The sequence below is a fragment of the Cyprinus carpio genome, chromosome B12 (assembly GCF_018340385.1).
Source record: "Cyprinus carpio isolate SPL01 chromosome B12, ASM1834038v1, whole genome shotgun sequence".
NCBI classification, from domain to species: domain Eukaryota; kingdom Metazoa; phylum Chordata; class Actinopteri; order Cypriniformes; family Cyprinidae; genus Cyprinus; species Cyprinus carpio.
The window spans coordinates 10,477,038-10,548,602 of NC_056608.1; the positions used below are offsets into that span (position 1 = coordinate 10,477,038).

The 71,565-nt window shown below is 38.2% G+C and overlaps 6 protein-coding genes and 1 pseudogene across 8 annotated transcripts in view; 3 read left to right on the forward strand and 4 right to left on the reverse strand.

The window, feature by feature from the left end:
- LOC109101443 (phosphatidylinositol 3,4,5-trisphosphate 3-phosphatase and dual-specificity protein phosphatase PTEN) overlaps nt 1–3,126 on the reverse strand; it is a 20,334-nt gene extending 17,208 nt beyond the window's left edge. For both annotated transcript variants that reach the window (XM_042735279.1, XM_042735278.1), the window contains exon 1: nt 2,421–3,126. In XM_042735279.1, coding sequence (XP_042591213.1) covers nt 2,421–2,499 — 79 coding nt within the window. In that variant the 5' untranslated portion in view covers nt 2,500–3,126. The remainder of the gene's footprint in view (nt 1–2,420) is intronic.
- Nucleotides 3,127–17,321: 14,195 nt separating this feature from the next.
- On the forward strand, nt 17,322–18,617 carry LOC122139086 (outer mitochondrial transmembrane helix translocase-like). Its single transcript, XM_042734842.1, has 5 exons — nt 17,322–17,542; nt 17,631–17,751; nt 17,842–18,042; nt 18,248–18,348; nt 18,447–18,617. The coding sequence occupies exons 1-5, from the start codon at nt 17,456–17,458 to the stop codon at nt 18,501–18,503; spliced, it is 567 nt and encodes a 188-aa protein (XP_042590776.1). The 5' UTR covers nt 17,322–17,455; the 3' UTR covers nt 18,504–18,617.
- Nucleotides 18,618–29,499: 10,882 nt separating this feature from the next.
- atad1b (ATPase family AAA domain containing 1b) lies at nt 29,500–33,498 on the forward strand. The gene is made up of 10 exons (XM_042735280.1): nt 29,500–29,668; nt 30,280–30,467; nt 30,758–30,856; nt 30,976–31,096; nt 31,186–31,386; nt 32,172–32,278; nt 32,404–32,493; nt 32,615–32,665; nt 32,741–32,865; nt 33,050–33,498. The coding sequence occupies exons 2-10, from the start codon at nt 30,294–30,296 to the stop codon at nt 33,168–33,170; spliced, it is 1,089 nt and encodes a 362-aa protein (XP_042591214.1). The 5' UTR covers nt 29,500–29,668; nt 30,280–30,293; the 3' UTR covers nt 33,171–33,498.
- A 657-nt stretch (nt 33,499–34,155) lies between these two features.
- On the reverse strand, nt 34,156–45,101 carry LOC109055578 (annotated as a pseudogene).
- A 1,060-nt stretch (nt 45,102–46,161) lies between these two features.
- minpp1b (multiple inositol-polyphosphate phosphatase 1b) lies at nt 46,162–49,527 on the reverse strand. 2 transcript variants are annotated; one of them, XM_042735281.1, is made up of 6 exons: nt 49,189–49,330; nt 48,743–49,111; nt 47,858–48,052; nt 47,644–47,741; nt 47,220–47,350; nt 46,162–47,088 (listed from the first exon to the last, which is right to left on the reverse strand). In XM_042735281.1, the coding sequence occupies exons 2-6, from the start codon at nt 49,092–49,094 to the stop codon at nt 46,710–46,712; spliced, it is 1,155 nt and encodes a 384-aa protein (XP_042591215.1). In that variant the 5' UTR covers nt 49,095–49,111; nt 49,189–49,330; the 3' UTR covers nt 46,162–46,709. The 2 variants fall into 2 exon arrangements, with proteins under 2 accessions (XP_042591215.1, XP_018928304.2); XM_019072759.2 differs by having other exon boundaries at nt 48,743–49,527.
- A 6,623-nt stretch (nt 49,528–56,150) lies between these two features.
- On the reverse strand, nt 56,151–59,055 carry LOC122139087 (dual specificity phosphatase 29-like). Its single transcript, XM_042734843.1, has 3 exons — nt 58,517–59,055; nt 58,154–58,368; nt 56,151–57,984 (listed from the first exon to the last, which is right to left on the reverse strand). The coding sequence occupies exons 1-3, from the start codon at nt 58,855–58,857 to the stop codon at nt 57,905–57,907; spliced, it is 636 nt and encodes a 211-aa protein (XP_042590777.1). The 5' UTR covers nt 58,858–59,055; the 3' UTR covers nt 56,151–57,904.
- A 5,358-nt stretch (nt 59,056–64,413) lies between these two features.
- The window catches only part of cyth3a (cytohesin 3a), a 16,556-nt gene continuing 9,404 nt past the window's right edge, over nt 64,414–71,565 (forward strand). Inside the window, 1 exon segment of the mRNA XM_042735282.1 lies at nt 64,414–64,701. Within this exon segment, the coding sequence (XP_042591216.1) occupies nt 64,677–64,701 (25 nt within the window). The 5' untranslated portion in view covers nt 64,414–64,676.

The following is a 71,565-nucleotide window of genomic DNA, read 5'->3' on the forward strand; positions in this document are numbered from 1 at the left end:
GCATGTGGTTCTCACTCCTGAATTAGCAAACTTGACACTTCAGTAAAGAAGAAAAAAAAAAAAAACATTTTTGACAGCTGTATGGATATGAGCTCAGAGATTAATAAAGGTTTACCATCTGAACCAGCCAGGAAATTAGACTTTCACTGTTTTCACATGACAATCATAATGAGTTTAAATTATTTTTAAATGATGTCTAAAAAGAAGGTCATGAAACAGTAAAAAGTTAAGGAAGCTAAGAGATGACAAATTCACTCGCATTTAGTAAACACAGATCATAGTGATCTGGTCAAATTCAAGGTGGATATTTAATCAATAACAAATTAATTGCTCTCTATTAAAAAGCTCCCTATATTAATTTCCAAGAACAAAATATGTAGAAAAATGCATGCCACACATCTAGCTTTCTAAGATATGCGCACAATATTATCTAATTTAAATCACCATGACCTCTTTGGTCACTTGTCCAATCAGGTGAGTGGTGCACTGACATTACCTTGCACATTGGGGTTTGTTTAGGTTTTTTTTTTGTCTTGCAGACATAAAATGATTAACAAACCTTTTAATAAAAACTGCAAATGTACTGGAAATAAATGGATCAAATAAAATCTAAATCCTAAAAAAAATATATATATATACTCATTTGTTGAGCACTGTACATCAAGAGCAACAGCTGTGCACATACAGTAAGGCCAGTTCCTCCACCCAGAAATGCTTTAGACGAATTTGAGTCTAATCTTGGCTAATTTCACAGAAGCTGAAGAAAAAAAATGAAATCTTAAATCTAGTAAACATATTTCATGATGAATGATCATATAGGATGTATTTCACAAAGGAAGCGTTTGTATTCTCACCAATCATTGCCATAGACGGTGTTGCCTCATCAGTAACATAAAAAGGGACTGAGAGAATGAAATCATTCTCCATATTTATCCTTTCAAAACTTCTATAAGAACAGGGAGTTCTACACTCCACTTTAACACACTGTGTGTTGTAAATACAGTGAATACATATGATGCAGTGCAATATAGTGAACCCAACCCACACACCATCCAAGCAGGCAGGGGCAAATCAACATCCATGCAATAAATTCATTCACAGGCTACTCATGTAAAACACTAGATGTAAAGCAAAACAGCATTATTGTTTAGTATAAATACACTTAACATTTCAAAATTCTCGACAAAACATGCACTAAGGCCTACTAGATTCCTATTGCCATTGTTATAGCGCTATACAGAGAAATAATTGCACCTCTTCAATGATTGGATCCTGACCTCTAACTGTCCTTCCAGTCCTGTTTCTTAGTGTTCGGTACGCCTGCCTTTTTGTATATTACAGGGCAACGAATGGGACAGTGAGGTTAATAGGACCACAGCTAAATGTCAGGTTTGGTGTTAATGTTCAATATCACGGATTCCTGCTGAAATAAAACGAGCAATCAAACAACTTATGTTTTGCACTTCATCTGCAAGGATGTAATGCGCCTGATCAAAGCCATCACAAAAACAACAATGTACATTCAAACAATACCTGTGCTTGAAAAACGCGAATGACATTGACATATGGCACATAACAGTGAGCAGGCATCAGTGACGTTTCTAAAATGCAGCTCAACAGAGTGAGTCCTCTTTAACAGGACTGCACGGATCTCTTCCTGCGATTACGAAAATACTTCACATACTAAAGCATTTATTTCTGTACGCAAGCGTGTGAACTGACTCCTTTTTGTTCAATCAAAACTACACCAAATTAAACGCGAGATCGATTTTCTGCGAGCAGCTGATTGCAATGGCTCTTTGTGTGACACTGCTTGAGCATTTCATCTAATCCATCGCATTATATAAGCCAGCGAGTCCTTTACGCGACGCATCTTTTGTTTTAAACCCACAAACTGCAGATATCGTGCGATAAGCCTTGAGTTGAAATGAATGCGTTTTGTGTGCTGGATTACAGATTAGCAACCAATCGACTGATCAGATCACATAAAAATGGAAAATTGCATTTTACAACCTAACTGGCGTTGCTTATTGTAAGTTTGCACATGCAACTAGACCAGAAACACTGTACGGATGAAATAAGTGCGCGTGCAGTCTGTTGATTTTCTATCTGCTCGTTAATTTGGTTAAATTGAGAACTGAAATGAATCTAAACGGCGCTGGCTTCGACTTGATCCAGAAACTAATAACGTTAGATCTAGATCATGTCAAGCTCCAGTCGCCGACTAGGTGACAGTGCCAATAGTTTGTGAAAAAAAAAAAAAAAATCCTTTAAATTACACACTGATTTCGTATGTATCCTCCGATCAAACGTTAGAGATTTCTCAATTTAGAACAAGATGCAAGCCATTACCTTCACAGCAGACACTGGCTTCTACACAACAGACAGAACAGGGACATTTGATTGATCAAAGAGGATACAGGTCAAGTCCAAGTCGAATCCATCTTCCTGGTATCTATATTTGTTTCGACTGACAATTTCCTTTATGATCGCAGCCATGGCTGTGACAGGAGTCTTTAAGGTTTTTAGTGTGAGAGAGAGTATTGTTGCTTTCGGATGATCGATCAACTTAATGCTTTGCTCGTTTCGCAGTCCCCCGCTAGCTAGAAAGGAGTCTGCTGTGGATCTCTCATCAAGGGCCTCGCTCCAAACCACCACAGGCCCGGCTTCCAAAATGCCCTCCTCAGCTCAGATGAGCCCCGGGTGAAAAGATAAGCGACGTCCCACGTCTCAAACTGCAGAATTTCTAGTGCACGACAAGTCTCTGTTCGCACCGTAGCCGCCGTGATTGAACGGAAAGGCGGAGAGAGTGTCCTCTCCGTGAGCTTCCACTTCAAGAACGGTTGTCAAAGCCCCGCTCGCACTCAGCTCGCGCTCCGTCTAGCCGCTAGCTTCAACGGCTAGCGCGCTAGCTCGTCTACCCATCCTTAAAAAAAAATAAAAGCCATCGAACATTGCAACATTCCGCGATGCCCAGGTTCCAACACATGAAATGAAAGGTGACAGCCTCCACCAAGAAATTAAAAACTTGATATTTAAATGTCGCGTAGGAGCGGTCTTAAGTCAGGTCCTTTTCCTTCTCTTCTCTGTTAAACTCTCAAGCTTCCATCATGGCTTCCCATTGAAAAAAGGTAACGTTCGGCCAACATATTCATACGCCGTGCCAAATAGTTCCATGAAAGCAATATTGTATGTAACGTTATATACCGATGATATTTCTGTGTTTCAGTATGCAGATACACACATTATTAGGTACAAATATTTAACGGTTATGACATGAAATAAAAAAAAAATACATTAAAAATTTTATTTTTTTAAGTACAGCAAGCGGAAGAATACAACACAAACGAACTACTTTTTGTTCCAGGGTCACGTGTGTACAGAAATGAGGGAAGTTTCCAATATTTTATATCAGATTTCAAGTCAGTATGTAGGTAATACTCACCAGCATTCTCGTTTCCTTATTTATTTATTTATTTATTTATTTTGAAATAATTATTTATTGGTTTGACACATGATGACTGAAAAGAACAACATGGAGTGTATATTTTTGAAAAACTACAGTATGGGGGAGAAATACCCCCCCCCCCCCCCCCCCCCCCCCCCCCCCCCCCCCCCACCCCCCCCCCCCCCCCCCCCCCCCCCCCCCCCCCCCCCCCAAAAAAAATGCCTCTACTACCCTGCTGCAATAGAAGGCAGGAAATTGCTGAAATGCTTACGCAAGCAGAAAAGTAAGTTACTGCATAAAGGCACAAGCACACCATTAGGTAATTATAAAATAATGATAGAAAATTAATTGCGCCAGCGATTATGCAAATGTCCTTCTCCATGTATTAATGTTATAGGCGTGTTCTGTACCATTTGCTTAAATGTGCATTTTAGCCCCCAAGAACGGCACGGAGGTGGAAGGTTCTAACTGCGTTTCATCTGGCAAATCTTTATTGTACAGCGCCATCTGTCAGAATAATCTAGTAAGAAAGTTCATGGATATTACAATGACAACGTTCTCCATTCTCCCGTTTTTCGAGTACAACCCCTTTCTAATTGTTTTTGATAAGATCCTTCCTTTTTAAACCTGTTTGAAGGAAATGTTTAGTAGCAACAGTGTATAGATAAAAGCATGTTTTCCCATATTTTATTCTATGAGAATCATAGGACCATATACAAATCAATAAACTGAATGAAATGAAATAAAAATATACATTTTAAGAGTTTTATTATTAAGTAATTATTTTGCTTTTATCCATGGATGTAATACATCTCATAATATATGTAAAGATCAAACCTATTTTTTCTTATTTTCGAACACTTTAAAAAAGAAATGCTGGGTTGTTTCAACATTGATTTTGGTAAATGTTTGATTAGCATAGATTTTGGGTTTAATTTTTAAATTTAAATTTTGGGTTTTTTGTTGGGTTAATCCATCTTTGAACCAAGTTGGGTTAAAACAACCCCCTTTTTTTTTTAGAGTGAAGAGATGTTGCAGTTTTGTCCTTGTCTTATAGCAATATCAACAGCCAACAACAATGCTACCAAATTTATTCTCTGATTTTGGTGTATTTGATATGTTTGGTCCTTTTTATATGACCCAATTTTTTTGCCTAATTGATAATGATTTATTATTATGTTAGATGTCTTCATTTTATATATGGGATTAAGCCATTCCACCTTTATGGTCTGCTATTTTTGTTATGCTTATTCCATTTGCGGTTGAATAATATGTATCCTTGTTACACAATGACAGCTCTTCTTAGCCAGAAGATGGTGCGCAGTGTTAGATAGAACTGTCACGCCTAAAGATGATCTGGTTCCAAATTAATCTCCAGACAGTGTGTGTGAAGAGTAGGTATTGATATACTATTTCATAAAATTGCATCTTGAAACAACGGAGCCCTTTTATTATATTTTCAGTTTATTTTATTTTCCGTTTAGTTGTTTTATTGTTATGTTATTGTGGAGAATGTGTTGAATTGTATTCTCAGTCTACGTTTTGTAAATATTTTAGATGGTCTTTCTGTTGCAATAAACAGACAAACAAATAAACCACTGAGACCTTTTTCGCACAGGTAGGCCTATGTGCATCTTGACACCATAAACCAACATTTGCCTATCAATCATCTTAATCATCAGAGTGAACATCCTAATATAGCCTACAATCTGCATTCAATGTAGGTTAATAGGCTACTTGACAATTCTTCCTAGAAAAAAAGTAGTGCATCCAACTTGTCCTGTGTCTTTCATGCAGAGAGCTCTGCATGCATAATGTATAATAATGCAAATAATGCCAAATGTTTTGCTACTGTGCTGTTGGTACTGCATCTTTATAAAAGTTCACAGTTAATGTGGTTTTGGTAATGAATATTTATGTAAGTTCAGAATGTTGTTTTTGATGGTGTTATCTAATATAATTTTAACCTAACTGATGAACTCAATGCAAGGGTTAATTAAGTGACTGATGGTTGTTCATGTCTATGTAATTTCACGTATTGCTGTAAACTTGGGATTTCACATTTTCATTCTCTTAAACTCATTCTTCCCTAACTGTCTATCTTCCTGCAACTTGTGTGAATGTGTGAGTGCGTGTGCTTATGTGTTAGATTAGTTTATATGTCTTAGATTTATCTAATAAAGCCTTATTCATATTGAAAAGAGAAGTATCTTGTGTTTTGTGCTTACAAGTTAATGTCTTAAACTGCCGATCTTGTTACTGTGCTAATTAATAGTGTTTTCACTATACATTGGATATTAATATCCAGCGCAGATTTGATGTTAAACGGCTTGTTCAGTGAATCGCTGGCCGTTTCAGTGATCAGCCGTGAAACAGTGATTCTGTTCAAATTCCCTTTAAAATCTTAAATGATTCCCTTTGAGCTAAATTGACCTGTTTCCCTTACAACAGACAGGTTGACCTGTGACCAGGCTCAGACCCACCTATATCAGTCAGGATTGACCCCTGCCAAAGTCATTCGTGCTTTCTTTCCATGGGAGACTGCAGCAATCTCTCTCAGCACATCCTGACTTCGCTGATTTCGCTAAACTGTTCAACAGAAGGGCTGTCATTGGACTCCCTCACCGAACTTGAGGTTAGTTGGACGGGATTGTGTTGAGTGATATCCTAATAATTAGAATAGTGGCCGCATCAAGGTGAGCTATTCTAATCGGCGTACTGCATATTAAATTACTGCAGTAGGTGACGTTAAGTCAACTAGAGGTTTAACGCATCAAGGCGAGCCTTCAGAAGGTTTAATTACCTTAGACGTGTAACGTGTTGTGATGAGTCTACAGAGTTGCAATACTTCTCAGCCATTATGTCCTGTGGCTCAGCGGTTGAGCATTGGTGCAAAAGGTTGTGGGTTAAATTCCCAGGGAACACATGTTAGGTAAAAAAAAAATGTTAGCCTGAATGCACTGTAAGTCGCTTTGGATAAAAGTGTCTGCTAAATGCATAAATGTAAATGTAAATGCGACGGCCATTACCCCTGCCAAAGGGAATGAAGATCACGGAGGTTGCCTTCCACCCATGTCCATCCTCATGTGGAGCTTGGATCTAGAGTATGGAGCATGGACCCTTGCCATTTGTGCTGACAAAGTGAGTGGGGGTTATGGTGTTGCTGGGGGATCCACAAACATGCACTCACTGTGCGTCATTGACAGTGAAAATCTTAGAAAGGAGGCTGGGAATGGCTAACAAGCAGGACCCTTGTCTGTCTGGAGCGGCCACACAGTCTGCAGTGACTGACCATCTGAAGTGAGCCATCATGAGCTGGGCGGAGATGATGGAAGCCGAATCCCCAGATATGACTCTGCTGTTTGAGGGTGGAGCGGCCACACAGTCTGCAGTGACTGACCATCTGAAGGTAGAGGGCGATGCTAACTCTGATCTCCTCAATTCGGACATGGATGACGATTGCCTCCTGCTCAACCTACAGCAAGAAGGGTTGTTTCTTTTTTGTGTTTTTGCGTGATGGGGGTGCTTGGTTTTGGTGTGTGTTCCTTTTTGGGGATTCAAGGGATGTATCACCTCTACCTGAATCAGCGCTCTATTTCTGCTTCTTCACAGATTTCTCTGCCGAGTAAAATGGAGAAGATGACTACTTCCACCCATGTCCATCCTCATGTGGAGCTACCATCTCGAGCAGGGACCCTCACCCCATGAGTTTTACTGTCAGTGTATCAAGGAGAGATATGGAGGAGATGGTAGGCAGCTGGACACAGGGGCACCGAATCCGGCACTCTGGGATGAAATTTGTGTGATGAATGATCTGTTTCTGCGCTTTTCCCGTGGCCCAGTTCAAGGCTGTGGCTACATGATGGGCTTGGCTGTGTCAGGTGAGAGAGCATTAGGGCTAAACTTGTCAGGCTTGGGCGACATGCAGAAGTCGTAGGTAATGGATGCTGCATACGATCCTACTAAGGGGCTGTTTGGCCCAGACCTTGAAAAAATGAGGGAAACCAGCACCCTCAGGAAACAGGAGGATGAAGTTAATGGAGGGTACGTACCATCCTAGTGGGTGTTTGTTTGGCCCAGACCTAGGACAGGTCTTTGCAGCAGCCACAGCAGCGAGACCGGTAGGCGCTAGGGCTCAAAGACCTGCTCACAGTGAGCAGCAAGCTGGCCAGCGCTCATGACTGGATGCCTTTGGGAGTTGTGTTAAGTGTTCTTTTGTGTCCATGTCATTTGGGGCTTTGTGTTTGTGCTTTTTTGTTATTATTAAGTGGCATGTAATTTGAATCTGAGTTATTCCCCGACCCTTCTCTCTCCGCCCGAAAAGAGGAGAAGGTGGTAATACAGCCCTCTTGTTCTGAGTTCAGTAAGCTCTCCTCAAAGTCAGAGACGAGGGAGCACAGAGTCATGTTAAACAGTGTCACCAAGCACTCACACAGTGTTTTCAAACAGTTGAAATTGAAAATAAAGAATGCATCGTCGCATCCAGGCCACGGGCTGAGGGCGATATGCTCCCCGAGTTCAGAAAACACATTAATAAATGTTGCACAATCGCAGCCAAGCAAACAGCTGAGGGTGATATGTTCAAGAAACACAAAATTCAAAGATATGAGAAATGCTCCCCTAGTCTCACCGCTGAAGGGAGTGCTCTATCCTTCAGTGGGAGCCAGCGTGGCGGCCGTGATGTTGTCATCACTGTGTGACGTCAGTCAGGCAGAAGTGTACGGAAGACTTCTCTCGGCCTGAATAGCCATTTGGCATGCATGCGGCAGTTCACCTGTGGGTTATGTCAAGAATTTCACGGGGGTACAGACTTTAGTTTGCCATGAAACCACCTCGATTCAATGGGATGATTATGTCAGTGGCCAAGGAAGAATTGGCTCGTGTCCTGACAGCTGAAATAGAAACTCTTTTAAACAAACGGGTGATCAGAGTGGTGACCAGGGAGGAGAGCCGTCAGGGCTTTTATTCCCGTTATTTTGTAATTCCAAATAAAGGGGGCACAGCCCTTCATCCAGTTCTGGACCTTCATGTGTTAAACAAACACCTACAAATGTATTCATTCAGAACGTTAAACAAAGCGATTTGTCGATCGATTCATCTGAATGATTGGTTTGTGATAATCGATCTGCTTATTTTCACATAGACATTTATCCCTCTCACAGGAAATTCCTCATTTTTGCATACCGAGGCACAGCTTACGAGTTTCAAACTATTCCGTTCGGGCTATCTTTAGCTCCAAGGGTTTTTTCCAAATGTGTGGACGTGGCCCTGTTCCCGTTAAGGAACAAGGGAATAAGAATATAGTCGTACATAGATGATTATCTGATACGCTTATCGTCGAGAGAGCAAGCAGTGAAAGACGCAGCGATGGTGTTAAATCATCTTAGCAGCTTGGTGTTCAGGATCAACATGAAAATGGATCCCTTTCAACAAACAGAATATCTGGGGCTCAGCATAGACTCCCTCTCTTATCAAGTCACACTGAGAGAGGGGAGGATTGTGTCTTTCACACAATGTATCGCCCGCTTTCAGTTGGGGAAATCGGTGCTACATTTGGGGATGCTCAAAATGAGGGATTTTCAGCGCTGGATCATGCAGTTACATCTGTGCTCTCGGTGGCATCTCAGGCGGCCGGTAAGAATTACTCATGCATGCTCCACAGCGTTCAGGAATTGGAAAAATCCAGCGATTCTCAGAACAGGGATTCCCTTGGGAGGCGGTGTCATCGAGAGTCACTATGATGACGGATGTGTCCTTAAAGGGCTGGGGAGCGACTCTAATGGGCAGAGCTGTGAACAGTGTGTGGCCTCCGCAGCTGACTCACAAACATACAGGTGCATCTCAATAAATTAGAATGTTGTGGAAAAGTTCATTTATTTCAGTAATTAAACTTAAATTGTGTAACTCGTGTATTAAATAAAATCAATGCAGACAGACTGAAGTAGTTTAAGTCTTTGGTTCTTTTAATTGTGATGATTTTGGCTCACATTTAACAAAAACCCACCAATTCACTATCTCGCCAAATTAGAATATGGTGACATGCCAATCAGCTAATCAACTCAAAACACCTGCAATGGTTTCCTGAGCCTTCAAAATGGTCTCTCAGTTTGGTTCACTAGGCTATACAATCAAACTGATTTGGTTTCTTGAGACTTTTGTATGGTATATAATTTTTGATACCCTTCACAAGGAGGGTAAGCCACAAACATTCATTGCTACTATACAATCCTGTTCACAGAATGCTGTATCCAAGCATGTTAACAGAAAGTTGAGTGGAAAGAAAGTGTGGAAGAAAAAGATGCACAACCAACCGAGAGAACCGCAGCCTTATGAGGATTGTCAAGCAAAACCGATTCAAGAATTTGAGTGAACTTCACAAGGAATGGACTGAGGCTGGGGTCAAGGCATCAAGAGCCACCACACACAGATGTGTCAATGAATTTGGCTACAGATGTCGTATTCCTCTTGTTAAGCCACTCCTGAACCACAGACAATGTCTTACCTGGGCTAAGGAGAAGAAGAACTGGACTGTTGCCCAGTGGTCCAAAGTCCTCTTTTCAGATGAGAGCAAGTTTTGTGTTTCATTTGGGATCCAAGGTCCTAGAGTCTGGAGGAACGGTGGAGAAGCTCATAGCCCAAGTTGCTTGAAGTCCAGTGTTAAGTTTCCACAGTCTGTGATGATTTGGGGTGCAATGTCATCTGCTGGTGTTGGTCCATTGTGTTTTTTGAAAACCAAAGTCACTGCACCCGTTTACCAAGAAATTTTGGAGCACTTCATGCTTCCTTCTTCTGACAAGTTTTTTGAAGATGCTGATTTCATTTTCCAGCAGCAATTGGCACCTGCCCACACTGCCAAAAGCACCAAAAGTTGGTTAAATGACCATGGTGTTGGTGCGCTTGACTGGCCAGCAAACTCACCAGACCTGAACCCCATAGAGAATCTATTGGGTATTGTCAAGAGGAAAATGAGAAACAAGAGACAAAAAATGCAGATGAGCTGAAGGCCACTGTCAAAGAAACCTGGGCTTCCATACCACCTCAGCAGTGCCATAAACTGATCACCTCCATGCCTTGCAGGAATTAAAGCAAAAGGAGCCCATACCAAGTATTGAGTACATGTAAAGTAAATTAACATACTTTCCAGAAGGCCAACAATTCACTAAAAATGTTTTTTTTTTTTAATTGGTCTTATGAAGTATTCTAATTTGTTCAGATTTGGTGGGTTTTTGTTAAATGTGAGCCAAAATCATCACAATTAAAAGAACCAAGGACTTAAACTACTTCAGTCTGTGTGCACTGAATTTATTTAATACACGAGTTTCACAATTTGAGCTGAATTACTGAAATAAATGAACTTTTCCACGACATTCTAATTTAATGAGATGCACCTGTACAAATTATTTAGAGTTGCTAGCAGTGTGGTTAATGCTGAAACATTTTCTGAGATTCATCAAAGGGCAGCATGTGTTAGTGAAAACAGACAATTCCACAGTGGTTGCTTACATTAATCGACAGGGGGGCACATGCTCCCTTCAACTGCATCAGTTGACAAAGAGGCTGATCATGTGGAGCTTGAACACAAGGCTTTTATCCCTCAGGGCAACTCATGTTTCAGGTGATGAACCAGATATGATAGAGGAATTTTCAGTCGGCTGTAGATCTCTTGGCCTTGCAAGAAAACGCTCAATGTCCTCTGTATTTCTCTCTAGCGGACGAAAATGCACCACTTGGTGTGGATGCTCTAGCCTACCCATGGCCAGACGTCCTTCTTTATGCATTCCCTCCTCTGAGCTTAATTTCCCCAATCAAGCCAGAGTGTGGGAACAGGGTCTGTCATTAATACTGATAGCTCCATGATGGCCATAGCTGCAGCCATAGCTCTAGCCGTGGCCCCTCCCTCCATGGAGGGATCTCCTTTCTCAGGCTGGAGGGGGGGTGTCGCTTTAGGACTCATGACCAGCTGTTTGTGTTGTGGGCTACTCCTCACAAAGGGAAGCCGTTGTTTCATCATCAGCTGTCTTATTGGATCATAGATGTTATATTTTTAGCTTATATCTGCAAGGGTATTCAACAGCCTAAGGGCTTGAGAGCCCACTCCATTCGGGGGATGGATACACCATAGGCCTTACTCAGTGGAGTTTCTGTTCAAGATATTTTTTCAGCAGCAAGTTGGGCTATGCCACATACTTTTGTGTGGTTTTATAGACTGGACATGTCTGAGCCATCCTTAGCACACGCAGTGCTGGAAGCTGACAGGTCGGTGCCCATTTAATTGTTTTGTTGGATAGCAGTGATATGGGTGCAATCCAGGAGTAGTCTATATCTCCCATAGTAAAACACCGAGCAAAGTTAGAAAAAGAATGATGGGTTACTTAATGTCAGCCTGGGTTCTTTTTATAACAGAGTGAGGTGTTTCACCAGCACTTCCCTCCTTGCACGGGTATGGGAAGAAATCTCTCTATAATGACTTTGGCAGTGGTCGACTGATTCCCATAGTGAAACATATCTCTCTGTTATCAAAAAACCTGGGTTTAAGTAAAGTAACCCATCATTTTTTCTATAAATACAGATAGATATTGTAACGGCCAGCAAGTCACATAAAGAGCTTCACACATACAAACAAATTGTTTGACTTGCAAGATTATTTATTCAATATAAAATAACCTGTTTTAGAAATATAGCACAATGTCTAGGGATTTAAATAAACAAAAGAAAATAACAATCCAACGGGCAAGAAACGTTGATAAATAATAACCAACAAGTGGGAGCAAATGACTCCTCGGAAGAACTGGGTTCTCCCAGAGGATGTACTGTTGGGCAGTTCAGCCAAACATTTATACTCTCCACCCATGAGTTATCCAATTAACATTTACGTCACTTGACGATGATGATGGTGGTTATCCTGCCACCATCAGGTAAATAAGGGAAAGAAAGGGTCATAACAATATTGAAAGGAAAATCCCTGTTTTCAGAGATCAATGTCACATTGGAATGATATTACACCACCTCAATCAGAGTGTCAATCACAATGTGTCAGTATTTTCTGATGCTGAATTCCAAAAAAAAAAAGCTCTCCAACAATGTATATATATATATGTATATATATATATATATATATATATAACCCGTCTTCAGCCTAAGTTCTGATAAATATAACATGACCTTCAGAACCTTGACCCTTGAAAGAATCACTTACTCACTTTAAGACCAATCAGCAAATGTCATTGTAAATGTGTTCAGCATTTTTCTCTACTGTTGTTTAGCGTAATTGAGAAAATGACTGTATTGACAGTTACAAAAGTGAAGGGGTGTGGCTTAGTCAAAGCATAGCCAGCCCCTGGGTGTGATATACTCATTAATGTCAATTCCTCCTGCATCACGGAACATTTCCCGGTTTGTATATTCAAAGTAGGAGTCTGGAAATGGCATCCTTGTTTATTTTGTGGACTGGTTTAACAACCAGTTTTTCCTGTGTGTGTGTGTGTTTGTGTGTGTGTGTGTGTGTGTGTGTGTGTTTGTGTGTGTGTGTGTGTGTGTGTGTGTGTGTGTGTGTGTGTGTGTGTGTGTGTGTTTAACTGTCCTTCATTGGTAAACAGCACTGCTAAACCAATCTGTGTGAAAACCAAGCCAGTGCGAAAGTTTTTAGTGAATTATTCATTCCAGAGCGTATAAATAAATAAATACATAAATTACCCATTTAGACATTTAGAATTACCAATTAGACACTTCTTCTGCACTCAGAAATTTACTGATTAGCTTAGTTGCATAGTTGCCTATTTGCGCAGCTGCTGTTTATATTCACTAAGCTCTCAAAAAGCTCTCTTATCATAATTAAATGAAGAACCAGCACAGTTGGCTTTCATTTTCACTGGAGAGTTGATATTAGTGAACTGAGATGTGCTTATTAATGTTAATCCTGAGGGCTGTGAACTTCCTCCATTAAATTTCAAGTGAAATCAGCAGACAATAAATAAATTGCCTCTTGTTAATTAAAAAATGTATAAATGGACTAATTTTGTCAGTGATTAGGATAACAGAACATGAAAAGATAAAAGTAATGAGATATATCTTATTTATATGTGCTCAGTGCTGACAAATTCACGCTCCTTCTTTTCCTGGGATCAAAAGTAGAATATAAGGTATACAGCTCACATTGTAATGATGGTGTGGTCTTTCTTACTGTCCTATGAAAATTCATCTTACATTTAATTTGAGATGGCTACTACTGGGGGTGGCTACTAAAATGCTGACTGATTGCCTCTATGTTTGTGTTGGCTTTCATTTGACATGTTATTTGAGATGGTTACTTTTGGGTTATGAGAGTGGTGTAGATTTGTATATTGACCTCAAAATGGGAATCGAACTCGGGACAATTCCAAAGTGTATTTATCTTTTTAAAAAATGACCTTTCTCATATTATTTCATATTATTATTCCTCCAAACAAACAGTGTATGTGTGCTAACAATGTATTTTTGTACCTTTCAAATGCTATTTACTTTACATTTGTGTTTTGCCATTTAGTGTTTCTGAACAGAACGACATTGTTTCTACGCAGTCAAGTCATGCAGTGGTCTTCTGCCATCTCCATGTAGACTACTTTTAAACCAGAATTGGGACATCCAAAGGCCAACAGACTTGGGACCACCAGACTTGGGAGCTCTGGCATTGGAGAAGACTCAGGAATGAGCTCTGGGCTGGATATAGGTGCTATCAAAATCCTCCTCCTCCTATCCCATAGTGAGGAGAGATCCCATAAACTGCAGCATTAGATCCAGGAATTGCCAGAGCGTCCCTTGAGGACCAGTCTTGGGCAGCACTGATTTAATAGGTTTGTTTAATCCCACTTGAAAGTGATTATATAAGGACATCTCTGAGTTAACAAGATGTAAAAATCTAATGATATGGTCCTCAAGGGAACGATGCTCGGGGGAAGAAGAAGATTACTAACGATTATAACTTCTGGATAGAAATAGTGCACACTGGACAAGGATGAAGGTTTTAGTGCATGTGTATTGAGTGCTTGTGTTGCTGTGAAATGTAGTAAACTTTGAAAGGCTGTGCACATGCACAAAGCATTGTTGTCAAAACTGAAGTATACTTTGGGCTAAACTCTGTAGGAAGGCTGCCATCCACGAGCAGGATTAGATACCCCTGCTATAAATGTACTATGTACACACTGAGGCTGCATTTATTTTTCATGGGTATTTTAATGACCAACCACAAGATAAGTTGCTCTTAAATAATATAAGCATGTTCATTTCCCACATTTATTTATTTATTTATTTATTTTTATTTTGCACATGACTATGAGAAGATGGAACTGAAAAAGATTCCTGCTGACAATATTATTCGACCATTAAACCGCAATGATGTCATAAGTTTGATCATACACCTTACAGCATTTGGTGCATTTGGTACAGTCACCTATTTTACAATAAAGTGGATGGTTGATGCTATTGATCCACCAAGAAAACAGAAAGCTAAGGCACAAAAACAGGTATGCAGTTTAATTTTAGCAGTTTTGCAAATTAGAGGGTTCAGAAATGGAAAATGTCAAAACTGAATTATCACTGAATTTGTGTGATTCATCAGGCCTGAAAAATGTATATATATATAAAAAAAAGAATAGTTCTGGAATGGATATATGATAGAATTAGGTCAACAAAAAGGCAGTTCAGAATCATGTTTAGAATGAGTTTTTTTGCATGGTATTTTAATATTTAAGGTGTTTTTGTTTTAGTTATAGAATTTAAGAAGTGTTATTGTCATAATAGGAATTTGTTAAAAAAACACATAATAAAGAATAAAAAATACAAAAAATACAAATAAGTAGGTAAGGAATTACAATATACAAATTGACAATTGTATGGCAGGTATATTACAATGAGCAGTTGTGTATGTACAGGTATATTATGTGCAAAAGAATTAAGGTACACTAAGTGTGTGTGTTAGATAAATAAGTGTATGTGTATGTAAATATAAATAATGTAGTGTATTATTATCAAGTGTTCATTAAATGGATTGCCTGAGGGAAGAAACTGTTCCTGTGTCTGGCCGTTCTGGTGCTCAGTGCTCTGTAGCGTCGACCAGATGGCAACAGTTCAAAGAGGAAGTGTGCTGGATGTGAGGGGTCTAGAGTGATTTTGCCAGCCTTTTTGCTCACTCTGAATAAGTACAGTTCTTGAATAGAAGGGAGGTTTGTACCGATGATTCGCTCAGCAGTCCGGACTACCCTCTGTAATCTTCTGAGGTCAGATTTAGAAGCTGAGCTGAACCAGACAGTTACTGAAGAGGATGGATTCAATGATGGCGGAGTAGAACTGTTTCAGCAGCTCTTGTGGTAGGTTGAACTTCCTCAGCTGTCGAAGGAAGTACAACCTCTGCTGGGCCTTTTTCACAATGGAGTCAATGTGAATGTCCCACTTCAGGTCCTGAGAGATGGTGGTTCCCAGGAACCTGAATGACTCCACTGCAGTCACAGTGCTGTTCATGATGGTGAGTGGGGGGAGTGCAGGGGGGTTTCTCCTGAAGTCCACGATCATCTCCACTGTTTTGAGCGTGTTAAGCTCCAGGTTGTTGAGAGTGCACCAGACAGCCAGCTCTTTAACCTCCTGTCTGTAGGCAGACTCATTACCGTCCTGAATGAGGCCGATGAGTGTGGTGTCGTCTGCAAACTTCAGGAGCTTGACAGAGGGGTCCTTAGACGTGCAATCGTTAGTGTACAGGGAGAAGAGAAGTGGGGAGAGAACGCAGCCCTGGGGAGCTCCGGTGCTGATTGTATGGGTGCTGGATGTGTATTTTCCCAGCCTCACTAGCTGCTGCCTGTCTGTCAGGAAGCTGTTGATCCACTGACAGACGGAGGTGGGAACGGAGAGCTGAGTTAGTTTGGGAGGAGGAGGTTGGGGATGATCGTGTTAAAGGCCGAGCTGAAGTCCACAAACAGGATCCTTACATAAGTCCCCGGTCTGTCTAGGTGTTGCAGAACATAATGCAGTCCAATGTTTACTGCATCGTCCACAGACCTGTTTGCTCTGTAGGCAAACTGAAGAGGATCCAGTAAGGGTCCAGTGATGTCCTTCAGATGGGCCAGCACCAGTTTTTTCAAATGACTTCATGACCACAGACGTTAGAGCCACAGGCCTGTAGTCACAGTTTCCAGTAATTTTGGATTTCTTTGGGATAGGGATGATGGTGGAGCGTTTGAGCATTAAGGGACTTCGCACAGCTCCAGTGATCTGTTGAAGATCTGTGTGAAGATGGGGGCCAGCTGGTCAGCACAGGATTTCAGACAAGCTGGTGTAACACAATCTGGGCCTGGTGCTTTTTTCCTTTTCTGCTTCTGGAAGACCTGGCGCACCGCATCCTCGCTTATCTGTATTGCAGGTGTGGGGGAGAGGGGGTTGCAGGAGGTGTGAATGGTGTGAGCGGTTGTTTTGAGAGGTGTTCAGGGCGGGTTGCAGGAGTGGATGGTGTGAACGGTTGTTTGGAGAGGTGTTCAGGGCGGGTTGCAGGAGTGGATGGTGTGAACGGTTGTTTGGAGAGGTGTTCAGGGCGGGTTGCAGGAGTGGATGGTGTGAACGGTTGTTTGGAGAGGCGTTCAGGGTGGGTGATGGGTGTTCTTCTTTCAAACCTGCAGTAAAACTCGTTCAGATCGTCTGTCAGTTACACATTGAGATGTAGTTGTTTTAGGTAAGAATGAGATAAAGATGGAAGAATACATTCATAATGGTTCAGAATTAAGAGATAGATAAAACAGTGTTGGTGGGTTTGGTGAGAGTTCCATAAAATATTTAGCTATAGTACAATATTTCTTATTATGCTTAGCTTTAAGATTCTAATAGCAGGAAAATGTTCTTCACGATTATAGTCCCTTTTCATGTAAATTGTAAAATTACATTTTAATGAAATGTTTTGAAATCCCTGAAATGTTTTAATGTCATATTATGGGTATTTTATATTTTAAGTAACAGCAACATGTTATTGTCCCTTCACAGGCAGAAAAACTAATGCAGCAGATTGGAGTGCTGAAACTAAAGCTTTCTGAATACGAGATGAACATTGCAGCTTATCTTGTGGATCCATTGACTATGCAGGTAGAGAATGAAGTCACCATCTGACTTTATCTACCAGTAATTAGTTGTCTCTGTCAAGGCAAGTTACACAAATCATGTGTGTCAACAGATTACGTGGCATGATATTGCAGGTCTGGATGAAGTCATTACTGAACTGAGAGACACCGTTATATTTCCAATTCAGAACAGAGATCTGTTTAAAGAATCCAGGCTTCTTCAGCCACCCAAAGGTAGGCAATAGGATGGCAATATTCCCATACAGAGTTTCCTAACTCAACTCCACACTTTATTCTGAGGTGGTTTGTATGTCGTCATCTCAGGTGTGTTGTTGCATGGGCCTCCAGGCTGTGGGAAAACTCTTATAGCCAAAGCTACCGCCAATGAGGCTGGATTCCACTTCATTAATCTGCAGTCTTCCTCTCTCACTGACAAATGGTATGGAGAATCCCAGAAACTAGCTGCAGCCGTGTTTTCACTGGCCATCAAGTTACAACCTTCTGTTATCTTCATTGATGAGATTGGTAAATGTGTATTTATTTTTATGCTTTGCATTTCTCTCATACACCTCTAATTTTCAGGTGTATACAGTATATGGATCACTGTAAAATCTACTTCTGAACCTAACTTGGTTCATTTTGCTCTTTTAATTCATATAATATGCTATTAAGTGGAAGACTCTGTATTTTGGGCAGTTTTAAATAACTTGTGTTTATTTTTATGTCTTAGATTCCTTTTTGAGGAGTCGCTCAAGTTCCGATCATGAGGCCACCGCCATGATGCAGTTCATGAGTTTATGGGATGGATTGGATACTGACTACAACAGCCAGGTACAATTCAGCCTGCAGTTACTGGGTTGATTAATGATCCAAAATGAAAGTCAGATTCCTTTTTTAACTGATGTGTAGTGATTGTTTTCTGCACAAAGGTCATAATAATGGGAGCCACCAATAGGCCACAAGATCTTGCTTCTGCTATACTCTGAAGGATATCAACAAAATTCCACATCTTTCAGCCTGCAAGTCCCCTGAAATAAGCTCAAAATATCTTTGATGGTTTAAATTAAAGTTTCAGTTTTACTATTAAATCATTTTACTATTAATGATCAATTTTCTGTTTTCTTAAGGTGGAGTGTGCTGTGGACTTGGCAGAACTGAATTTGGTATATTTTTATATTTTGATCTGAAGTTTTAGGCTCCATTTATTCTTTACATACTATCTAGTGTATTTTTTTTTAGCAGTATAAAACTGACATTTTAAACTGCTCACTTATTAATCTCCCTTCATCTGATGACAGTCCAAATGAAGATATCATCCGTCCCATCAGACAGGAAGACTTAAACCTGTGTTATACTTTCCACGTCCGCAAGTCTGCTATGGTGCGCGTGAGGTAAAAATCGTCATCGGAGAGTGTGCGTGGAGGCTCTGGGCAGACGACTGCATGCCTCCCATCTTTTGCGACCACGCGGACATGTATACACGGTCAGTAGGCTTCAAAAGCACCAATTGCACATGTGCGGGCTGTGTGAAGAAGCCCGTTGCTACTCGAACCTGACAGCCAGATGTGCAATAATTCTCGGCAATTGTTTTGTTCACATGTTTGTTGCAGAGCGGACCATCAGCATATGCTTTCGGTAGTATAAATGCAAGTAATCCACATCCGCACTGTCCATATACGCGTCTGGATTGCTCATGTGGAAAGTATAACACAGGCTTTACAGAGGGCATTGGAAAAGATGAAAAAGTCCAAATCTGCTGGACTGCAGAGTATATGCAGAGTTGTATGTTAAACATGAGGCTGAACACCTGTTCACCAGTTATTTTCCTGTATTGTGTCGATCCAGTTTAAGTATTTGAGTGTTTCTCTGCAGTGTTTAGGGTGCAGATCTAAAAATACATGCTTCATACACTGTAATGACCAAACCAAAATATCCAAAATTATTGTACATGACTTCAGTCAAGTCATCTTCAAGTTATGACTAAAATTGCATTACAGGTATTCAATTTCAAGTATGCCTATAGCCATAATCGCATAACTGGAATTGGGCTTTAGACTACAACTACTGTATAGTACTGTATAGTGAAGCTTGTGGCACTACATGAAGTTTAGAGCATTTTCTCCAGTCAAATTGATCCCTGCAGTTCTTTGCAGAGTGAGGGAATGTGGGATCAGGCCATCCCAGATGTGGTTCCCAGAGTTGACTTGCCTGGTGGAGCAAAACCTGTGGGAGATTCCCATCAAGAAGGACCTACTGTCTCAACTCCATGGAAGGATTTGTCACTCTTGTCCCGAAATTTGATCAGTGGCACCCAGTAATAGCTTCTGATCATCCTGCTTATGTTCAGGAGACCATTGATAATGTTCGGGCTCCTTCCACTAGGAGGCCTTTGTTCACCCCCCGGAGCCGTGTGAGACACTTTTTTTTATGGAAGGACACTTTTTATTTCACGTCTTTTGGACTGAAAGATCAAAGACCATTTTTAATATAACCCCGACTGGATTCATCTGAAAGAAGAAAGTCATATACACCTAGGATGCCTCGGGGGTGAGTAAAATGCAGACTAATTTTCATTTTTGGGTGAACTAACCCTTTAACACTTTTTTCACACTCTCACACCACACGTCCATTTTCTCACTTAGTGAAAAGCACCTTCAGTTAAAACTGTAATAATAGGATATGGGCAAAAAAGATTCAGTGAACACTCCAGTGCGCATTTGTGTTTGCACTCTGGAAAGTGTCAAAAGAAGTGTTTTCATAGCGCTGAGTAATGTAGCCAACCACAGACATTCACTTAGGTATATGTCCTCCTGTCTTTATTAAAAGAACATTTTCTCTTTTTTGTTGCCATTATGACATCTTGTAAAATAGCTTTCACTTTACTGAATTATCCGGAATACAGGAAAGTTTGTTTTCTGACAGGGAACACAGGGAAGTCTTGAGTGTTGTTTTTTGTTGCACACATGACTTGGCATTGTGTTTTTTGGCCATTTGCTTGTTTATTGTTATGTTTGGTGTGGGCACATGGCTTCTGTCATGTTTTTGTTTATCACACTTATTTTACTGATGAAAAGTTGTTAAATACCCTAGTTCCCATTGTGATAATCTTGTTATTGTGACTGACTATGTCCCAAGAGTGATTCTTCTTTATGTCTCCTAGTTCTCTACGGAAAATGAGTGATGTGAGAGTTTTCTTCCAACACAATGCTCTGTGTTGTTGTATTAAGTTTAACACCATCACATACAAGAAGTAGATTTTAATTGGTCAGGCTTTGCTTTGGTCTCTGCCCCTGCCACAGTTTGATGAATTGATCTTCACTGTGTCATCGCAGTTCATCAGCTCACTCTCTAGGCAGCAAGTGGTCCATTAAGGGAATGTGCTTATGTTTTTGACCACTCTTTGTCTGTATCACTGAACAGAGAGGGGGCAACGCTGCATGGTGCCGTGTGCTAATATGGTCGTTTGAAGGTTGAGGGATAAATTTGGTGGCCGCTGGCTCATTTCAATCTAGTCTGACCTAATTTTATTTAATTTAAATGATATAAAAGTCAGTGTGCATTTTCTTGCTGGGGATTTCAGCCAAAGATCATCAATCATTTCAAGCAACATTGGGTATTAGGACTGCGATCTTCGCCCGCAAGATAGGAGCATCGGCCTCCTTCACTGTTGTGAAGTGGATGCCGCTGAACTTGGGGGGACGCAGGGCGAACTGAATCGCATAGGCCCCATGCTCAACCTTCAGCCTAGAAGACAAGGTGTTATCTTTAGTCTGGCCCTTAGCCTGAGACCAATCCGGCATGGTTGAACCTGCAAGGGACCTGAGTCCCCCCCAGTGTAAGTCCCAGATACACTAGAATATGCAATCCCCTCTTGCCAATGGCAGTCGAGTATCAGTTGCACAGGAAGCAGAACTCAGACATCTTTAGGTTTAGCACCATAGAGAAACATTGGAGGATCCGAAGCTCGAATTGGTTTTATGGTGTTTACGCTGCAAAAATGGAAAAACGATGTGCCTGGGGTACCACTGATTCCAGGTATCCTGAGAGGATAGGCAATATAATTAATTTTAATTACATTTCCTAAACCCAGACAAAACAGAGCAAAATGTCCCTAAGCATTCAACCCCAGTCCCAATGAAGACAAAAACAATAATTTTCTTGTTTTCATTGATTCTCCTTTATGTTCCGTCTTTCTGAAAATATACCTCTGTAAATAAATACAATTTATATTCACGTCTCGCACACTTCAATGCACTTTGAAAGCAACATATACGTTCGATTCGAACTGGAATCATGGCGGAATATCCTGTTATGTCCACTTCGCAGGGCACTTACGTTCGAATAGAACAAATGTCTGAAGCGATAAAAAAACATACAAAATGTGCAGAGCAGGGGGGCACGAGGACTGGAATTGAGAACCGCTACACTACACTGCTCAAAACTCGCGTTTGAATCATCAGTGGCAAATCCTTTACATATGTAAATGTACTTACAGACTGTGTGTCAGAACAGCCGGCATTGTAGTCTTCTGCCCCAGGATCAGGAAACAGTCCTCCATAAAATGTGTTGCACACTAAATATTTGGGTTGAACCATTCTGGAACAGTGTTGTAAATACAACTTAACCACTGATTTCTAGTTGTGTCCTCTTTTGGAAGGCCAAACAAAGTATTTTCGCTTTCACAATGAAACAGCGTCTCCACAACATGGTGTCGGCTGCAACAGCAATAATCAAAGTTAAGCCTTCTTTCTTTGCGTGAACATTTGGGTGGTGTTATGCAAATCTTCCTACACTGTGACGTAGACATGTGGGGGCGTGTTAGAATGAGATGTTTAAGTGGACTGTTCTCACATCATGTACAGTGTAGGTCGAAAACATATAAACGAAGGTCTACATTTCAGTGCCTCTCCATGAAAATGTAGTGTTTTTAATTATTTTTTTTGTTGTCTGCGATACATGAACAGTGTTGATCCTGCATGTTGTCATCCACGATTGTGACAATTGTAACATGAGGCTTCTCCCACTTGCATTGTGATCTTGAACCCTCGCTTCGAGTTACGCCCACCATATTTATTTTAAAATCTTTTATATATACCTCCATGGAATATTTAATTCCCACTTGAATGGTGGCCCTTCTGTGTCCAAAATTGTTCAAAAACATTGTGGGACAAGGTTTTCACACTAACATCTGTCATTGTAAGAGATTGAGCAGCTCTGTTTGTTTGTCTGAGGGAGCGACAGTAACTAAGGGGGCGGAGCTTACTGATAGGTCAATTGGATACAGTCTATATGTCCAATGTGACAGTAATTTCTTAATACACCCCAAATTTGCCAGTGTATACAGAAGTATACTGATCTGAATACAACTATTTTAATGCAGTGCTTGTTGCCATCCAATAGATACAAAATTCAAAACTTTCTGTGTATACTTGGTAACTATACCATTACGAGAACATTCTCCAAAAGAATGTATAAAATTTATTTAAAGGGGTCATATGATGCAATTAAAATTTTTCCTTTCTCTTTGGCGTGTTACACGCTCTTTGTCAAGTCAAGTCATCTTTATTTATATAGAGCTTTAAACAAAAAAAGATTGCGTCAAAGCAACTGAACAACATAAATTAGGAAAACAGTGTGTCAATAATACAAAATGACAGTTAAAGGCAGTTCATCATTGAATTCAGTGATGTCATCATGCAGCTCAGTTCAGTTTAAATGGTATCTGTGCAATGATTTGCAATTAAGTCAACGATATCGCTGTAAATGAAGTGTCCCCAACTAAGCAAGCCAGAGGCGACAGCGGCAAGGAACCAAAACTCCATCAGTGAGTGAATGGAGAAAAAAACCTTGGGAGAAACCAGGCTCAGTTGGGGGGCCAGTTCTCCTCTGACCAGACGAAACCAGCAGTTCAATTCCAGGCTGCAGCAAAGTCAGATTGTGCAGAAGAATCATCTGTTTCATCTGAGACAAGGTCTTTACAGGGGATCTGTCTCTGGGGCTCTAGTCCTGGTCTCCGCTGTCTTTCAGGGCTGTAGAGGTCCTTTCTAGGTGCTAATCCACCATCTGGGCTGGATACGTACTGGATCCGGGTGACTGCAGTGACCCTCTGACTTGGATACAGGCTGGATCTGGTGGCTACGGTGACCTCGGAGTAAGAGAGAAACAGACTAATATGAGCGTAGATGCCATTCTTTCTAACGATGTAGCAAGTACATAGGGTGTTATGGGAAGTGTTCCCGGTTCCGGTTTACCTAATTAATGCAGCCTAAAAATCCTTTAACGGATTTGGATATTAGAAGTGTATTAGTATGTTATGTGTAAGCCAGGTTAAAGAGATGGGTCTTTAATCTAGATTTAAACTGCAAGAGTGTGTCTGCCTCCCGAACAATGTTAGGTAGGTTATTTCAGAGTTTGGGCGCTAAATAGGAGAAGGATCTGCCGCCCGCAGTTGACTTTGATATTCTAGGTATTATCAAATTGCCAGAGTTTTGAGAACGGAGCGGACGTGAAGGACTATAATGTAACAAGAGCTCGTTCAAATACTGAGGTGCTAAACCATTCAGGGCTTTATAAGTAATAAGCAAGATTTTAAAATCTTTACAATGTTTTATAGGCAGCCAGAGCAGTGTTGACAGGACCGGGCTAATATGATCATACTTCCTGGTTCTAGTAAGAATTCTAGCTGCTGCATTTTGGACTAACTGGAGTTTGTTTACTAAGCGTGCAGAACAACCACCCAATAGAGCATTACAATAGTCTAACCTTGAGGTCATAAAATGCATGGATTAACATTTCTGCATTTGACTTTGAGAGCATAGGCCGTAATTTAGATATATTTTTGAGATGAAAAAATGCAGTTTTACAAATGCTAGAAACGTGGCTTTCTAAGGAAAGGTTGCTATCAAATAGCACACCTAGGTTCCTAACTGATGACGAAGAATTGACAGAGCAGCCATCAAGGCTTAGACAGCGTTCTAGGTCCTTACATGCAGAGCTTTTAGGCCCTATAATTAACACCTCTGTTTTTTTCAGAATTTAGCAGTAAGAAATTACTCGTCATCCAGTTTTTTATATCGACTATGCATTCCGTTAGTTTTTTCAAATTGGTATGTTTCGCCAGGCCGCGATGAAATATAGAGCTGAGTATCATCAGCATAACAGTGAAAGCTAACACCGTGTTTCCTGATGATATCTCCCAAGGGTAACATGTAAAGCGTGAAGAGTAACGGCCCTAGTACTGAGCCTTGCGGTACTCCATACTGCACTTGTGAACGATATGATACCTCTTCATTCACTGCTACGAATTGATGGCGGTCATATAAGTACGATTTAAACCATGCTAATGCACTTCCATTAATGCCAACAAAGTGTTCTAGTCTATGCAAAAGAATAGTGTGGTCAATAGTGTCGAACGCAGCACTAAGATCCAAAAGCACTAATAGAGAGATACTACCACGATCAGATGATAAGAGCAGGTCATTTGTAACTCTAAGGAGAGCGGTCTCAGTACTATGATACGGTCTAAATCCTTACTGGAAATCCTCACAGATGCCATTTTTTTTCTCTAAGAAGGAATATAATTGTGAGGATACTACCTTTTCTAGTATCTTTGAAAGAAAAGGGAGATTCGAGATCGGTCTATAATTAACTAGTTTCTTTGGGGTCAAGTTGTGGTTTTTTGATGAGAGGCTTAATACCAGCCAGTTTGAAGGATTTTGGGACATACCCTAATAACAATGAGGAATTAATAATAGTCAGAAGAGGATCTATGACTTCTGGAAGCACCTCTTTTAGGAGCTTAGATGGAATAGGGTCTAACATACATGTTGTTGGTTTAGATGATTTATCAAGTTTTTACAATTCTTCCTCTCCTATAGTAGAGAATGAGTGGAACTGTTCCTCAGGGGATCTATAGTGCACTGTCTGATGTGATACTGTAGCTGATGGCTGCATGGTTACAATTTTATCTCTAATAGTATCGACTTTAGAAGTAAAGTAGTTCATAAAGTCATTACTGCTGTGATGTTGAGAAATGTCAACACTTGTTGATGCTTTATTTTTCGTTAATTTAGCCACTGTATTGAATAAATACCTGGGGTTATGTTTGTTTTCTTCTAAAAGAGATGAAAAGTAATCAGATTTAGCAGTTTTTAATACTTTTGTGTAAGATAGGTTACTTTCCCTCCAAGCAATACGAAATACTTCTAGTTTTGTTTTCCTCCAGCTGCGCTCGATTTTCCGGGCTGCTCTCTTTAGGGTGCGAGTGTGCTCATTACACCATGGTGTCAGACTGTTTTCCTTAACCTTCCTTAAGCGTAAAAGAGGAACTGTATTTAAAATGCTAGAAAAGAGAGAGTCCATAGTTTCTGTTACATCATCAAGTTGTTCTGAGGTTTTGGATATGCTAAGGAAATCAAGTTGTTCTGAGGTGATTACTTACAAAGCAGTCTTTTGTGGTAGAAGTTATGGTTCTACCATACTTGTAACAAGAAGTGGAATTTACAGTTTTAGCTATATGAAGTTTGCACAAAACTAAATAATGATCTGAGATATCATCGCTTGGCTGCATAATTTCAACACCATCAACATCAATTCCATGTGACAGTATTAAATCTAGAGTATGATTTCGACAATGGGTAGGTCCTGAGACGTGTTGTCTAACCCCAATAGAGTTCAGAATGTCTATAAATGCTGATCCCAATGCATCTTTTTCATTATCAACATGGATATTAAAATCACCAACAATTAAAACTTTATCTGCAGCCAGCACTAACTCAGATGTAAAATCAGCAAACTCTTTAATAAAGTCTGTATGGTGCCCTGGTGGCCTGTATACAGTAGCCAGTACAAACATCACAGGGGATTTATCATTTATAACATTTGTTTCTCTGGATAATGTTATATTAAGCACCAATACTTCAAACGAGTTATACTTGAAGCCTGTCCTCTGAGAAATCCTGAAAACATTGTTATAAATTGAAGCAACACCTCCCCCTTTACCTTTTGGACGTGGCTCATGTTTATAACAGTAATCTTGGGGTGTAGACTCATTTAAAATAATGTAATCATCAGGTTTTAGCCAGGTTTCAAAAAAGAAGATATAAAAGAAGATCTATGTGCATAAAGAAGATCTATAAAGTTGCAAAGACTAAAAGACTTTGCAAAGACTAAAGTCTCAAATCCAAAGAGATATTCTTTATAAAAGTTGTATTAACAATACTTTTCCGGAAGAGTTCAACCCAAATATTCAGATGTGTGCAGTGCATTTTATGGAGGACGAGGACAGTTTCCTGAGAGATAATTCTACAATGCTGGTGTCTGTTTCTATAAAGTGGGGCAATAATACCTTTGCAAGGACAGTCTGGTGCTTCTGACTCACAGTCTGTAAGTACATTTACATATTTAAAGAATTTGCCATTGATGATTCAAATGCGAGTTTTGAGCAGTGTAGAGTAGCGCTTGTTGTTTGTTGTTTCTCCGATCACAAATGCAGGCATGATTTTATGTTTACGCAGTGTGATACGCAACACAATGCTTAAAAAGACAGTATAAGTCATAATAATCAGTAATTATGTCCCCACTGCATGCAGAAAATGCCTCATTTATAATGGGCTTTATTGGTTTTGACTTGTCCCGCGGGGGGACAAGGCATCACAGTATGGTAAGGGGTGTAACATTTCTGTCACATGCTTGAGGTATTCGTCCAATCACAATGCACTGGATAGCTGGCCAATCAGAGCACACCTCGGTTTTCAGAACGCTGAGCTTTGTAAAAATCAACGTGTTTCAGAAAGGCGGGGCATAGAGGAGTAAAAATAATGTACAGTTTGTGTAAAATATGTGTTTTTTTAACCTTAAACCGCATAAACACATTGCATTACACCAAATACACAAAATAATGATCTTTTTAGTAACATCATATGACCCCTTTAAGTTATGGACTTTCTGCTATCAGTAGTTTGGTAGATTATCTACATTATCATCTCAGGAACTGCACTCCAGTGGTTTGAGTTTTACCCCTCAGATAGGTCCTTCAAGGTATCTTGGAGAGGTGATGTGTCCAGGTCGCAACATCTTACTACTGGGGTGCATCAGGGCTCAGTTCTTGGACCACTTGTCTTCTCTATCTAAATGGCATCACTAAGTTCTGTCATTAAGAAACATGGCTTTTCATATCACTGCGATGTTGATGACTCTCAGTTCTACCTCTCATTCTATCCTGATGATCCAACAATAATTGCTTGTCTAACTGACATTTCTTGCTTCTTCCTTCAAATGAACCTTCCCTAGTACAGTTATCTTGGGGGCAGTCATGGCCTAATGGATAGAGAGTCGGATTGTAACCCAAAGGTTGTGGGTTCAAGTCTCCAGTCCGGCAGGGATTGTAGGTGGGGGGAGTAAATGTCCAGCGCTCTCTCCACCTTCAATACTACGAGTGAGGTGAAACCTTGAGCAAGGCACCAAACCCCCAACTGCTCCCCTGCACTGGCTGCCCACTGCTCTGGGTGTGTGTTCATGGTGTGCATGTTTGTTCACTACTCACTGCTGTCCCATACTTGGAATGCTGCTGTTGATGCGTTAAATGCAGAGCACAAATTCCAAGTATGGGACGCCACACGTCATGTCCTTTCCTTTCCTTCCAAGACTAAACTGTTTGTAGTTCCAGCCAAGCCATCCAATTAGGCACATCAACCATAACTCCTTCAAAAACAGCAAGAAAGTTATGATTGATGATCAGCTGACTTGCCCGGTTCTGCAGATTTGCTTTATTCAACATCAAGAAGATCAGGCCCTTTCTTTCAGAACATGCTTCACAACTCCTTGTTCAAGCTCTTGTTCTGTCCAGGCTGGACTATTGCAATGCTCTCTTGGCAGGTCTTCCAGCCAGTTCTATCAAACCTTTACAATTAATCCCACACACTTCTGTTTAACAATTTGCACTGGCTACCTATAGCTGTTCGCAAAAAATTCAAGGCAAAATTTGTTTACAAAACCTCCACTGGCTCTGCACCCCTTTACATAAATTCATTACTTCAGACTTGTGTGCCTTCTAGCCCTGCAAGTGAACATCGCTTTATTGTGCCATCCCAAAGAGGCACAAAATACCTTTCCCTGACTTGTAAATTAAATGTTCCCTCCTCGTAGAATGGCCTGACCTTAATCTGAGTCCTTAGCCATCTTCAAGAATCAGCTAAAAAAACGCATTTCTTTATTTCTTTCTCTAACTCTAGCATGCTCTATCCTGATTGTATTCTTTTATATATATTTCTTTATTTCTTTCTCTAACTCTAGCAATATATATATATATATATATATATATATATATATATATATATATATATAGCATTTCTTTATTTCTTTCTCTAACTCTAGCATGCTCTATCCTGATTGTATTCATTAAAAAATAATAATGCTTATCATTGCTCTTTTGCATTTGCATATCATTGCTCTTTTGTTGACTTTGATTGCTTCCATTGTTCTCATTTGTAAATCGCTTTGCATAAAAGCGTCTGCTAAATGACTAAATCCAGTTGAAGGCGGCAATGCACCTAAGGTGATTTTCCAACCGCTAATAAACCATAGAAGAAGAAGAAAACGAAGTAGTCTCTAAAAACACTTTTAGGTTATGGGGTAATGCAGTCAAGAATATATGGAGAATTGTTTAAGTATCTAAAAAAGACAAGATTAATGGAAAGAGTTTGAAGCTTTGAATTTTGTATTTGTTTATGTATATATTTTGTTTTATTTATTTTTTATGTAATTATTATTATTATTATTATTATTATTATTATTATTATTATTATTATTATTATTATTATCCCCTCTTCCTCCTACCTTTTTTAATCTGCAATAGTTGAATATATTATAGCGGAACCGTGTACATTTCACACTCCAGAACAGTAGGTGGCGGACATGCACCTTTAACGTTGGTTTGCCAAACCGGCAAAAAAAAAAAAAAAAAAAAAAAAAAAAAAAAAAAAAAAAAACTCGAGAGAAGAAGAAGAAGAAAACGACGAAGCCGCAGCAGAAAAAAAATGAGGAGGAATAAAATGTGTTAAAAAAAGAAGTCTGATCGCTGGAAGTAAATGAATCGTTGGATTAAAAGGAAGCTGCTTTTTTAAAACAAGACCCAGTAATAAAGACGGTTCAGGTATATGATCTGTTTATTTTTTCACAGGAAGGTCACAGGAAATCTCCAATAACTCTTTAGTAAAAATGAATGAAAATGAAACGAAATTGCGCTGACTCATTACCATAATAAAAGCGAATTGACAAATTTGCGGTCTCCCATGTCGGGAATAGTCAGTACTGTGTAATTATTATTATTATTTAATCTACTACATATTCTGTACAGAACTTAGTAATATTTCACAACATACTGAAATGTTTTTATATAGTGTAGACGTAATTAGGTGCAAATTTTGCTATGGAGCGTACACGGAGTGATTGTTTTGTTAATAACAATAAATTGTTACATTGCACTCGCATGGGGCCTATCCCAATACACACGCTTGCTTTGCACTTGACCACTTGTCTACTTACATGACGTATTTCCTGTATTTGGACCACGTGTTCGAGTGGGCATGAAGAGTGCATAACTTTTGATTACCAACACACTACATCATACAATATATGCAAATAACGTTTTTACAGAGCTTTATTTACACACTGAAACTCATACTCAATATTCAAGTAAAAAGTAAATGGCTCCTTTTAACCCCCTAGCTTTTTAATAACACTTATTTTGTTTTTATTTTGCAGGTGAATGTGAGAAGATGGTATTGAAAGAGATTCCAACAGAAAATATCACTCGCCCTTTGGGCCGTAACGAGGTCATAGGTTTACTCTTTCGCCTCACAATATTTGGTGCCGTCACATATTTTACAATAAAGTGGATGGTGGATGCTATAGATCCGACAAGAAAACAGAAAGTTGAGGCACAAAAACAGGTATGCTGTTTAATTTCAGTAGTTTACAGGATTTTGTAGAAATTGTGATTTTACAAAAGTCTTAAATTTACCCCCTTTTATTTGTTTACTTCCTTATCTTATATAGTCCTATCCACTTTTCATGTACAATGAATATTCTAATGTCATTGTATTGTATTTTGTTCCATTGTTTGCCACAGGTTTGTTTAATATAATACAAGTTAAGATGCCTTACTTAAGTTGAACATTTGGCAAAGTATAGCTTCTCCAAAGGCTGAGCTTTAATGTTAAGTTTTATTGCCGCCTCACAGGCAGAGAAACTCATGCGGCAGATAGGAGTGCAGAATGTGAAGCTTTCTGAATATGAGATGAGCATTGCAGCTCATCTTGTGGATCCATTGACTATGCAGGTGAGGAATTATATCACAGTGTGACTTTATTTACCAGTCCTTAATGGTCTCCATCACAGTCTACTTGTATATTTTAAGAGCTTATGCAAGTTACACAAATCATTTATGTGTGTCCACAGATTACATGGCATGACATTGCAGGTCTGGATGAAGTCATTACTGAACTGAAAGATACTGTTATACTTCCGATCCAGAAGAGACATCTGTTTGAAGGATCCAGGCTTCTTCAGCCACCCAAAGGTAGGCACTAGGATGGAAATGTTACCTGAAAGTGTTTATAACTGAACTCCACACTTTATTCTGAGGTGGTTTGCATGTCGTCATCTCAGGTGTGTTGCTGTATGGGCCTCCAGGCTGTGGGAAAACTCTTATAGCCAAAGCTACCGCCAAAGAGGCTGGATTCCGCTTCATTAATCTGCAGCCTTCCACTCTCACTGACAAATGGTATGGAGAATCCCAGAAACTAGCTGCAGCCGTGTTTTCACTGGCCATCAAGTTACAACCTTCTATTATCTTCATCGATGAGATTGGTAAATGCATATTTAGATTTTTATGTGTCCCTCATACACCCCTTTATATGGATATACCAGTAGTTATTAATTTTATGCTTTTCTCTTAAAGTTAGATCTGTTTAGCTTCATTGCACGTTTATGGATCACAGAAAATCTACTTTTGAACTTTAATCGGTTCATTTTACCTCTTTAAAGTCATATAATATGGCAATAAGGTTCTATATATTTGTCATTAGGACTTTTCACACCTGACATAGTTAACCCTGGGTCATTCTAGATTCACACCACTCATAATTTACCCAGTGTTAATCCTGGGAAGACATAAAATGACATTTCACACTGTAGATTCCCCAGGTTAATGTTCTTATTTGCATATTTGTGGTGTCAGGGTCATTGACCAGACGCACGCAGCACACTACATGTTTACATAATCACTCTAGCATTGCACATAATATATATCTCATAATATATATTGCTTACAGTACTTTCAGGTTTTTCAGAATAAACTTTTCGGACAGTAAGTGTAAGAAGGAAAGAAAAAAAGAAAGGTCTCTTCTTTACACTAATCTAATATGTGACATCTCGAACTCCGAAATGTTTACATTGTGCTGTGTTTCCGTGACCCTGTGGTTTCATTTTTCCCAGGTAAAAAAATCAGTGCTAACCCCACTTATAAATTACTAGTGAAATGCACCATTACCTGAGGTTAAAAGCTGGGTTTAGAACTACATTAAACCCAGGGTTAAGCACAATGTGAAAGGCCTTTTTTTTTTAAGTAACTTCTGTTCATCTTTATGTCTTAGATTCCTTTTTGAGGAGTCGCTCAAGTTCAGACCATGAGGCCACCGCCATGATGAAGGCTCAGTTCATGAGCTTATGGGACGGCCTGGATACTGACTACAACTGCCAGGTAAATAAGATTTTGGCCTCATGGTCTGAACTGATTTTTTATTTTTTTTTAATTTTAGTGATTACTGGTTTGGTCAGTGACACAAAATGCAAATTACCTGCAAATTGTGATTTTTCTGCACAAAGGTCATAATAATGGGAGCCACCAATCGGCCACAAGATCTTGATTCTGCTATACTCCGAAGGATGCCAACAAGATTCCACATCAATCAGCCTGTAAGTCCACTCCAAGTATCCAAATCTTTATAAGGTTTAATTTAAAAATTGAATTTTAGTACTGAATCAGTAAACTCCATAGTGCTTTTTATAAATGATCATTTGTTGTGTGTGTATTTAGAATGTCAAGCAGAGGAAAGACATATTAAAACTAATCCTGGAGAATGAGAATGTAAGTATTTTATTAACTGAACTGAATGGCTATTGAAAGTTGCAAGTGCTGAAAGGATCATTTTTCCTTTTCTGAGTTGAGTGTGCTGTGGACTTTGGTGAAATTGCAAAACAGACTGATGGGTTCTCAGGAAGTGACCTCAGAGAGATGTGCCGAGATGCTGCTCTGCTTTGTGTGCGTGAATTTGTGCACCAAGAAAGGTTGGTAAACAAAGGGCTTCAGACTCGGCACAAAACGTATCAGACTTTTTAAAAAAATCTTTATCTGAAGTTTTGGGCTCTGTTGTCACGTTTACGTAATGTCTAGCATAAATAGTTTAAATTTGAATCATTGTGAAACTGAGCTATGCCGTGTTCTTATTAATTCTCCTCCATCCCATGACAGTCCAGATGAAGACTTCATCCGCCCAATCAAGCAGGAAGACTTGCAGAGGGCAATCGAGAAGATGAGGAAGTCCAAATCTGCTGGAGTGCAAGAGGCGTTTATGCATGTACCACTGGACTGAATGTGATGCTGCGGTTTAAAAAAAAGCAAATACAACAACCTAGATTTGGTGTTTTTCTCTTATTTGTGGCATATCGTCAAGTTTTGCAAAAGGGGGAACTCAGGATTTATAAATGGAGTTTTTTTTCCCTCTAATTATCTTTTTTTGCACTGTAATTTCCATATTGTTTTTGCCATTCAATCAATGAGCCTTATTTAAAAAAAACAAGAATGAATTTCTGAGTAAATCATGTGTAAAGCCATTCTTAAGTAAATTGTCACTTCAATGGGACAGTTTATAAAAGAATGAATGAGTCAAATTAAAATTTGTTCTGCTTATGTTTCAAGAATAAGGCCCATTGTGTTTGTCTTCATAGGTTTGGTTTGGGTTGTGTGGTTTTGTTTGTTCTTTAAAACCCTGCGTGTGTAGATGGGCAACAGTGTAGTTCTATGTCCAGTTATGTATAAGGCACTTATTTTTTACATCAAATATATGTAACAATTCAGCTGATTTGTGAGCACAAAAAACAATTTTAACTTGGATCAACTTCACCGGTTTGTTTTCCCCCAGCGAGTGAATGATTTGATTGAGATGCATTTACAGATTTATAAGCCATTTATATTGAATAAGATATTTAAGCGTTGAGTAGAGGCTATGTGATGGCATGTTGTATAGATATTTATTTACGAAACCTTAAATATGCTTGCACAGAATATTTGGGGCCAGTGCCAAGCTGCTGCTGTTAGGTTTGTACTTGTCTGTCAGGTGTTATTTTTGGGGGTTGAGTGGGCGGAGGAGACTTCAAAGTGGAAAGAAAAAGTATTCTTCTGGAGAGACCATTTTAGATGGTCAGCAATACAATTGTACATTTGTATACAAGTATTTTTCAGTTATTAGGTTTCCTAATTCGTAATAGTCCGCTGCTCTTTTCGGTCTAAATGTGTTTAGAATTCAGAATATGTTTGAAACGTTTTGTTTACACTGTAGAAGAATTAGATGACAATGGTTTTGTTTTAATGAGGTTTATTGGAATGACTGCCTGATGCACATTACATCAAATATTGTAAGAAACGACAAAGTGTAAGTCTCAAGGTTGTACAAAAAGTAGAAAGTAGTAAATACATTTCCTGTGAGATAATAAATATGTTAGGTTGGTCTGTTAAGAAAATGGTAAGACAATAAATATGCTCTTGTTCCTTCATATTGGATTCCTCAAGAGTTTCATGTTTATGCACTCAGCACAAACCTTTTACATTCATGCATCACTCTTTACAGTAACTCATTCATTTGGGAATGTAACAGTGCCACATTTACTGCTGCCAGTACTGAAAGTTTGTTTTTTAATTCTTATAAAGAATGTTATAAGATTATTCTGTGTCTTAAATGAGTATAAGATGTTCTTCACTGGTGGAAATATTGCTAAGACAAACACTTAACCTAATCCAAATAAAGCTCCAGTTGAGGTAGGCAAAATATTGGTCCTATTACTGTCAGGCATACTTCAATCTGCCTGATCAGACTTTAAGTCTATAACAGCACCGGAACAGCAGTAGCTCTGTAGTTTGACCTGCTTTTATACAGGGTGATCTCAGGGAACATAATACACTGTATTTTAAAGTAATTTGCAGGTCATAAATATAGATGGCATTTATCTAAAAATGTGTAGTAGATACGAGTCTAATCAAGATTATTATTTTTTAAATATTACTACAATGTAGCACTGTAGTATATAATGCATATTTCAATCAGTTCTAATGAAATAGATTATATAGAGCTTTACTGCATGTCTGCATACAATCCAGTTCCTTGTGTTCACTGGTCCTTCTGTAGAGAACTGTAGTACTCGGCTAGGACTTTCCATGCTTTTGGGGCCATGAAACCATCAGGGGGATTGTCCCCGCTGCGGGCAAGGCTCCGCATTTTGGTCCCCGAGATGAACTCAAATTCACCATGTCTGAAAAACAAAAGCAGTTGCCTTGAGTTTCAGTTTCAGCAACAGTCCCTGGTGAAGCAACTGTGAACAATTCTTGTAAAAATTTGTAAAATATTATATATACAAACTGATGTAGTGATTTTAATACTTATTCTGTATGAAAAATAATGCATAAAAAAAGCTTCAAAATAAATAAAACAGTAGACAGAAATAAATATTTCAGGTGTTTTTTCACACTAAATACTATTTAAAGCTAAATTCATTATAATGGGTTTTTGTGACAACATTAAATAGAAATTAATGATAATTTATTTATGAGAGAGTGAGTGAGAGAGAGAGTTTTAAATACCATTTTTTATACCATTTATATGGCCATGCCATTTATTTAATTTTTATCAACTAAACATACTTTAAAGAACTTGAACCTTTATCTTGATTCTACATTAAACTGTGGGCTCAGTGTGTAAATATATTAATTATTACAAATTTTCATGGTGTTTAAACCATTAAGTGCAGTCCTGTGGGCTGAAATGTAACATTACATACCTTTCCCTGTCATAGAAGTCCATGGCCTTCTTAACTTTGTTGTATGCAGCAACTCTGAAGGGAATAATCTCTAGAGAGGTGAGGCCTGGTGCCATGGTCAGCACTTTTCCACCGTGTGTGGGCTCATACAGGTCCTTCTTTGTCTCTGGATGGGGCATACCTGCTGGATCTCGTCCTACAATGTAAAAGTTGGCCCCTGCGATCATCCTGGCCCGACAATGCCACTGTACCTATAAGGACATACCAATTTTTTTGTGCGATACAGAATTGGTTTGACTCAATTTTTTGTACTAAAAAAAGCTTTTGTTTTTTTTAAGAGTAACATTTGTGTGTAATATGTGTGTGAAGTATGTATGGTGGGTGATGGGGGGGTGGCCACAATGGTGTTTTCTGGATCCAGCACTCCTTCGTCCAGAACAGCAGCATGCTGTTTCATGCGCCAGTCCAGCGGTACATCATCCTCTTTGGTCCAGCCACCCAGAGGGTGCAGCAGCAGCACAGGCTTTTTGTAGCCTCGCTCCAACAGACGACGCTTAGTGTCCTGCATCAGGAGCGCATGGCCGTTGTGCACAGGATTACGCAACTGGAATGCAAAAATGGCATCTGCAAGGGAAACAAACAATAGCAGAGGGTTTTGTCACACTAGCAGGTACTTATAGAAATGCAGGTACTTATATAAAAAAGTTAAGGTTTAGGGGTAGTGTTAAATTTGCTTCAGCAACATAATATTGTGTTCCATCATAACAAGAGTATTCTTTACAAAGTAATTGCCTTTTTTTATGTGAAACTATTACATGTTTCACTTTTACCTGCTCTCATTTCTTTACATTTCTGTCTAAGCTCCCGTGGAGTGAGACGGTACTGGTCAAGACCATCATTCCACCTAATTCTCTCAAACACCTCCAGGTCTCCACCGACCAGCCAATCACCACTCTCCATTACCATCTGTACGAAGCATAAAAGGTGGCATTTCATTGGATGATTGTATTAGCAAGTATAACATACAACTGTTATAAAAGCAATGACACAGAGATGTGTCTTCCCACCTTGATGTATGGATGTTGGGGGCATGTTGTCCCCCACTGCCTGGCACATCTCTCTTCTTTACGATGCTCATAGAACTCAGGGTTGCGCATGATTGCCACCGTTTGACCTTTGAACTCCAGGGCAAAAGCTGTGGAACCGTCCAGCCTCTCTTTGTCATCCTTGGATACAGGCAGCACAATGGGAACAGACATGTTGATGACTCCACCTAAACATACAATATTACCAATTATTAATTACTTTTTTATTATTAATATTAATAATATTATTCCATGTAAAGTTTGATGTTATTACATTAACTCAATCTGCTAACTGAATGCATGTAAATGAAAATTATTATTGATTATAATATAACTGATTATTACTGTTATAATTAATTAATATTTAATATTACATCCACTCAAAAGTTTAGATTTGGTAATATTATATATAATATTATATATAATAATATTTTTAATGTTTTTGAAAGCAGTCTCTTATGCTCACCAAGGCTGCATTTATTTGATCAAAAATACAAAAATAGTATTACAATTTAAAATAACAATTTACATATATAACAAAATAAAAATGAATAATAAATTATAAACAGTGGTAAAGCGGATAAAGCTGGATGGTAAAGCTTAATTTTCAGCAGCCATTACTCCAGTCTTCAGGATCACATGATCCTTCAGAAATCATTCTATGCTGATATGGTGCTTAAGAAACATTTCTTATTATTATCAATGTTGAAAACAGTTGTGCTGCTTAATATTTTTATGATCAGGATTCTTTGATGAATAGAAAGCTCAAAAGAACTGTTTATTTGGAATACAAATATTTTGTAACACTATAAACGTTAAAATAATGCATCCTTATTAAATAAAAGTAGTAATTTCTCTTTGAAAAAAATGGTTTTGAATAGTAGTATATGTTATTTCTAAAGCATAGAGTATACATTATTTACCCAAAAATAGAAAAGCTAGAAAACAAATCTGAAAAATGTAATATTTTATAGTATAATCCTCATGTAAAATTAAATGGAAACACTTTATAAAAACAATGAAACATTTTTGAGGGAAATGTTTGTGTTATTGGTCCAACAGTTTAGAAATGTCTTTACCATCAAGCAAAGTTCCAAAGTGCAAGACTTGCAGGAATTCCCTCTCCCTCATGAATCCCTTCAGTGGAGTCGCCCAGCCCTCGGATAGAACCTGTACCCATTGCAAATCCAGCTACAGAACCAGAGAGAAACACACAAACAGAACTTCAGTTTTATTTCATGACAAGACCAACAGTTGGCCACAAAATAACATCAGGAGCGGATGGCCATTGTACACAGGCTAACGCAATTGGAATGCAAAAATGGCATCTGCGGGGGAAAAGAAGCAATTGCAGAGGGTTTTGTGACACTTATGGGCATGAACTTATGTAAAAAAAAAGTTTAGGTTTAGGTGTATTGTTAAATTTGCTGAAGCATCATTATAGTGTATTCCATCATAAGTTTGCCATAAAATAACAACTATGACTTACAACAGTTAATTTTTTTCTAAAGTAGTTCTTTTAGTGGCTGTTGCAGAAGTGCATTATGCAGTAGATTTCCATTTCCAAAGAATAGGTTACAGTGAAAAGCTTTCTGTTAACTGAACTGTGATGAAATGCCTGTGGTGTAACATGCAGGGCGGTTGATTCACAAAGCAGGGCATGTGTGTTTGTGAAGTGTTGCATTACCTCTGTGATTGTTAAAACGGGCAGTATATTGGCGTCACTCAGCACCAAGTCCAGCTTATTTTCAGGAACAAAGAGCTCATTCACTTCTTCTGTCACACCAGTGGGCACAATATCCTGTGATAACGAATCATCTGGTCAGTGATGTTTCAACATCTCCCAACTGAAAACACACAACTGGCACAAAGCAAAAAACAAGGATCCATTTGATGAAAGAATGACCCACCTGTTCCTTCAAGAGATCCACTAGCTGCTGAATGCAGTCATTGACAGTGAGCTCTCCAGTCTTCAACACAAGCTCAGGGGCTTCAGGTTTCTCATAGTCAGAGTCTATTCCCGTAAAACCTACATTGTCAAATAAATAAATAAAAGTTTTCTAGATACATTCATGGAAATGACATTATTGGCAAATAGCTGCTCTGCATTCTTAAAGGGTTAGTTCACCCAAAAATGACATGCCATTCCTGTAATTCCAAACCCGCAAGATTTTTTGTGCACAAAGAAAACAAAAATAACAACTTTATTCAAAAACTTCTTCTCAACAATTTTGTTATTATTGTCTTCTTTGCACACAAAAAGTTCTTATAGCTTCATAGCATTACGGTTGAGCCACTGATGGCGCATGGACTATTTTAACAACGTACTTACTACCATTCTGGGCCTTGAATGTGTAAGTTGCGTTGCCATCTATGCGGGGTCAGAAAGCTCTCGGATTTCATCAAAAATATATTAATTTGTGTTCTGAAGAAGAACAAAGGTCTTACGGTTTTGGAATGTCATGAGGGTGAGTAATTAATGACAGAATTTTCATTTTTGGGTGAACTATCCCTTCAAGTCCAAAATAAATCAAGTGTGTGTTTTTAATGTTAACTATTTTCTTCTATCCAAGATAAACATTATGTAGGGTGGCCAGATGTGCCATTTATACGGGACATGTCCTGGCCAGGATTTTTATATTGCCTAAAACATCCAAAGTACTTTGACCAATAACATGAAGGTATTTTAAATAATTGACCAATTGTGGCGTGTTGTGTGTGAAAGGGTGAGGCTTGAAGCTGCGCACCAATCATTGTATGACACCTAAGTACCGCTAGAGCGATTTGCAAGCATAATGTGTCGCTTGCTCTGCTCTCTTGTGAAATAATGTCATATAACGATCGATCTAATGCAAACAGCCAAAACCTGGATATTTTAGGCAATACAGAAATCCTGGCAAGGGTGTATCCCGTAAAAATGGCCCGTATGGTCACCCTAACATGATGGGACATCTATAAGCAATGCATTTATAGATTTATTTTCCCAAAAACACCTTTAATCTCTCCAGCACGGGCCTTTTTATAAAGCCCTTTGACATCTCTGCTCTCGCACACCTCCAGTGGGGCATTTACAAACACCTCAAAGAACGGCAGACCGGCGCTCTCAAGGATCTTCCTGGCGTCGTTTCGATCCTGTTGTGAGCACATGTAAAATCATCCTCTTAATCCATTAGTTGGGAATTGTTGAAAAACATCATGTAATATAGGAACCTCTGATGTCATTAAATATCACCCCACCTTTGTAAATGGAGAAATGAAACTAGTTATGCAAACCAGTCCGGCATCAGCAAACAATTTGGCCACCTCAGCAATACGTCGGATATTCTCTTCCCTGTCTGTGGCCGTGAAGCCCAAGTTCTTATTTAGGCCATGTCGAATATTATCACCATCGAGCGAGTAGCAAGGAATGGCATGAGAAACTAGATATTCCTCTAGAGCAAATCCAATTGTAGTCTTTCCAGCACCAGAAAGCCCTGTAGAAAAAAGAAACACTCAATTAAACTTTGTGGGAAAAAGATGTAATATTTTATGTAAATGGTGACTCATCTGCCTAACATCTCCTTCTCTATTCCACAGAAGAAATTAAGTCATTCAGGTCTGAACATGAGGGTGAATAATTGATGACTAAATTTTCATTTAGGAGTGAACTATTCTTAATAATTTGTTCAGTCTAATTTTCTCACGCAAGTTTTACAGTAGAAATTCCTACCTGTCAGCCAGACAGTACATCCACGAAATCCACCTCTGGTCCCAACCACCTGGCCACGCTTGCTTCTGCTCACATGGTGAGCCTGGTACACAACATTGGTTGCTCTCTGCAGATCCTACATACAAAACAAAAAATAGATATACATAAGTAAGCATGAGAACAATTTGCATGTTGTGCAGTCAGAGCCTAAAGCATCATTTCTTCCATCCTTACTGATATTGACAGTGTATTTCTACACGGACAAGCTTTTATTTTTTGTTTATTTCTTTTATGGGAATTTTAATACTATAATGGTAATTTTTTATTAATTTTTGTTTGGTTTCAAAATATTTTTATGTTCCACAGAAGTAAGAAAGTCATACAGGTTTAGAACAACATGAAGGGAAGTAGATGACAGAATGTAAATTTTTGGGTCAACTATCCCTTTAATTTTAACTTCATGAAAACGTAATATTACCATCCAAGAGCCACATCTGACTGAAGAATAGAATTACATCTTACAAAAGAATAAAACAATACACATCTTTTCCTTCTGAAAAGGTTAATTCACACAATTGTGTTCTTGTGGATTATATTCTTGTGTATCTGACTTGGTCATCAGGACTGAGGAGGGAGCGGCTTCGGAAAGAGAACTGAAGAAACAAACAAGGCCATTCATGCAGGCCCATGGAGAGGTGGCCAGCTGGAGCAGAGCCATCTCTCTCTCTTTCTCTTTCTGCACCAAGGCTCTTTGGATACACAAGAAATCCCAGCTTGATGCAAGTAACCCTGGGCTTTGTTAATTCCCACTGGTACACAGTGTCTCATTACTGCGGTCAAGCCAGCCTCGTTTTGAAAATACACAAGCCAGCCACACTTTGTCTTATGCGTGTAATCGTGCACTTACGGTACGGGTGCCGACAGTCAAAATGCATGTAAAGAAGCTGTCATATCAACGTTTCCTTTATACCTTTGCTTATTTTAACTTTTATTTTTAGTTTGTAAATACATTATTTTTGTACATAAACATTTGTATTGCACATTAATTATTAAAAATCATTTATTAATGTTTCTAATGTTCATGTTTTTTATTCTATGTTTGTGTGTGTGTGTGTGTGTGTGTTTTGTATTGCATATTAGTTATTACACTGTGTCCCATATTCCAACACTCATAAAAAGTGTTCCTTTATAGGTTGGCTCATTCTTTCAACTGATATGTATTCAGATTGAGTCTGACTATAACACTTTTCATTTTCAAAGCATTTTACGGTTTAGTTTTGGAGAAAACTAAAAGCAAAATCACCTCAAACATCAAACTCCGATGTTGCACTTGGATTACTTCTGTATATTCAAACACTCATAAAAATGTTCCTTAGGTTAGCTCATTCTTTCAATTCATATGTATTCAGAGTGACCCTGACTATCACTGTGTTTATTTTCAAGTCATTTTACTCTATAGTTTTGGAGAAAATTAAAAGCAAAATCACTCCAAACAACAAAATGCGTCCTAGCACTTGCACTGTGTCCCATATTCCAACACTCATAAAAAGTGTCCCTTTATAGGTTAGCTCATTCTTTCAATACATATGTATTCAGAGTGACCCTGTCTATCACTGTCTTCATTTTCAAGTCATTTTACTTTATAGTTTTGGAGAAAACTACACTAAACCGAATTATAAATGCACACTTTTGTTTTTGCCCCCATTTTTCATGAGCTGAACTCAAACATCTAAGACTTTTTCTATGTACACAAAAGGCCTATTTCTCTCAAATATTGATCACAAATATGTCTAAATCTGTGTTACTGAGCACTTCTCCTTTGTCAAAATAATCCATCCACCTCACAGGTGTGGCATATCAAGATGCTGATTAGACAGCATGATTATTGCACAGGTGTGCCTTAGGCTGGCCACAATAAAAGGCCACTATATAAATAGTGCTATATAAATAAAGGTGACTTGACTTGACTTGACACAGAGGGAGAAACCACAATCAACAGTCCACAGGGTTGTGACAGTTCTTTTATAGGTTAGCTCATTCTTTCAATTCATATGTATTCAGAGTGACCCTGACTGTTACTGCATTCATTTACAAGTCAGTTTTGGAGAAATTTAAAGGCAAATTCACCCCAAGCATCGGAGTACATAAGCACTTTTACACCATATCCCATTTTCAAACACTCATAAAAATCTTTCCTTTATAGGTTCTTTCATTGATTCATGTTCACAATGACCCAAACTAATACTGTATGAATTTATTAAATATTTTTACTGTGTGATTTTGGAGAAAATTATTGGCAAATTCACAAAAAAAAAAAAAAAAATTCTAGCAGTTGCACCATTACATAATCCCTATCACAACTTAATAAAACTCTTGTTTAAATTCCATTAGGTTGCATTATTATCATTAAATTATTATAGGAGTAAGCTGCAGCAGAGGCTGTGGCAGAATGACACCAAGGAGTTCTGCAGAGGCATGAGGACTATAATTGGTTACAAGCTTTCTTTACAATAAAAAAACAACAATAATTTATTATAGGAGTAAGCTGTAGCAAATAATGTTTGTTATATAATACTTACTGTGTTTTTGAACTCAAAAGATAAGGTATATGTTTCAAATTAGGGCATTTAACAGGATGCAAGAGCTAAATTGGCCAGGTCATATTTTAAATGTCATCAAATAGAACTTTCCAACCTTCTTTTTGTGCTCTTAATTACTTATTAATAATTATTTGAAAATGAATACAGCAATAATAGTCAGGGTGACTGTGAACAGGAATCAATTGAAAGAACGAGCAAACCTATAAAAGAAAGATTTTTATGAGCGTCTGAACATAGGACATGGTGTAAAAGTGCAAAGGTGCACAGAGATGCTTGGGGTGAATTACCCATTAATTTTCTCCCAAACTATACAGTAAAAATATTTGATATTTGTAGTTTGGATCACTGTGGTAAGTATTAATTTGAAAGGTAGTGCAAAACTAAAAAGGAAATGGGTAATGGTGCAACTGGTAGAATGCACTTTGTTTTTTGGGGTGATTTTGCCATTCATTTTCTTCAAAATCGTACTGTCAATAAAAATAATACAGTAATAGTCAGGATGACTGTAAACAGGAATCAATAAAAAGAACAAGCAAATCTGTAAAAGAAAGATTTTTATGAGGGTTTGAAAATGGGACGATGTAAATGTGCTTATTCACTTAAGACACTTGGGGTGAATTTGCCTTTAATTTTCTCCAAAATTATACAGTAAAAATATTTGAAAATTACTACAGTGATAGTCTGGGTCACTCCTAACACATATGAATTGAAAGAATAAGCTAACCTATAAAGGAACACTTTTTATGTTTGTTGGAAAATGGGGGAAAGTTCATGTTAGGATGTAATTGGTTGTTTGGGGTGATTTTGCTTTTTGTTTTCACCAAAACTACACAGTCTGTAAATATATACAGTGATAGTCTGGGTCACTCTGAATACATATGAATTGAAAGAATGACCTAACCTATAAAGGAACACTTTTTATGAGTGTTGGAATATGGGACACAGTGGTAAATTTTGTTGTTAAACACACAAACACACATACACACACACACACATACATACGTATAATACATATATATATATATATGTACATATGTACATACATACATATGTATGTATGTATGTATGTATGTATATATGTATGTATGTGCATATATATACACACACACACAAACACATATTAATATTAACATTTATAAACATTAATACAAACGTTTATGTACAAAAATGCTGTATTTTCAAACTACAAATAAAAATAAAAGTTAAAAAAAAAAAGCAAAAGTATAAAGGACACGCCAGTATGACAGCTTCTTTACATGCATTTTGACTGCTCTCAGCACCCGTACCGTAAGAGCACGATTTCACGCGCAACACAAAAAAGTGCGTCTGGCTTGACCGTGTATTTTCAAAGCAAGGCTGGCTTGACTGCAGTGTCTCACGTCTGAGGATATGCAAAATCTGGCTTCGTAAGGAACTGAGTTACTAATAACATTAATCTTACATGGGATTTGCGTAGTTTTATATGGTTATATTGCAGATCACAAGAAAGCACTTTATGAAGCATGCGGCATGCATGCTATGATTCTGCCATGTAAAAAAACAAAAAAACAAAAACAAAAGACAGTTATTCTGTTATAAGAAGTTGGTTGAGTTTAATTTTAACTGAACAAAACCTCTTAACACATCATCAAATAAAGTTAAGTCACATGCCAAATCTAGACAATGTGATGAAGCGGATAAACCTGAATGATTACTTTGTGTAAATGTAACGCCTTTTAAAGTAAAGTTTATTATTATGATTATAAACGCATGCTCTAAAAACAGTTAAAGCTATTAGTACTAATACGAAAGACCTCTGCTATGTTTTAAAGTCTGTTGACATTTCGTAGTTTCCATCGATGTAACTTTTAAAAGTTCAGCGAGAAAGAAACAAAAGCAAGAAAAAAGCTGGACATCTGCAAACGTACCGTTCTTTGCTTTTTCATCCCAGACATGATGCAACAAAGCGAACACGCGCCGAGGCTTTCTAAAGACGTGACCCTTGAGAGACTAACACTGAGTAAAAGTCAAGTAAAGTTAGTGGAAGTCAGGATATATTGGACACGTAGCACTCAGCGCTCTTCCTGAAATCCTCCCACCATCAGATCAGCGCGCGCGGCTCACGTCACAATCACGACTGCCTACTGAATTCTCACTTAATACTCTCAACATATCTCTTACAACACGCAGCGTGACACAAAACGGAAGTACTAAGATACATATATGAAGAAAAAAAATGAATCATCATAGCTGCAATCTCTTTTGTTCCTTTTTATTCCATAACACAGGAGCTGTCAATCCGTTTTTGCAAACCAAAGACACCCACCCAGAATCCCAGCCATTAAAAATACAATAGAAGCATTAACTTTAATAACATTACCAGCCCCCTGGAAATACTTCATAGAGCCTCTTGATTCTCCAGAAAGAAAAACATTTTGTATATTTGTGTTTACAAATGACATCAGCAGCATAACATTTTTTTGTCAGAAAACTGCAATATCAACATCAATTTTAGAATGTCTCTTGATTTGTCTCTCTTTTGCTTTAATGACAGCAGCACTGGAGCAACTCTACAAGTCTGTGTAAGACCTGCTAATCATGTTAAACCTTTATTTATTTATATATTTTTAGGTCTATGTTTTGAATCCCAGGGACCAGTTTAAAAATGTTTAAATTGGATTAAACGATCCGGGTTTGGAAATTCCATGTTTTACCGTTGAGGATCAGGTAATCCATTTTACCATCCATCTTTAACATTACATCACTCAGATCCATATACAATTTTTTTTTCCAAATTATCAAATCCGGATTACCAGTACTCTAAATGAAACACCATATCACAATGAAGGCTACTAGCTATAAAAGATGAACTAGTTTGAATAGTTAGTTGGGTCACTTTGTGTTTTGATTTGAAGAGACAGAAAATTGCACCCTTAATGGATACAAACATTCACATCCATTTTCAGTTTCTTTTAAACAGTCAAGCCTCTCATCTGATCCACAACAAATAAAAGTAAACAACTTATTTGATGCAACAGAAAAAAGAGTAAACAAAAATACATTTTTTTTTTTGTTTTGTTAGTTTTTTGTGTTTTTTATATATTTACTTGTATGTACTGAAAAGAAAAGCTTTATAGATAGCATACTCTTATTTTATCTGCTTTATCACCGAAACAGTTAAACAAAGCAAGTGCAAAATATAAATGTTTGAATAAACATTTTATTATATTTGGTTCCTTTTTTTGGATCAAAGGGATTGCAATCTTACTATAAAAAAATTACAACACATACCAAGGTTTGATCCAGATTAAAACCATGATATCGGATTTCTTTTTTTTTCTTAATAACAACCCATTTTCAAGATTGGATCTGATCCCATGTGGTCTTCGACTTTTATAAAAACTCACCAAGTGAACTACCCACTAGAAATTGCACAGTTATTATTAAAATAAAATATATAAAACTTCAAGTTTTCTGTTAAACTGCTTTCATTACAAAATTACAAATGATTTGGCAATGTATAACCATAATTCTCTTTGGCCAATAAAACAAGAACAAACATAAATCATTCTTAAAGCACACATTTCACCCCCCTTTGGCAATTTAGTAAACATTAAAATAAATAAAGCAAAATATTAAACCTTCAACCACAACATGAAGAAAAAAATAGAATCAAAAACACAACATAAAGTTGCAGTCATTGCAAGTACAGTAATTCATCCTTGTAATCCACTATTTAATAAACCTAACTCAAAGTTCAGTGTTCCTGAGGTTTGACTGAGGCACATTACATTCCTTATTAAAATCACAGCCATTAAGGAGCTTTGAGTAATGCTTTCTGACCGTTTCATACAGTGGAGCCGAATGGTTCATGTTGGGAAAGGTCATTAACTTCTCATTGAGAAACAACTGTATTCTGAGTCCATCACTGCATTCGTACAGGACAAAGACTAAGTTTGCAGCATAAGGTACAATCTGACTGGTGCGGAATTTGCGGTTGTGCTGCGATGAAAAATTCTCTGCAGTTAAAGGTTTTTTATCCTTATAGAAGGACATCAGAGAGAGCAGAGGCAGCAGGGTTTCACCATGTCCAACCTGGATGGTGGCAGTCTTTTTTACCTCTCCAAATCTGTTAGATTACAGGGGATAGTAAAAACACAAATAAACACAAACATCAGTATGTTCTATGGAGTGTTTTAAGTAGACAAATACACCACAAATAGGATGGGAACCAGACAGTCCACATCTCAATCTCCTAACCTGTAGTCATTAGCAGCCTTATCAAGACGCTTGAAAATATCATGAAAGAGAGGGCAGCTGGATTTACGGTTGATGTCATGTCCATATCCCCTCTTCCAGTACTGTTTCAGGTCATTTTTGTACTCCAGGACCTAACAAGAGGCCAAAACCACGTTACTGGATAAGAGAGCATATATTTGGTTGCCAAGTTTAATGTGGCTGAGAAACTCATGAGAAAATATGCTCAATAAATCTATTTTATGAGCTCAAGTCTAATCTTAAATCCAGAGTATTCCCTAAACTGCAATTTCTGTGTAGTTAAGTTTTAATAAAACAAACAGTAGTATGTAATGGAGCTGACATATCTAATTAATATTTGAATCTTAATACCATTCATTGGTCCACTGAAAATGGAAGTGTTCAATTTCCCACCAGACATACGTACTTGAGCGTCAGACTCATCCAGCAGATCACACCAGGGGGAGTTCTCTGATTTGATGGCAAACTCATAGGAACACAAAAAGAAAGCTGCCTCTGCCATATCTCGCAAAACAAATTTTAAATCAAGATTAGGATTATTTTAATTGACACATTTACATTAAACAACTACAGCTGAACGGTCAGACAGATTGTCCACTATATATAAAAAGCAAAATTACCTGGGGTGAACTGATCGTATGGAATCTGAAGGCGATTGGATATTTTCCTCCGTACTGCATCCATTTCTGCTGAAGATTTAAAGCGTTCTACCTCCTTCAAAGCTGTTTTGTTTTTCTCAACACTTTCAACAAATTTCTCGCAATGGTCAAAGAATCTCATGAGTGAATCATCCACATAGTGTTTGTAATCCATATCTATAAAATAAGAGTGTGGTTACTTGAACAGCAGTTACCAAGGGCCATAACTTCAACTATAGAGTTTACTGGATTACAGGTAATTCCCACCAGTTGCAACTGGAGAGTTGTTTAAACAGTCTACAAAGATAAAAGGCACTTTGTGTTTCAGTGTCTTTACACCAGCCCTAAAAGTGCTGTAGTCAACTGAGAATTCAGCAATCTGCCTGTTTACTACCAAGATGGGGCTCAAAAATATTTGACTCCACTGAATCTATCTATCTATCTATCTATCTATAGATAGACAGATAGATATAAAAAGTCTACAACTTTAATTTAAATCTGAAAATAAACAGAAAGTTGTGGTATTTAAATATAAAGATAAATAATCACTATGAAGTAAACATTAATAAGAAATATTTAGGATTTTGCTGGAAATCTTCTGGAGTTATTGGTCATTGAGCAAGTTAACTTGTGTTGATCTAAACCTGCATGAAACATAAAAGAGGATATTTTGATAAATGTTCCAATGATTTTCTGTCCAACAGAAGTCAGTGGTCACTGGTCACCAAAATTGTTTGGCTATTAATTTAACATCTTCTAAAGTCATACAGGTCATGAATGAATTTGTATTTTCTGGGTGAACTAACTCAAGTTAAAATGTTTAAGAGACCAGCAAAACATATATTAAGTAAGGGACACTAAGCCTACCCTGAACATCCCAGAGTTGGTGAAGACCCTCCTGAAAAGCTTTGACACTATCAACACAGCGATGCTTGGAGCTGGTGATGAACTCAATGCGGTTGGCACGGAGATGATCCTCAGAAATCAAAGTGGGGAACGACTGTGCCAGTCTCACAGCCAAATGCCTGTGGTCATAGCGCCCTTTCTCCACCAGTCTGCCGTCCATATCTTCAGTGTACCACATCTTCCAAATCTTAATATCATTTAGCCATGAGGCTGAACCCGACGCCTGAGACACGACCAGATCAAACAATCGCGCGATCTTTTTCACATTTTTGGTGGTTGGATAGCGCGTCCCGTGACGTATAACCGACACCATATGAATGGCACGGCAATCTAGAGAGGGGGGAGCTACCAGTGATTTGTTTACAAACAAAATGTCATCTAATAGATGTGGGTTCACTTCCTCGTACCTGCCTTTTGTCCCAAAGTGATGCGCTATCGCCGGTATCGTTGGCCTGGCAAGTTTAGAGAATGACAAACCAACCATAACGCTCAAAGAAGTGATAAAAAAGTTCGCGAGAAAATAAGTTGTTTTCATTTCTGGATGTGCGATACCTGTTTCACCTAAAATACCAAATACCCGTAGCTTGGTCACCTGAATAAATTCATTCAATCCGGGTTGCCAGGTCTGCGTAATAAAACCAGACCAATTGCTACTCAATAAGGACTAACTAGCACAATGGCGTTCCGGGGGGAAACCGCGGACTTGGCAACACTGCATTCAATGCCTAAAACATGTGAAGCCAGCCTCAAAATCGAGATACAAAATCTTCCGGGTTAAAACACTAATAATCTCTCAGTGACTGATTTCAAACACATTACTGCTTTACATAGTTTAGAGAAAACATTTTACGTGGGATCTATTTAAAAAGTTAATTATGTTCATGGCCAACATGTTTTTCTGTGTTTGCGCTAGACGGATGTGCCGCCTTGTCCATTCAGTTCTGCGGAATTGCAGTTAGTGCGCATGCGCCTCGTGTTTTTAATAAACAAATACAAATCCACTAAGCGCATCTCGCGTTTTTCAAAGCAAAACGTGTTCTGTGTGAATTGGCCCCTAAAGCATTGGTGTGTGCAGTTTTGTTTTGAATAAACAAAGTAAAATAAACACAAAACACTATTACAAATTGAGTAAAAGGGTTGAATGTTACTGAATTTATAGCTATAAACTGTAATAAACTTTTATGACTGAATGTTGGCTTGCAATCATTGTTCAATTTATTATTTCATACAAATTAAAAGCGAAAACATTTGTTTGGTCATTTTTTCTTACAATAATTTGGTCAACAGATAGAATGGTTGAGCCTGATATGGCATGTTAGGTCATTCACAATTAGCAGAATCCCAGCCCATGATTTAGAAATATGTTAATTATTCCTACAGGAATGTTGTGGAATCTCTGCACTCATCTCCTTAAATTTGACAGCAGTATACCGCATAAACGCAAAAGAGACTAAATTACCAAAAGATTATTCAAGTGTAACAATTGTAGATACTGTTAATAGGCTATAGTAATCTTTAGCTAATCAAAAAGAGTAAACTACATGAAGGTAAACACATTGAATTTATGAATAATGACTGTGCTATGGTCAGTGACAAGTGATCTTACTTGTTCGTTAAATTATAAGTTAAATAAGTAACATTTAGCATGTGCTATGCTAGCTGTTGATTTTAACTGAAAAAAATAAATAAAAATAAGATTAATTTCCAGGGCCACAATGCCATTAGTTTGAATAATCAACTTATTTGTGTTTATGGCACAAATGAAGTTCTTCTAACACAATGTATGAGAGTAGATTTTAGTAGATAGTAGATAGTCTTCATAACTCAAAATGATTGATGCGTTGCGTTAATTTGTTTTTTTGTTTGTTTGGTTTTCTTTTTTTTTTTTTTTTTGTTACTTTTGTATAGTAAGTAACTTCTGGGCTAATTGCAAATGTTTTGCTCACAAAAATAAATTAATATTTTTTAAAAACATGTGCACACATGGAATGAAGACATTTTACTTTTTTTTTTAAGCTGTTTTAATGTAGGCTACTTGGTTCATTGTCATGAGATCAGATGAGCCATCAAAACATGCCGGTAGGTCCAAGACAACTGTACTAAGAAAAAGGCTACATGTGCTCCTTTAATTTTGTTGGCTATGTTTATTTGTAAAAACTCAAATAAAAAGAAAGAAAGAAAGATCTTAAAATATTGATTTGTTAGTCACTGTAAATCAACTACAATATTTGTGGTTGTTGATATAGTACAACATTAAAATAAAAGCAAAACCAATGGGTTGATATCTCATAATGCTTTGGCACATACGTGGTGAATCCTAATTCATACAGTATAGGTGCATCTCAAAAAATTTGAATATCATGGAAAAGTTCTCTATTTTTTTTTTTATTTAATTCAAAAAAGCTAACTTTCTTATATTCTAGATTCATTGCACACAAACTGAAATATTTCAAGAGTTTTTTGTTTTAATTCTGATGGTTATGACTTACAGTTTAGGAAAATTATAAATTCAGTATCTCCAAAAATGTGAATATTTTCTCAAAGATCAATCAAAAAAAGATTTACAAAACAGAAATGTTTAAGATCTCCAAAGTAGGTTTAATTATGCACTCAATACTTGGTTGGGGCTCCTTTTGCACAAATTTCTGCTTCAATGTGGCGTGGCGTGAAGGTGATCAGCCTGTGGCACTGCTGAGGCGTTATTGAAGCCAAGGTTGCTTTGATAGCGGCCTTTGGCTCCTCTGTATTGTTTGTCAGATGTTATCTTCCTCTTCACAATACCCCATAGATTCTCTATGAGGTTCAGGTCAGGTGAGTTGGCTGGCCAATCAAGCACAGTAATATCATGGTCCACAAACCACTTGGAAGTGGTTTTGGCTCTGTGGGTAGGTGCTAAAGTCCTGTTGCAAAATGAAATTAGCATCTCCATAAAGCTTGTCAGCAGGAAGCATAAAGTGCTCCAAAATCTCCTGGTAGATGGCTTCATTGACTTTGGACTTGATAAAACACAATGAACCAACACCAGCAGACGTCACGGCACCCCAAATCATTGGCTGTGTTTACACTTGGCATTAACATGCGACCTGTATCGGGATGTTGTCCACATACACATGGAAAAGACAAGTGTAAACGCACTTCTGATCGGAATGTTATCCGATCAGCATGTCCTGGTCCAGAGGTAGTCGAGGACGCATTGTGATCAGATCTCAGTGTAATGTAAATGAAATCCAGCTATAGTGTCTGCATTCACAGGTCGACATCTCGCAAAACAACGCACCCTCTTGCCCTCTCTCGCAACTGTGAGAAAAAAAAGACAGAGAACACCTGTGTGGAGTGCTAGTGAGACTCCTACACTTATCTTTGATTTGTAAAATGTCCCGCGAATGAAAATGCTATTCAAAAGAAAACCCACCACTTCGTGTTGATTTTGCACCTAGCCATTCTCTGCAGACTTATTTAAATATTGCATGGGAAAGACAGATCTGATCTGTTATCCAGATAGGAAAGTCAGTTGATGTTGCAAAGTGTAAACGCACCATGTTCTGATTGACTGATGATCCGATCTGCTTGGTCGGATCACGGTGATTGCATGTTAATGCCAAGTGTAAACGCAGCCATCACTGACTTCGGAAACTTCACACTGGACTTTGGATTCTGTGCTTCTCCAGTCTTCCTCCAGACTCCAGACCTTGATTTACAAATGAAATGCAAAATTTACTTTAATCTGAAAAGAGGACTGTGGACCACTGAGCAACAGTCCAGTTCTTTTTCTCCTTAGTCAAGTCAAGTCAAGTCAAGTCATCTTTATTTATATAGCGCTTTAAACAAAAAAGATTGTGTCAAAGCAACTGAACAACATTAATTAGGAAAACAGTGTGTCAATAATGCAAAATGACAGTTAAAGGCAGTTCATCATTGAATTCAGTGATGTCATGATGCAGCTCAGTTCAGTTTAAATGGTATCTGTGCAATAATTTGCAATCAAGTCAACGATATCGCTGTAAATGAAGTGTCCCCAACTAAGCAAGCCAGAGGCGACAGCAGCAAGGAACCAAAACTCCATCGGTGACAGAATGGAGAAAAAAACCTTGGGAGAAACCAGGCTCAGTTGGGGGCCAGTTCTCCTCTGGCCAGACGAAACCAGCAGTTCAATTCCAGGCTGCAGCAAAGTCAGATTATGCAGAAGAATCATCTGTTTCCTGTGGTCTTGTCCCAGTGGTCGTCTGAGAGGCTGTAGAGGTCCTTTCTAGGTGCTGATCCACCATCTGGGCTGGATACAGACTGGATCCGGGTGACTGCAGTGACCCTCTGACTTGGATACAGACTGGATCTGGTGGCTACGGTGATCTCGGAATAAGAGAGAAACAGACTAATATGAGCGTAGATGCCATTCTTCTAACAATGTAACAAGTACATCAGGTGTTATGGGAAGTGTTCGCGGTTCCGGTTTACCTAATTAATGCAGCCTAAAAATCCTTTAACGGATTTGGATATTAGAAGTGTATTAGTATGTTATGTGTAAGCCAGGTTAAAGAGATGGGTCTTTAATATAGATTTAAACTGCAAGAGTGTGTCTGCCTCCCGAACAATGTTAGGTTATTCCAGAGTTTGGGCGCTAAATAGGAGAAGGATCTGCTGCCCGCTGTTGACTTTTGATATTCTAGGTATTATCAAATTGCCAGAGTTTTGAGAAAGGAGCGGACGTGGAGGACTATAATGTAACAAGAGCTCGTTCAAATACTGAGGTTCTAAACCATTCAGGGCTTTATAAGTATTAAGCAAGATTTTAAAATCTATACGATGTTTGATAGGGAGCCAGTGCAGTGTTGACAGGACCGGGCTAATATGATCATACTTCCTGGTTCTAGTAAGAACTCTAGCTGCTGCATTTTGGACTAACTGGAGTTTGTTTACTAAGCGTGCAGAACAACCACCCAATAGAGCATTACAATAGTCTAACCTTGAGGTCATAAACACATGGATTAACATTTCTGCATTTGACATTGAGAGCATAGGCCGTAATTTAGATATATTTTTGAGATGGAAAAATGCAGTTTTACAAATGCTAGAAACGTGGATTTCTAAGGAAAGGTTGCTATCAAATAGCACACCTAGGTTCCTAACTGATGACGAAGAATTGACAGAGCAGCCATCAAGGCTTAGACAGCATTCAAGGTCATTACATGCAGAGCTTTTAGGCCCTATAATTAACACCTCTGTTTTTTCAGAATTTAGCAGTAAGAAACTACTCGTCATCCAGTTTTTTATATCGACTATGCATTCCGTTAATTTTTCAAACTGGTATGTTTCGCCAGGCTGCGAAGAAATATAGAGCTGAGTATCATCAGCATAACAGTGAAAGCTAACACCGTGTTTCCTGATGATATCTCCCAAGGGTAACATGTAAAGCGTGAAGAGTAACGGCCCTAGTACTGAGCCTTGCGGTACTCCATACTGCACTTGTGAACGATATGATACCTCTTCATTCACTGCTACGAATTGATGGCGGTCATATAAGTACGATTTAAACCATGCTAATGCACTTCCATTAATGCCAACACAGTGTTCTAGTCTATGCAAAAGAATAGTGTGGTCAATAGTGTCGAACGCAGCACTAAGATCCAATAGCACTAATAGAGAGATACAACCACGATCAGATGATAAGAGCAGGTCATTTGTAACTCTAAGGAGAGCAGTCTCAGTACTATGATACAGTCTAAATCCTGACTGGAAATCCTCACAGATGCCATTTTTCTCTAAGAAGGAATATAATTGTGAGGATACTACCTTTTCTAGTATCTTGGAAAGAAAAGGTAGATTCGAGATTTGGTCTATAATTAACTAGTTCTTTGGGGTCAAGTTGTGTTTTTTTGATGAGAGGCTTAATAACAGCCAGTTTGAAGGTTTTGGGGACATACCCTAATAACTATGAGGAATTAATAATAGTCAGAAGAGGACCTATGACTTCTGGAAGCACCTCTTTTAGGAGCTTAGATGGAATAGGGTCTAACATACATGTTGTTGGTTTAGATGATTTAACAAGTTTTTTACAATTCTTCCTCTCCTATAGTAGAGAATGAGTGGAACTGTTCCTCAGGGGATCTATTGTGCACTGTCTGATGTGATACTGTAGCTGATGGCTGCATGGTTACAATTTTATCTCTAATAGTATCGACTTTAGAAGTAAAGTAGTTCATAAAGTCATTACTGCTGTGATGTTGAGAAATGTCAACACTTGTTGATGCTTTATTTTTGTTAATTTAGCCACTGTATTGAATAAATACCTGGGGTTATGTTTGTTTTCTTCTAAAAGAGATGAAAAGTAATCAGATTTAGCAGTTTTTAATGCTTTTCTGTAAGATAGGTTACTTTCCCTCCAAGCAATACGACTTAGTCCAGGTGAGATGCATTTTACGTTTTTTTCTGGTTCAGGAGTGGCTTGGTTCTAGGAATGTGACAGCTGTAGCCCATTTGCTGAAGACGTCTGAGTGTGGTGACTCTTGATGGGCTGACTCTGGCTTCAGTCCACTCCTTGTGAAGCTCTCCCAAGTTCTTGAATCAGCTTTTCCTGACAATCTTCCCAAGGCTGTGGTCATCCCTGTTGCTTGTGTACCTTTTCCTTCCACACTTTTCCCTTCCAGTCAAATTTCTATGAATATATTTCGATACAGCACTCTGTGAACAGCCAGCCCTTTCAGCCATGACCTTCTGTGGCTTATGCCGCGTTCCAGGCAACCCATAACCTGTGTTTTTCCAAACTTCTTCCTGTGAAAGTGCACCGGAATGGCAGTCAAACCTGTGACTTCCCACCCATGAACGTGTACTAAATTGATGTACCCCCAGTTCCGAGCTCTGATGTTACATAACCCGCGAAACAACAATGGCAGCCCCTATGGATAATATTGACTACAGATGCGGTGTTTATGCAAGTGGTACACGGTGCGAAATAGACTTTAGGACAATATAACATTGCAATAAATTTAATAATCTAGCTACAATTCCTTGCGATCAGGCAGTTTGGCATGACTTGCCTGGAATGCTACAAAGTCGTGAGTCGTGTTTTCAAGTCGTGTTTTACGGGCTCAAAAACATGCCTGGAACTCAGCATTACCCTCCTTGTGGAGGGTGTCGATGATCGTCTTCTGGACAACTGTCAAGTCTGTAGTCTTTCCCATAATTGAGGTTGCATGTTCTAAACTAGCCCAGGAGGTACCCAGTATTTATACTCAAATTAATCAATCTAATCAAGCTCAAAATGGAATATTCCAATTTTTTGAGATACTGAATTTTTAATTTTCCTAAGCTGCTAGTCGTAACCATCAGAATTAAAACAAAAAAAAAAACTCTTGAAATATTTCAGTTTATATGCAATGAATCTAAAATACAAGAAAGTTTACTTTTTTTAATTAAATTACAAAAAATAAAGACCTTTTTTATGATATTCTAATTTTTTGAGATGTACCTGTATATTCAGCAGTTTCAGGACTCTAGATCTAGTCTGTGTGGTTGTTTCCTCACGTGTGTTTGTTTTTCTCTTTCAAAGTCCACTTTGTTGGCCAGGTTTGCAAGGTACATTTGCTCTTTTGATGCTGATGACGACTCTGCTCTTGGATTAGCCCACTATTTTATCTGCCATCTCTCTGTGCCATTTCACCTTGGTGCCAGCTGTACTGTCATTTCCCTTTGTTTCCAAGTGAGCTACCTTGTTTTTTTTTTTCCTGTCTTGTAAGATTGATTTGAATTTTTGACGTTTATAAAGAAAGTCCTGCTTTGCCATCAGTCTGCTCATGAATTCTTTGTCTGACAGCATTGTAATTATGGAAGAAATATATGGAGAAGGTTTGAATCTGTTCACTAAATATGTGTAAAGTACACTCTCAGAAAAAAAGGTACAAAAGCGGTCACTGGGGCAGTACCTTTTCAAAAGGCCTTTTTTTCTGAGAGTGTATGTACCCTGTACAGTATAAGACAGAATGGCAGAATTTGAGGTAAAATGCTGCAAAGAGTGAGAGGCACAGGTTAGTGACAAAGTCAGCATTTTGTACCAGAAGTACTTTGAATTTGGTAAATATCTAATATAAATTAACTAGGTTAATTTATAAATTAACCAGGTTAATTTATGGTTGCAGATGGCAGATGTTGTACTATGAAAGAAGGAAAGTGGTGAAGACCAAGCAGGAGTACACACTGCTGTTCGAGGATATTTAAAACCTGGAACGCATTGTGTGCCAGGTATTACTGGCCAGGGATGACCATTGTGGACACTGAGAAATTGTGTGGAGGATGAGGACCCCTTCCTTACTAATTGTAGCAATTATGAGACCTTTAGGAAAAGTTTATTGTTTATCATTTATTGACATTTTCAGCATCATTGCTATTACTTAAGATTACTAATGTAACATTAGACAGTCCATATTACTAACGTGATTTCTAAAATTAATTCAAATCAATATTCACTAAATTCACTTTGTCAGTGGAGACAAAATGTCATATTGTTTTGGAGAGAAGGTAGCACAGTCATGATCTGAGTTAAAGAGAGTGACTGCTCGTTACCATTAAGCGTTACGGAAGCTCTTACACCATGTCTACACTGCATGTGTCCGTTGTTTTGCATAACAACTTGAAGCTTTCTGCAATAAGGCACCAGAGGTTCCAGATTCATTGGTCCTGTAGTCTAAAGTAGGTTCGGTGTAAATCAGAATTTTTTTACCGCATATAACTGACTGTAATGGGTTCTTTTGAAGAGAGCCACTTACACCTTTTATTTTTTTGTAAATAAATTTGTACTATTTGTGCATTTCTGTTGATTTACTAACATGATGCTAATCCACAGTACTTAAGAAATAAAGTGTATTTGAATATAATTGAGACAAAATGTTTTATTTTGATCAAAGGTGATTTTACAGTACGTATTTTTAACTGTAGAATTCTTTTTTTTAAACGGTGCTCTCTTTTTTTTTTTACTTTGCTCTGTTTTTTTTAGCTGTACTCTTTTTTTTAACTTTAGTATTGGCTGACTTTTGAGGTTTGAATCGAGGATTGTCAGCTGCTTCAAGAAGTCCCTGTTTGGCCTGATCCATCTCTTGTCTATGACATGGTCAATGGCATCCTTCAACTGTATTTTTATTGGGGATCATCATGTACGCCAGAAAACAATGTGGCGGAGTGGCTATCACCATCTATGCAGTGCACTAACAACTTATCTAGGGAAATAAAAAAGAAAGACACTTAAAACAAATTCATCCATACACAGTTTGTCACTGTAGGATAAATGATGGATGATAAATTGTGTGTGTGTGTGTGTGTGTGTGTGTGTGTGTGTGTGTGTGTGTGTGTGTGTGTGAGTGAGAGAGAGAGAGAGAGAGCTCTTACTTTCTGTGTTACTCAGGGTCTTGTGGATGAATTCTGAAGCTGGGAATAAGTCCTTGCTGATATCAAACCTGTGTCCATCCATTACAAGCACACCGTAGTAAGTGATGACTGCCCTTGTATCGATCTTTCCTTGCAGGTATTCCTTGTATGCCGCAGTGTTCAGGATGTGGCTAATACCCATCTCCTTCAGTTTGGCTCTGTCCATTGCTGTCTCTCTGCGCAAAAACACAACAGCCTAGATTAGTCTTACATTAAAGAGGATTTACAAGGTAGATTTATAAAACAACTCTTACAATGAGAGAAATATAACTGCATGTAGTGTTTGATTCCTGTTCATACAGTAGCAGTGTTTTACAGACTTACTCATTTCCAATGAAGACATTAGGCCAGACCTCAGTGGCAGGTGTCCAGTGCACTTTACATTTCCACATGTGAAGCTCCATTTGGAAAATGTTTACAAGGAAATGGTTGTGTAACATTGACAACTCAGTTGTCACTTGAGTTTCCTGAGTGTCTGTTGTCACTTGAGGCTCTGGACCACTTGGAGCTGAGAGACACAACTGTTGTGCATCAGCCAGATCCACTTCAGGTCCTGGGACACACAGTGGCTCTGGATCAGGCTGTGCTGAGACCCCGATGGGCTTCACTCTGTATTTCAGGAAGCATTTTTCACAGCCCGTCTGGCACCAACAACCATTCCACATTCAAAGTCACTTAAATCTCCTTTCTTCCCCATTCTGATGCTCGGTTTGAACTTCAAGTCGTCTTCACCACATAGATGCCAAATGCATTGAGTAGCTGCCATGTGATTGACTGATTAGCAATTTGTGTTACCAAGCAGTTGAATAGGTGTACCTAATAAAGTGGCCGGTGAGTGTACAGGTGCATCTCAATAAATTAGAATGTCATGGAAAAGTTAATTTATTTCAGTAATTCGACTCAAACTGTGAAACTCATGTATTAAATAAATTCAATGTACGCAGACTGAAGTATTTTAAGCCTTTTGTTCTTTTAATTGTGATGATTTTGTCTCACATTTAACAAAACCCCACCAATTCAGTATCTCAACAAATTAGAATACTTCATAAGACCAATAAGAAAAAGAAAAAAAAAAACATTTTTAGTGAATTGTTGGCCTTCTGGAAAGTATGTTTATTTACTGTTCATGTACTCAATACTTGGTAGGAGCTCCTTTTGCTTTAATTACTGTCTCAATTCAGCGTGGCATGGAGGTGATCAGTTTGTGGCACTGCTGAGGTGGTATGAAGCCCAGGTTTCTTTGACAGTGGTCTTCAGCTCATCTGCATTTTTTGGTCTCTTGTTTCTCATTTTCCTCTTGACAATACCCAATAGATTCTCTATGGGGTTCAGGTCTGGTGAGTTTGCTGGCCAGTCAAGCACACCAACACCATGGTCATTTAACCAACTTTTGGTGCTTTTGGCAGTGTGGGCAGGTGCCAAATCCTGCTGGAAAATGAAATCAGCATCTTCAACAAGCTGGTCAGCAGAAAGAAGCATGAAGTGCTCCAAAATTTCTTGGTAAACGGGTGCAGTGACTTTGGTTTTCAAAAAACACAATGGACCAACACCAGCAGATGACACTGCATCCCAAATCATCACAGACTGTGGAAACTTAACACTGGACTTCAAGCAACTTGAGCTATGAGCTTCTCCACCCTTCCTCCAGACTCTAGGACCTTGGTTTCCAAATGAAATACAAAACTTGCTCTCATCTTAAAAGAGGACTTTGGACCACTGGGCAACAGTCCAGTTCTTCTTCTCCTTAGCCCAGGTAAGATGTTTCTGACGTTTTATGTGGCTTAACAAGAGGAATACCACAACTGTAGCCAAATTCCTTGACACGTCTGTGTGTGGTGGCTCTTGATGCCTTGACCCCAGCCTCACTCCATTCCTTGTGAAGTTCACTCAAATTCTTGAATCAATTTTGCTTGACAATCCTCGTAAGGCTGCAGTTCTTTAGGTTGGTTGTGCATCTTTTTCTTCCACAGTTTTTCCTTCCACTCAATTTTCTGTTAACATGCTTGAATACAGCACTCTGTGAACAGACAGCTTCTTTGGCAATGAATGTTTGTGGCTTACCCTCCTTGTGAAGAGTGACAATTGATCAGCAGTCTTCCCCATGATTGTGTAGCCTAGTGAACCAAACTGAGATACCATTTTGAAGGCTCAGGAAACCATTGCAGGTGTTTTGAGTTGATTAGCTGATTGGCATGTGACCATATTCTAATTTGTTCAGATGACCAGGATGCAAGACTACTTTCAGTCTGTGTGCATTGAATTTATTTAATACATGAGTTTCACAATTTGAGTTAAATTACTGAAATAGATGAACTTTTCCACGAATTTTTTAATTTATTGAGATGCACCTGTATGTACCGATAAGCCCTCATACTAAACACGCTCTACTTTAAAATGAACCTGATGCATTTATGTAGACTCACCAGTAGATGGAGTGAGAGACATGTCAATGTTGTCATGATACTTCTAAGGCCCAGACTCCTTATTTGACTCAAGTCATCAAAAACTGATTTGTCAAGTAACTTCTTTAAAGGGATAAATCTTCTTAATATAAAAAAAGTAACTTTTGTGTGTGTAGAAGTGCATTAAAACTGCAAAAGTGCAGTTTTAATGTACGTGGTCACTGCTTATTTTTTTTATTGAAACATGAATGGACTTCAGTTCACTTTAAATAGCCTAATGCTTTAAAAATATTTGTAAGAATTGTTAACATTTTTGTTTTAATAGCAGCATGGATTCAGATGTTAAGACTGTATGACCTATATCCTTAAATTGCTTCAAAGACAAAGAAAAATGCTTTTCAACACATAAATGTGCTTTATGTTTTGTTCATTGTGTGCACTGAGGCATCCATAGCAAAGAGCTCCTCTTCCTTGTTGTCCACAACACAAACTGCCAAGACAAGAAGGAAAGCTGCCATGACAAGGAATGGAAGCTGGTTCTCTGGCTATGAGAGAAACATTTTGGCAGCCAAAAAACCTCTGGTGCAATAGTGACAAGAAACTGCCTTGACAGGAACCACTGGAGCAGAATTGGTAGGAACTTCTGAGTTGACTGGAGATGCCAAAAAAAAGGGTACTCTAGAACCCAGTCGGCTGTTTTGAACCTCTGCTACAATGGTCACCAACACAAGATTAATTATAATTACTAAACATATATTATAATAGAACTCTAAATATATACTGTATTTTCCTTATTCTCTTTCTGTTAGTTGCTCATTGAAAGTGATCAGTTGCTTGACATGGTTGCTTTTCTTCCCACAGCCACGTTTTGGCATTTTTTTTTTTTTTTTTTTTTTTTTTTTGGTATCTGACAGGCTACATTACTACAGGAGTGTAGCAGAATTCCCTGAAAAGCTGTTATACCTTAGAAACTACTAAATATAATGTTGTCCAGTGTGTTGGTATCTAACAACTGATTCTAAACTAAATGATTTTTGCTTTTAAATGAAGTTTACCAGACTGTCCCTTGTTTGTTTTTCAGTATGTCATGTTTTTGGCAATGAAAACTTTGGAAATTACTATTGCTACATGTTCTAATTCTAAAAACCATTTCATCACTGAGATAAAGATGTCTCTTAATCCACAGTTTTAGGCTCTTCCTTACTCTTACATTGTGGAATACTATAAAGCTGACTGCTACAGCTACAGAAATGCTTTTTTGCTGCGGGAACAGAGAATTAAATGACATATATACATATATTATACACTTTTTCTTTTGTTTTCATTCATTGGCTTTCCTTAATATAATGCTAAATGGAGTTAATTGATTAACAGATGTTCAGGAGCAGGGCCACGCCCCAAACGATCACCTGACTTCCCAAAACCGCCATATATTGTGGCCACCTCATACCGTACTGTTTGCGTCTTTCTCTCAAACCCACCCTTCCCTCCCTTTCTCATCCATTCAGCCAACCTTATCCCACATTCTCTTTCTTTCAGGTTGTATCGGGGGGTCCTAATTGTCTGGCCTAAATATATGATAGAGACGGTACCCACCCCACCCTGAGTCTCTCTGAGCCATCAATTCTAGATGCCCTGATCAACATGACCATCATCCCATTCCCTCTACCCCTTTGTCCTCTTTCTACTCTTCCCCAATACTCTGTTCAACTAACTGTTTCATAGCTTTTTTGTGGCGTGGTCCTAGCTAGTGAAACATAGAAACTGAGTCTCTCTCTGTCTCTTTCTCTGTAATATACATATCAATGGATGGATGGTCATTATTAATGCAAAAATGTATTGCTTAAGTAAACTCTGTTTTACAGATCCCAGGTTTCCACTCTGTTGTAGACTGGTTAAACAGGTTCTCTACAAACAAACTGTTGGCAGCATATTTTGTATACCTAATTGTATACCTTCAGGGAAGTCATGGCCTAACGGTTAGAGAGTTTGATTCCTAACACTAAGGTTGTGGGTTTGAGTCTCGGGCTGGCAATACCACGACTGAGGTGCCCTTGAGCAAGGCACCGAACCCCCAGCTGCTCCCCGGGTGCCGCAGCATAAATGGCTGCCCACTGCTCCGGGTGTGTGTTCACAGTGTGTGTTCACTGCTGTGTGTGTGCATTTTGGATGGGTTAAATGCAGAGCATGAATTCTGAGTATGGGTCACCATACTTGGCTGTGTGTCACGTCACTTTAAGTTCTCTGTTATTGCACCGGTCACTATTGTGACCATCAATATGTTTACTCATTCTATGACCACACTCAACAAAACTAAATATATGTGAATGCATATATTAATACTAGACACCCGAAAGATCATGTCTACCAAAAATCTTTGTCATATATTTATGTTAAAACACTTTACTAGCCATTAGTTTTGGATCTTTGATGCAGTCATCATCATCAAAAAAAACTGTTCTGGTCATGTGACAATTTGCACTAATCATGTGAAACTGCACATATTTAATTGATACCCTTTATTTTTTCCGTATTTGCAGGAAGTGCACTTAAATATCAGTCAGTAAGGTTTTTAGAGCTTTATAAATGAAAACCTTTTTTACGGTCACTATTGTGACCGGTGGGATTTAGTCAATTTGGCACCAGAGCTGTACTACTGAATCAAATGCATCTTTGTTTGGTCTAAGGGTGACCTGGGTGTTACAAGTGAAGTTCATGGGAGAGTTTTTTTACCCTCGAAAAAAGGAAAATTACAAACAACATTCTCTTCCTGAGCTTCAGCGGATATCTGTTTCCCACACAGGATGTCATTCCCACCCTGAAGCCCCTGTTTTCCCTGCACCTACTTCATAGTCTTTCCCTCACGAACAGGGCCTGGCTGTGTGCTGCAGTCACAGAACATTACATTCTGCTCTTTTGATTTCCTCATATCCAGTTATACTTTACATAACATCCTCAGATGGGATCATTTAAATATTTTAAATGTCAGTTTTAGAGACACAGAGACGAAACTCTCTCAGTTTCATAGGACTGAGGGAGTATTATTTAAGTTTATTTGACTGAATGATGCCATCAGCAATATACAAAACCTGTTTGCTGTGAATTAATAATGGAGCATTTCAATCCATGCAAATGAAGTGAAACATCAGAGGATGTTTTTGTTTCAAAACGACAATGACTTTCTTGAGCTGTTGAATGGATTTTGCATGATTCTTTGGAAAGCCGCAAAACACATTGCACTCAAAATGGAATTTGTGACACAAAAGGTAAGACATTTTGGAGGGGTAATGACCTCAGCTTACCTGGAGAACAGTCTGACTAATACTGGCTGACATGTGGTGGCTGGAAAAACAGGCAAGTTCCTGTACACTGTACATTCTCTGTAGGAACCTGGGATTCTCCACCCTAATGCTGACATCATTCTTGCATATGAAGGTCAGGATATTGCATATTACCACATTGGGGCTGTTTCCAGGTATCTTATTCAGTAGAATTTTTTTTACGATATATATACATCAATGAAAAAATAATGATACATGCTTTATGAATGATTTTCTTATATATAATTGTGTTATATTAATCAAATTAAATGACATTATTCATATTATATCATTACAAAGTAATCAAAACATGCTTTACTCCAATATCCTACATTAGAAATAGGAATTAACTCGGATTTTTATTTTTTTTATATATTTTAATTTGATTCTTCTGGTCTATGGCTTATTTATATTAGGTAAAGACCAGGATGCAATCACTTAGTATCAGTCATAGATTATGGTGATGGGCGGAGCCTCTATTCGTTGGCTGAATATGCTGTTTCTTCTCTCAGTCGTTCTATGGATAAAGGCGAATGGGAGCTGGCAGAGAGCGGTCTACATATTCATTTATTCCACCAGGATTTATCTGTGCAGCAGTTGTTGGATTTTGCGAATGACATTTAGAGCAGCCCCTGGACTGGGTTACGATGAGCTCAGTGTGTATCCTAATATGATTTAATTTTGTGTTACACAGACCGGTGTTATATTATTAAGGTAGTAATCTAGGACTAGGACGTTATTTACATCAAGTCCCTTCGCAGAATGAACATGGATGAAGATAACCGAGGTAAGGTTTCTGTTTTATTCGCCAGCACGAACAGCTGTCAGTCTCTGGTTTGTCTCAAAACCTACCTTTACGGCATTTTTGAGTGTAACAGGCGCGTGCAGTTGATTCGGAACGCGCTTTGATGCCCAGCACTAACACTAGATAGACATCTCACTCGGTTTCGTCACTGTGAAGGATATTTCATCAATCAACCACACTGAACGGGGAGGAAAAAAGTAAACTTTAATATAATTGATATAGGCTAATTTTCCTGCTTTTAATACTATTATCAGTGATTGGATGAGAGAAATGACTTTATTAACACTTCAACATTTTGCTTTTTATAAAAGGTGTTTCGTTTTTACGTGAAATGACTTGCAGTGTTCTTGCTGTGAGTGTGTTGTCACTGCGTTTTAATGAGAATTTGAACATAGCTTCAGTCTTATTGCAGGAGCCGTTCATATGACTGTTCATATGTAGGTCGTCAGTTTGTTTGATGTGAGATCCTTTGAAGTAGCTCACGAGATGTTTATGAGTACAGTTGTGGTGCCAAGAGGGAACATGAGGCATTTAATTAGTCAAGTGCTCGTATGTTTTATAGAGCACCGTATAAATTAGCCTACCAGTTTATTAATTAGAAAATACTACTTTTAGAATTGAACAGTATCAGTTGAGTGCCATACTGCTCTCTAATGTAGTGCTGACATTCAGTTGGGACTTCAGTTGGGAGAGTAATGTTGCTTTAAACTGTTTCAGAAAAAAAACAACAACATAATAATAAAATAAATAGTAAAAATCAAAAGAAGCTACCACAATGATCATTGTCAGGAAGAGACTGATCTGGTATGAAGTAGAGAGTACCTAAATGAGTGGAGCAGAGTGAGAGAGTTCTTCTGCCTATTCAAAGGAGATGGACCTCACTTCAGAACACAAGATCCAGGAGGCGAGGTTGGATCCAGATCCAACTCCTCCCACCTTACATGTCCCTAAACCTACCCGTCTCCACTCCTTGATCCCTACACCCACCCATCACCCATAAGGGGAAGTCGTGGCCTAGTGGTAAGAGAGTTTGACTCCTAACTCTAAGGTTGTGGGTTTGAGTCTCGGGCCGGCAATACCACGGCTGAGGGCGCCGCAGCATAAATGGCTGCCCACTGCTCCGGATCATGGTGTGTGTGTGTGTGTTCACTGCTGTGTGTGTGCACTTTGGATGGGTTAAATGCAGAGCACAAATTCTGAGTATGGGTCACCATACTTGGCTGCATGTCATGTCAGGGTCACCATACTTGGCTGCTTGATCTCCTCCCCCTACATGTGGATTCAACCTCTGGGTCTTGTGTTCTGCAGTGAGGGGCTACTGATTCAATCACTCAGCTTCAAGTACACTTCAGGTTTAACATTTTGCACTTAAGTACACTCTATTTATAAACATTTAACCTGTATCAAAAATCGGCTACTATGCCTTCATGTACTATTCACTCCACTTATATAAAGCTCACTTAATGAGTGTGCTGCACATGCCATCTTCTGGCAAGACGCTGGAATTCATCCTGTGCTACATTCATAGTTCACGTTCCTGAAGTGTGGAGCCCCCAAGCACTGCACATTTTGCATGTCCCCTTTGTCTGCCACATCTATTTCAGGTTTTGGAGCCTCTAAAAATGAGCTGATTACTTGAATCAGGTGTGTTTGATAAATGAGACATGCAAGCAGAGCAGTGTTGGATCAGCTTCAGGAACATGGTTGGGAACCACTGACCTAGCGCAGGGGTGTCCAAACCTGTTCCTGGAGGGCCACTGTCCTGGAGAGTTTAGCTCCAACCTTAAATAGCTATTCAAGGTCCTGAGACTCATTTCAGACTTGCTAGACTTCCAGGCAAGTGTGTTGGAGATGGCTGAAGCTATACTCTGGATGTTATTACTGAGGTGCCTTGTGGGATTGAATGAGTACACTTGATGATGTAAACTATGATTTCATACACCACTACAAATGGATATATATATATATATATATTTATATATATATATATATATATATATATATATATATTCTCAAAGCTACTTACACTATTTGAGATAGTAGTGTATTTTCATTTTAGAATAGTAACAAATAACTGTAGTAACTGAACTGTAGTAGTGTGTGGTTTCCATGGTAAGTTTTAAGGGACTGGAAGATTTCTTTAATTTTTTTTGTTCTGTTTTTAGATATTAAATTTGACATGTACCTTAACAGTGTAATGATCATAGCCCTGTGGTCCATGGGTTATTGTGTTGACTATTTTGGAAAGATAACAAAAGCACCAGTTGGCTTTAAGATGACTCTTTTGCAATGATTTTTCAGCTGTGATTCTGCTTACAGTTACTATATATGGGATCTGACTAGACAGTGGAGATAGTAGTGATTTAGTTTGTGGCTGTTATGCTCTGAGAGTTGTTTTGGTATATCAGTGTAAAAAAAAAAAAAAAAAAAAAACACAGAAACAGAAACCAGATCTAAAAGCCAGACATCTCAAGCACTTTTGAGCCTATTTCATTATGTTTATGCACAGCTGTTATCACTTTATCTGACAAAGACCAATTGTAAATGTCTACAAGAACAAGAAAGCACAGAATTGTAGAGGTACCATTAGCTCACTAGGTCTTTCCAGTTTCTCTTGTATCATGATCCTGAGAACTTCAAAGCACTGGACTCAATGGCTATTTGTCTTATCTTACCGTGGGAAAATCCAAATGGAAAACCATTTTCCCTCCGTTTCTGTGGCAGATGGTTGAGTGCAAAGAAAGACTGATATAGGACATCAAGGACAGCCTATAATTTCTCTAAAAAAAAATCTCTATAATTTCCAGTGAATAACCGTAAATTGACATTCCCAGAATTCCCTGCGTTACATTTCAAATTTGATGTTTTTTGGTTGAAATAACCATGTTTCTTCTTAGTTTTTTCTTATCACTTTTGTATATTAGGTTTGTTTGTTACACCTAATGTTGTTTAATGAATGTTTATTGCATTATTTCAGTTTCATGTGTGTTACCATGATGGTGTTTAGTGTCTGTGTGAATCACACTGTGCACCTTCTATATATGTTATTATTTAAAAGCTGCTTGTGGTGGGTGTTACAAAGGTACAAAACAGATTTCAGTACTTCAATAGGTTGGTATATTAACATTATATCAGTTAATGAAATTTCAGCATTTAACTGTAAATTTAAGTAAAAACCGTAAAACCTAAAGTGTTTCTACCATATTTTTTTAAGGTTAAAATTCCGGCAACCACAGCTGCCGTTTTTTTGCCGTAAATTTTACTGAATTTTTTTTATAGTGTGTCAGAACCACAAATTTATGGCCTTTTCACATTTTTAAAACATTACTTTGTCCTTAGCTAAGGTCCAACAAAGAGGCAGACTTTGTCAGACTGATTAAAGGAGAGATAGTGAGGCCTGGTACTCATTAACATTGTCTGCATCTGATGCCACCGGTGTCTGATCCAGGCTCTCCTGAGGAGCCGTCTGGCACCAGGCATGACACAGACAGTGGTCAAAACCTCATCAATGGTGTGACTGCACCAGCAGAGATCTGAAGGACACCGTGCCTGGCAAATCTGCTTAAGGTCAAGACAATGTCAGCCATGTTATTATATCAAAAACATTGTAATGTTTTCATTTCACTGCTGTGTAATATCCGCTCTGAATACTGATGTTTGTGTTTCTGCCGATTGAGATTTTGATATGAGGTTTAATCTGTGAATATTACCGATGATGTCAAACATTTATCATGTGGATACATCCTTATTATTGTGAGTGGATGAGACTGAAGAATGAGAGAGAGCTTTTAGTGTGTTTGTTTTAGTCTAAGTGTCACATATGGAATTGATTTGAAGAAATCTGGAGGGTCATGCAAGATATTTTACGAGCTATAGCATCAGCTGAACAGTGTTGAATGAGTGGAGGGTGAATTACCATTGTTGAATGCAAATATTTTCATATTTGTTTTAAAAATCTGAAAGGGAAGTTAAAAACCTAAATAGATTTTTGATGGGGTTGTCAAAACATTTTGTCCTGGCAGGAGATTTAAAAACAAACAGTCACTAGTACAAAGGACCCTTGTCCAGTTTTCCACCCACTGAGTCAGGACCGTCCCAGAGCCTCATCTCTTTCATGTCAGGAATGCAGTATTCAGCAGCCGTGCATTCTTGGGCATTACTTCTTTATCATTTGCAGGTTTATAAAAAAGAAAGAGACATTAAAGGGGATGTGGATATTACATAAGATAGATTTAATAGAATATAAATTTGGTCACTGTTACATAGTTTGAATTAATGTATGTTTAATGATTGAATCATTTTGCTTGTTGAATCGCAGTGCTTTTTTATATTGTGTTTATGATCTGTTAGGAATCAATATCAATATCCTGAGAGTCTTTTTTCATTGTCACCTGTATGTTGAAGATATGCTTAAAAATAAAACATAAATATATATTAGCATAAGTTTATTATATTTTCATAGTTTAAAATGCAATTTTTTATTTATAAATATTTTATAAATATAATAATACTTTTTTATACACTACTGTTCAAATATTTGTAGTGTGTAAGATGTTTCTAAAACTCAAAAAGGCTGCTTTTATTTGATCAGAAACACAGTAAAAACAGTAATATAATAAAATATAATTTCAATTTAAAATGACCTTTTTCCTATTTTACTATATTATAAAATGTAATTTATTCCTGTGATGGTAAAACTACATTTTCAGCAGCCATAACTCCAGTCTTCAGTGTGATCCCTCACATGATCCTTTAAAATTATTCTAATATGCTGATTTGGTGTTTAAAAACCATTCGTCATTATCTTTTTGAATATTTGTTATTAATTTTTTTGTGTAAATCTTGATATGTTTAGTTCAGGATTTTTTAATTAATAGAATGTTTTTTAAATGTAAATTTAATGTTTAAATTTAATGTGTCCTTGCTGAATAAAAGTATAAAAAAAATCTCACTCACCCCAAACTTTTTAACTTTTATTAAAAGGTGGTACTTTTTAATTATTTATTTATTGGAATAATCCTTTCTAAAAAGGTCCAGGATTATTGGTTTTACAATAGTGGACTGTTACCTTCATTTGAACAAAACGCACCCCAAAACTGGGAATATAAAAGCAGATGTTGTGATGTGTTGTGGTTTATCCCATCTGTTTCTTAGATAATACTATTATTTGCTAAATAAACACATTCGGGGGGCTTTAAGAGGATAAAGAGAATCACACACTGATCAGAAAGCAACTTTTTTTTCTTTCGAATAGAGATAAGCTCTCTGCCCATTCCATCTGTCTGACTGGTTAACAGTAATGTAAGTATCCTTCTTTATGAAAAACAGGGTATTAAGTTTACCATTGTCAAAACAGTATAAGAAAAACGATCTAACATTCCTACCAGGCCCATATCATCTCTGAAGCTTGGTACTAGAGGTCTAATCATCAGCTGTATCATTGTAATATATTAATTATCATGATTGACAGATATATTAACTCAGCACTGAAGATGTGAAATGGACCAACATATACAGTAGTTCACATAAGCCTGTATAGATGCTTTATGAACTGTTATCATTTTTGGATAGGTTAGTGATACATCTGTGTATGCAGCAGACTTCCTGTGTTGTGGGCCCTGGTCTGAGTGTGTGGTTAAAATCAATGGGTAAGCCTGTGGATTTAGAGCAGCTGGCAGCCCATGCAGCTATTGAGAATAAGGATAAGATATAGTTAGAGGGATTGAGACCAGTGTGTAGATTAAAGAGGGTGTTTGAGACCAGGATGCAGTGTTTGCTGCAAACCCTTTAATATCTGTATTTGCACCCAGAATGCCAACATATCCAACTCATCTTTTTCCACAAATATATATGTGATTTTCAGTTGAATTTTGTCTAATTTAGGCTATACTGAATTTAAAGATCCGTCTGCAGCTGTAATAGTTTCTAAGCAAAGTGCCACTCATGCTGATGGAATGAAGCTTTTGAATTGACAGTTTTGCATGCAGTCAACATTCCTTTTTTCCCACAAGACAGGGTGCAAGGGTGGTGATGTCATCATTAGCCACAGATGTTTTTAGTGTTCCTTATTTTTCCCTTTTTTTCAAAAATTAAGCATTACGGTTTATATGAATAAAATGGAAAGCAACTTGGTAATATTAATAACTGCCAATCAGTGCAATGTCTTAATGAAGACAAACTAATTTTCATCAATGCCTCAGGCCATTGTGGCTTCATTTCATGAGAAGGGAATTTACTTCTGTTCTACTGATTTTTGCCAATTCCACAGGCAAGTTAGAGGCACGGAATGTTCATATCTTGAAGGAATGTTCTATTTTTACTCCATTTTTTCCTTACTAGTTACATTTGACCAGACCCTGTTGCGTAATGTACAAATGGCTCCTCATTAAGATTTAGTATGGCTTTTATATAATAATAAAAGACTGAAAAAAAACATTGCCCTCGATATAAAAGCTCAGAATGACTGCAATGAATCACCCTATAATGTTATTGTTAGGGTTGAACCCTGATTCATGCACTCATTCTTAACTTCCTCTCCATTGTCGTAAGGCAGAACCAGACAACCGCAGGAAATTCCCCCGTGCCCCTCTTATTAGCCCATCCCTTGTCTAATCCTGGCGTGCCTAAGGTGCAATTACACAATGTTCTCATATTGTCCACATTTACAATGAGGTCCTCATCCAAAACACTCCTACTTGTGAAAGTTTTGAAAAATGATAAAGTCAGTTCAGGAGATTATGGTCCTTTGTGACTTAATTAAGCATCTAAAATGTCTACAGATGAGTTATATAACATCCACAGAGGAGTTTGTGTTGTTTAATACATGTTTTCTTTACTGTAACCTTC

Coding starts and splice junctions, on each gene's coding strand:
- minpp1b (XM_019072759.2), bottom strand. CDS start 49,316: ATGAAAACAACTTATTTTCTCGCGAACTTTTTTATCACTTCTTTGAGC. Junction 47,742..47,857: donor ATACGATCAGTTCACCCCAG/GTAATTTTGCTT, acceptor TTGTTTTGCGAG/ATATGGCAGAGGCAGCTTTC. Junction 47,089..47,219: donor AAGGCTGCTAATGACTACAG/GTTAGGAGATTG, acceptor GTAATCTAACAG/ATTTGGAGAGGTAAAAAAGA.
- LOC122139086 (XM_042734842.1), top strand. CDS start 17,456: ATGCAGCAGATTGGAGTGCTGAAACTAAAGCTTTCTGAATACGAGATG. Junction 18,043..18,247: donor TATCTTCATTGATGAGATTG/GTAAATGTGTAT, acceptor TTTATGTCTTAG/ATTCCTTTTTGAGGAGTCGC. Junction 18,349..18,446: donor ATACTGACTACAACAGCCAG/GTACAATTCAGC, acceptor TTCTGCACAAAG/GTCATAATAATGGGAGCCAC.
- atad1b (XM_042735280.1), top strand. CDS start 30,294: ATGGTATTGAAAGAGATTCCAACAGAAAATATCACTCGCCCTTTGGGC. Junction 30,857..30,975: donor TGGATCCATTGACTATGCAG/GTGAGGAATTAT, acceptor GTGTGTCCACAG/ATTACATGGCATGACATTGC. Junction 31,097..31,185: donor GCTTCTTCAGCCACCCAAAG/GTAGGCACTAGG, acceptor TCGTCATCTCAG/GTGTGTTGCTGTATGGGCCT.
- LOC122139087 (XM_042734843.1), bottom strand. CDS start 58,857: ATGTGGAATGGTTGTTGGTGCCAGACGGGCTGTGAAAAATGCTTCCTG. Junction 58,369..58,516: donor AATGTCTTCATTGGAAATGA/GTAAGTCTGTAA, acceptor GTTTTTGCGCAG/AGAGACAGCAATGGACAGAG. Junction 57,985..58,153: donor GACCCTGAGTAACACAGAAA/GTAAGAGCTCTC, acceptor TTATTTCCCTAG/ATAAGTTGTTAGTGCACTGC.